General features: G+C 37.7%; 3 pseudogenes across 1 annotated transcript; 1 reads left to right on the top strand and 2 right to left on the bottom strand.

Annotated features, from left to right (window-relative positions):
- Window positions 1–19,215: 19,215 nt before the first annotated feature.
- Window positions 19,216–20,387, bottom strand: LOC114215161 (frataxin, mitochondrial pseudogene; annotated as a pseudogene).
- Window positions 20,388–20,471: 84 nt separating this feature from the next.
- Window positions 20,472–21,379, bottom strand: LOC114215162 (nucleoplasmin-3 pseudogene; annotated as a pseudogene). Its single transcript, XR_015766600.1, has 2 exons — window positions 20,822–21,379; window positions 20,472–20,625 (listed from the first exon to the last, which is right to left on the bottom strand). The product of XR_015766600.1 is annotated as a nucleoplasmin-3 pseudogene (transcript).
- Window positions 21,380–37,591: 16,212 nt separating this feature from the next.
- LOC114215368 (metallothionein-2 pseudogene) lies at window positions 37,592–37,777 on the top strand (annotated as a pseudogene).
- The last annotated feature ends 34,312 nt before the right edge of the window (window positions 37,778–72,089 follow it).

The raw sequence follows: 72,089 nt of genomic DNA, 5'->3' as shown, positions 1-72,089 counted from the left end.
CTATGTGTAGTAGTTATGTGTAGATCTGTGAAGAATATGTGCATAAACAGTTACAAATAGTTACAAACTAATTTGTGATGATGGTCAACTGAACCAGGTTCAAACATTCAGTTTTATGTGACTCAGTACAATTGAAGGGAAATAGGAGGGTTAGCTTTGGAAGACTTGCAGAAACTGAGGATGTGTGAGCAGAAAAATAGAGTCTAAAACTGTCTTAGGAAAGAAGATATTTTAGCTCACAATGTGTAAAGGCAGGAAATATTGACAAGGCATAAGATAGTTGATGACAAAATATGTTACCCCAAAATATGCCACTTTGACATAAAAGTTATTTTGAGCTAAAGGCACTTTAAAAAGCAGCAGAGGCAAGAAGGGGCACTCTGACACCTCCTGTTTTTCTTCTTGAAAGCAGGAGATAAAACTCCCATATGGAGGCACCTGGGTGGCACAGTTGGTTGGATGTCTTACTCTTGGTTTCAGCTGGGTTCTTGATCTTGGATCATGGGATCCAGCCCTGTTTGGGCTCTGTGGTCAGTGGGGAGCCTGCTTGGGACTCTCCTGGTCCCTCTGCCCCTCCTCTTCTCTCCCCTCCCCCCCACACTCGCACTCTCTCTTCTCTCTCTAATAGAAATAAATAAATCCTAAAAACAAAACAAAACCAACCAAACAAACAAAAACAACTCCCATATGGAAGATACCCTCCTAATACTGGGAAGGCAGTAACATTCTTACCATCAAGGATAGGAATGGGAAGCCCAGAGAAGTTTGTACAAACAGACATTGTAGAAATAATTCTTAACTTCCTTTACCCTCCCGCACAGTTTAGCTTTTTTTACAACTGCCTTTGCTTGTTCAGTTCAATGTAAAGGCATTTAGGTTTTGCCATTTCTTTGGGTCTTCAGATCCTTATGAGGGCTCCCGTGTCACATAAAAATTATATTACATAAATCTGTTCTTTTTCTCCTGTTAATTTGTTCTATGTCAATTTAATTCTCAGCCCCAGCCAAAGACTCTGAGGGTAGAGATAAAACTTTGCCTCCTTTCCAGTAAAGAACTAAAGAAAAAAAAAATGTGATTAGGCCATAAGAGAAAAAAGGAGAGATTTAAGTCAGGAGAAATTATGTGAAATGGTTTTGTAAAGGGTCTTTTAGGCAGGGCAACAGTATGGACTTTTATATTGGAGAAATAGCATTTTCAGATTTATATTTTAGAAAGATAGTATCTGATATTTTTCATTATGAAGATGAATGTACCTATTATAAAATTTTGTTTAGGCAGAGGTGTTGTTCAGTTAATGCCCTTATTTGTTAATTTATTTAGAAATGTGATTTTACAGTCTTCAAAGCATAATCAAGTTCAGAATTTCTTGTATGCCCTTTGGTGTAAATTTGATACTGATAGATGTGTTTCTCTCTTGAAGAATCCTTTTGCTCCATGTAGATATAAACCATTATGTAGCATCAACAATGCATTTTTCAAAATTCACTTTTCAAGAGTAAGATGCCAGCTTTAATTAAATTCATTTTTCACAGATGGGTTGTCCAGGATTTAAATTACCAACTGGTGAGCGGTAAGCATTTGGTGCAATGTATGGATGAACTCAGATCTCCTGAAACCATGTGGTTAATCCCCAAAGATTTTATTTATTTTTTTCAGAAAAAAAACAACCAAAACAAAACAAAACAAAATTCATTCCCAAATTCCTCATAACTTGAATTTACTAAATACTTGTTGTTGTTTTTTTGTTTTGTTTTGTTTTTGCTGGATTTCAAAATAGCACCCATTTTGTGTGGGTCTGTAGATCAAACCTTATATTCTTAAGGTATTACTGGATTTCTCAACCTGGGTTAGATCATCTTGAGCCAGGTAATTCTTTGTTGTAGGGTAGGTCCTGTGTGTTGTGGTGTGTTTAACAGCATCCCTGTTCTCTACTCAGTAAATCTCAGTAGAATCTCCCTAGTAGTTGATGTAGAAATGGTTGGACCATTCCCACCAATGGTCTCACCAATGGTGGACCATTCTGAGTGAATGGTCAAGAAAGAATTCTTGAGATTCCATGCAAGAAGATCATTTTATTAAAGCATGGGGACGGGACCCATGGCTAGAAAGAGCTGCACTGGGATTATGAGTGACTGATTATATCCTTTTAAGTGGGTAGGGGGTAGGGATAGCATAAGTCTCTAAGGAATTTTAGAAGCAAGGTTTCCAGGACCTTGAGGGGGCTAGCTATTGTTAAGAAAATGTCATTTATTACTGTCTAATAAAACCTTAGTCATGAGACCCTTTAGATGTATATCAGTGGGCTGTATGCTTAGAGGATGATTGCTAATATGTATTTGGTGGGGGTGCAGTGGGGGGGTAGGGTGTGTAGAGATAAAGGAAGTTTCTAAAGGAATTTTTTTTAAATTCAATTAATTAACATAGTGTATTATTAGTTTCAGAGGTAGAGTTCAGTGATTCGTCAGTCTTATATAACACCCAGTGCTCATTACATCACATGCCCTTCTTAATGTCCATTCACCCAGTTACTGCATTCCCGCTCCCCCCACTGCCTGGCACCCCTTGGTTTGTTTCCTATGATTAAGAGTCTCTTATGGTTTGTCTCCCTCTCTGATTTCATCTTGTTTTATTTTTCCCTCCCTTCCCCTATGCTCCTCTGTTTTCTTTCTTAAATTCCACATATTAATGAAATCATATCTTTGTCTTTCTTTGATTGACTTATTTCACTTAGCATAATACCCTCTAGTTCCATCCACATCATTGCAAATGGCAAGATTTCTTTTTTTTTTTTTGGTGGCTGAGTCATATTCCGTTAATATATATATATATATATATATATACCACCACATCTTCTTTATCCATTCATCTGTTGATGGACATCTGAGCTCTTTCCACAGTTTGGCTATTGTGGACATTGCTGCTATGAACACTGGGGTGCATGTGCCCCTTCTCTTCACTACATCTGTATCTTTGGGATAAATACCCAGTAGTGTAATTGCTGGGTCATAGGGTAGCTTTATTTTCAACTTTTTGAGGAACCTCCATACTGTTTTCCAGAGTGGCTGCACCAGCTTGCATTCCCACGAACAGTGTAAGAGAGGTCCCCTTTCTCCCCATCTTCGCCAACATCTGTTGTTTCCTGACTTGTTAATTTTAGCTTTTCTGACTGGTTTGAGGTGGTATCTCATTGTGGTTTTGATTTGTATTCCCTGATGCCAAGTGATGTTGAGCACTTTTTCATGTGTCTGTTAGCCATTTATTTGTCTTGTTTGGTGAAATATCTGTTCATGTCTTCTGCCCATTTCTTGATTGGATTATTTGTTCTTTGGGTGTTGAGTTTGATAAGTTCTTTATAGATTTTGGATACTAGCCCTTTATCTGATATGTCATTTGCAAATATCTTCTCCCATTCTGTCTATTGTCTTTCGGTTTTGTTGACTGTTTCCTTTGCTGTGCAAAAGCTTTTTAACTTGATGAAGTCCCAATAGTTCATTTTTGCCTGGGAGCTTCCTGGAGTAACATGACACTCTTTGCCTGCCTTTGGAGAAGTGTATAGCAAGAAGTTGCTGTGGCCGAGTTCGATGAGGTTGCTGCCTGTGTTCTCCTCTAGGATTTTGATGGATTCCTGTCTCACATTTAGGTCTTTCATCCATTTTGAGTCTATTTTTGTGTGTGGTGTAAGGAAATGGTCCAGTTTCATTCTCCTGCATGTGGCTGTCCAATTTTCCCAACACCATTTGTTGAAGAGACTGTCTTTTTGCCATTGGACATTCTTTCCTGCTTTGTTAAAGATGAGTTGACCATAGAGTTGAGGGTCCATTTCTGGGCTCTCTATTCTGTTCCATTGATCTATGTGTCTGTTTTTGTGCCAGTACCATACTGTCTTGATGATGACAGCTTTGTAATAGAGCTGGAAGTCAGGCATTGTGATGCCCCCAGCTTTGGTTTTCTTCTTCAACATTCTTCTGGCTATTAAGAGTCTTTTCTGGTTCCATACAAATTTTAGGATTGTTTGTTCTAGCTCTGTGAAAAATACTGATGGTATTTTGATAGGGGTTGCATTGAATGTATAGATTACTCTAGTTAGCATAGACATTTTAACAATATTTGTTCTTCCAATCCATGAGCATGGGATATTTTTCCATTTCTTTGTTTCTTCCTCAATTTCTTTCATGAATGTTCTATAGTTTTCAGAGTACAGATCCTTTGCCTCTTTGGTTAGGTTTATTCCTAGGTATCTTTTGGTTTATGGTGCAATTGTAAATGGGATCGATTCTGTAATTTCTCCTTCTTCTGTCTCATTGTTAGTGAATAGAAATGCAACTGATTTTTGCACATTGATTTTATATCTTGCCACTTTGCTGAATTCCTGTATGTGTTCTAGAAATTTTGGGGTGGAGTCTTTTGGGTTTTCCCCATAGAGTATCATGTCATCTGTGAAGTGAGAATTTGACTTTTTCTTTGCCAATTCGGGTGCCTCTTATTTTTTTGTTGTCTGATTGCTGAGGCTAATGATGGGGTTTTGGAATATAGGTGAGGTTTGGTGGGGTAAGGTCCAGAGCCGACCACCAAGAAAGAATTCTTGAGAAGTCTTCAGTGCAAAATGGTGGTTTACTAAGGCAGGGGATCAGGACCCATGGGCAGAAAGACTGTTGCACTGGGGTGTGAGGGGTGGCTGATTATATACTATGGGGTTGGGGGAGATAAGGAAAAAGGGAGGTTTCAAAAGAATTTTCATTTGTTAAAGAAGACTCACAGGATACCAGAGGCCTTGCCATTGTCAAGTTAAGGTTGGTTTTCCCTCTAGCAAGGCATTAATATGAAGATAGCTGGGAGCTTCCTGGAGTAACATTACACTCTGCCCACTTTAAGTATCTGTCAATGGGCTTCGGGTTATAAGGACATTTAATTGTATCTACATTTCCTTCTGGCAGCTAGGTTATTGATAGAAATGCTTTGTTCTTGTAAATTGCTAAGACATTTGTAAACTGAGGGAGACTCATGTCTTGCAGGATTGTGATCTCTGTAAGTTAACTGTTTTTCCTTTCCTTAGCTGGTCAGCCAGGAGTGTATGAGGAATGTCATGTATATCCCATCTGGGGTGGGGGGGGGTTGTGGGGTGTCAGCTTCTGCTTTGTCCTCACCTTGCCTTCTGTTCCTGAATCACTAGGACTTTCAGTACTATGTTGAAAACAGTGGTGATAGTGGACGTCCCTGCCATGTTTCTGACTTCAGGGGAAAAGCTTTAGTTTTTCCTGGTTGAGTATGATATTCACTGTGGGCTTTTCATATATGGCTTTTATGATATTGATGTATGTTCTCTCTATCCCTGAAGGAATTTTTATATGTTAATGTAGACTCACAGGATCCTGGGGGGTTGCTATAATGTTAAGCTAAGATTGCATTTTGCCCTTAACAAAGTATTAACATAGAGGCAGTTGACTTCTTAGAGGAAGGTCACTCTGCCAGTCTCAATGTTACAGGATTTTTTTTCCTTCTGTGCCCACAGTTCTTGGTCATGCAGCTTCGAAGAAACAATAGGTAGACCAGGGAAGAGTGGTGGGCAGCAAAGCAAAGTTTATTGCACAATGGTAAAGTTACTGAGTGACAGTACAAAGCTCTGGAAGAGGGAGGGGACCCAAGAGGCTTGTTACTGGAGTTTCTAAGACTAAGGGTTTTTATGGGCTTGTTGGTGGGCTGTTTTAATCTGATTAACTCTCCATGTGCCTGTCACCCAATTAGGTTTTTGTCATCCACCCCTATCACATGGGAAAGGGTGGAGGGCTCTTTCCAGGGTGGTGTAAAATCCTTTTAAGGGTTGTTTCCTCTGGAGGAGGGGGTGGGAGAGGTGGAGGGTTGGGGGTTGGGGAGGTTGGGGGATGGGGGGGTTGGGGAGGTTGGGGGTCGGGGGGTGGGGAGGGCTTGTTCCTGCTGCCTTTCTTCCAACTATCCTTCATCATCAAGGACTTCTCAATGACCTGTAAGTTGTAAGGAAATTAATTTTTTTTTTGCCTTTGTTCCCCACATCAGTAGTGATACCACAAAAGGTCAGATATTAATTGTCCTTAGGGACCAGAATTGCCCCTGCTTGAAAACTGATCTCATAAAAAAGTTTCATTGTTTGGAATACTTTATTCCACATTTCTTTGAATCTTCAGGATCAAAACTTAGCAGTAATTTTGAATATGGAAACCAGCTGAGCAGAAGATTAGAAGGGAAGAAAAATAATTTTCCCTCCACCCTTCTAAGTTTTGTGGCTGAAGCCCCCGTGTAATAAAAGATTAATCAGAGAAAAAAACAACAACAAAAACAAAACAGAAATTTAATAATATGTACATGTCATGACACAGGCGAGATACCCAGGAAAACTGAGTGTAAAATTCCGTAAGATTGGCTCCAACCACCACCTTAAATACCATCCTTAGCTAAAGAGAAAAGAAAGATGGTGGGGTGTGGGGTGGGGGTGGGAGGGTAGTTATGGGAGGTTATCAGGGAAAGCACTGTAACAAGGGTAAGGTTTGTTATACAGATTTAAGTCTGTGCCTTCTCCTTTGATGAGAATGTCTTGTGATTTAGAGTCTTCCTCATACAGGGAGGAAGACACTCTTACAAATGGAGATTTCCTTTGTAAATGTAAATTTCCCTTACCAAAGAATAACTTCTGCTCTGTTTTTTAGAGCTTCACCAGTGTCTGCAGTTTCTTAAGAATAAACAGCTCAAAATAATCCTATGTCAAAGAGGCATATTTTAGGTGAATATTCGGCTACGTTCCAGGCTTAAATCAGCCCTCTTACATGATTTTAGGAAAAAATTAAGTACTAGTATCAGTTTCAGATCTGAATTCCTGAAAGTTAAGAATCTCATTATTTTAGCTTGCTTTTTGTACTGTGTCCTGCTTTTTCTATTTTGTTGTTCAGTTTCTCTGATTCCTGAATCATCCCACAAGATTGGAAGTGGCTTCACATATCAATGATTTGATTAAACAGATAGTAGTAACTTTGATCAGTATGAAAACAAATGTGTTATGTATTAAAAGTTGTAAAAACTCCATCTGTTGCCTACAGGAATGAAAGAATGAGAAAAAAAAAAGCTTTGTTGTTCCTTAAGTTTTACAGTGACCTAAGAATAAACCTAATGGGCAAAATCACTACTCTTGCAGACATAAGGATGAAACCTAAAATATTACTGAGAAAAATTAACTTGGTGCAATTTAAATATTATAAAAAGGGTAACATCAATGTATAAATATATTTTAGTTTTTTCCCAGACAAATAATTACATGGACTAAGAACTTTTAATAAAAATCCCTTAAATTCAACCTCTGTTTCTTTTTCTAAAAGTGACTTAAAACAAATTCTTTGAAACCTAATGTGGCCACATGCTGTGTAATTATCTTCAAATCACCTACACAACCTAGTTGGTCTCTCTTTTAAATGCAAATGAAAGTCCAAGCAAAAGGTCTTCTCTTTTGGAAAATCTTTTCTTCCAGCAGTAGACCCTGTTTGTGGTCAGTATTCTTCCAGAAAAGAAAGTAATGACAGGATTGGGTTCTAGAAATCTTCAGGGAAGAGAGCTGTGTGACCCTCAGACCCTCAGAGTTGACATAAAGATTATTTTAAAGGGGAAACATTTGTGCTACAGAAGCTTTAGAAAGAAAACTTACCTGATTGAAGTAGAGCCTTGGGAAAATACAGCTGCCATTAACCCCCTTCCCAGGGAATTTCCTTAAAATTCAGCTGCCTTGGAAACAAACTGTTCATTCCCATTAGTGCTCCAAAAACCCAAGAGATTCTTCATACTCTCCCTTCAAAGTTGTAAAAACCCAAACACCTCTTTTGTTAAGTTGATATATATTTATATAAATCTTTACTTAGAGCTCTTCCAGAAGTTATTCATTGTAGAACAACTCCCCTGTGCATATGTACAGAAACCTTGTCTTTCCTCTTGTTTATGTCTATTGTTAATGAATCTGCAGACCCCCAACTACTGGACCCAAGTAGAAAAAGGAAAAAGTTTTCCCTCCCACAGAGTTATGTGGATGCTTTGGCTTTGTTAGTCCAGTAATGGGAAACTTCAATAGATTGTAATTCTGTCTATCACAAACTACCTTCATACATGTCTGCAAAGGTAGCTGAATTTGATTTACAATGTTAACTGTAGATCACCAGCACTGATACCATTCCTCTCATTGTGTAAAGGAAGTGAGACTCCAACAGTTTTAAGTGATGCATGACTGGATTAGAAGAGTTGGAATGTACACTGAGTCTTTCTGAATGTGAGCATAACTAGGGTTTCAATCCAGCCAATCAAATCACACTTGGATTGGGCGTGGAGGACAGAGGGATGTGCTGGGATCAGGAGACCTTCCCAGTAGAACACTATTTCCACTTTAACAATGAAGGCATAGAATAAGGTTTCTCACCCCTATTGATGATAAAGTTTGGAAACCAAAAAGAATATGAATGAATGAATAAAAGAATGAATGAATGTCTTCCATTAATAGAAATAGCACTGTATTAATGACTTTCAGACCTACCTGCCATAGTCCCAGAATACAGGCTAATAAGGGGAATTGGAGGTATAGTGGGAAAAATTTGTACCAGTTTATACTGAAATTTGTACCAATTTAAGAAATATTTTACATGAATTATTTATGATGACTTCTGGGGAGAATTTTTATTCACTTATTCTTTTCCATTTTATTAGAGCAACACATTTTAAATAAGCCCATGAAGCTAATCTAGCCAGCTTCCTTGTGACTGAATACTTGTAATTCATCATGTTACCTGTGTTTATAATGTTTGTCGATATGATGAGCCGTGTAAGAGTAATTACCATATCAATTTTATTTGTCCAGTCTCAGTTTATTTGACCCTTTCCAAATAAATTCTCATATTTACAGTCATTTCAACAGGGACAACTAAAACGTACTTCTGCACTAAGTAAAACTAATGGCCCCTAATGTGTCTCAGAAAAGAGATCCCCTTTTCTCTAGTAATGTATTAGGATATTAGTGCAAATTCTTTTCTTTTTCCCCTACTAAAACATTTTATTTGAATTTTCTAAAGTCAAACCTGGCATGTTTGAACGGAGGAATAGACTATATGTCAAGTAGAATTCTGATGTGAGTTTCATGGAGTAAGTCTATATAGAAATCTGTGTGTGAACAGATTGGCAGCAAAACATACCAAGCAACCTAATAACACTCCATATCAGTGCTGTCACTTTTTCATGGTTCCTGAATCAGTGGTTTTTGGCATCTTAATGACTGGTTTTGTCCAGGAGGTTAGTTTGACAGTGTTATCAATCCAACTATTAAGAGTACCAAAAACACTGCATCAAATGCCTTTCTAATATTTTATTTCCTCCTTTGGGTTTTATAAATGAAACTCATTATTATTGAAGTAATTTAATTTCCAAAGGAAGCCCATTGTTATTTTATAAGCTTTCTCCATATTAACAAAACAAAAGACATTGAGAAATTTGTGGTAACATTTGAAAAAAAATTAAATATTAAAAAGGATATTTTAAAAATATTAAATATTAAAATATTATGGTGAATGAGTTTGTTTTGTTCTTATTAATATTTCTTCTTGTAAAAAATCTACTGACAAATAGAGGTATTTTTCTCTCTTCTCCTTTTCTCTTGCACATTCAAAGTATTATAATAAGGAACGAGATAATCATCTTTTCGATCTTATATTGATAATGCACTGGAAAAAGAATAACCTTTTTATCATCTGCAAGCATCAACTCCTCAGCATTAGAAAAGTCCTAGAAAGAACACCACATGGGTTGTCAGTGGGGCTGTTTGTAATCCAGCAGTTTTCTGTACACGTTATTGATGGTATCATTTTAACCAATAAGTAGTTCCTCCTGTGTGCTTTACCAAAGTAAGGATGGACGTAGGAAGAGTTTACCGAACTCTTTATTTTATTTCATTTTATTTTTTTAAAGCTTTTATTTATTATTTATTTGACAGAGAGAGACACAGCAAGAGAGGGAACACAAGCAGGGGGAGTGGGAGAGGGAGAAGCAGGCCTCCCACGGAGCAGGGAGCCCAATGCGGGGCTTGATCCCAGGACCCTGGGATCATGACCTGAGCTGAGGGCAGATGCTTAATGACTGAGCCACCCAGGCACCCCGAGTTTACTGAACTCTTTAAAATGTCTTGCCTATCAGGCCAGATCCTCGTTGCCAGGCAGTAGGATCCCTGAACTTAATGTTGAGTTTATTTTTCTCTTAGCCTCCCGTTGGTTGTGTAAGGAAAGAAAAGTAAATTTCTCTCTATTCTTTTGAGTTCCTGACTGAGCATCCTGTAATGAAAGACAGATTAACATGAGAAAAACAAATAGAAGTTTATATATATATTTCTTGTGTACTTGGGAGCTATCCGGGGAAAACGAAGAACTCAAAGCAGTAGCCTAGAACTCCAGATTATAGGACATCTTTAAGAACAATAAAATTTGTGGAGAAATGACAGAATGAAGGAAAGCAGTTTAGGCTTCTAAGGGTGACAAATTTGGGAAGGTAAAGTAATGGTAGATAAAAGCTTATTAAAGTTTGTTATGTAGATTCCTCTAGTGCCTTCTTCAAGCAGATAGGGCCTAAAGTTGTCTCTAGTGATTAATTTTTGTTCCTCCTGGTGGGAGAGGGGAGTGGGGATACTTTTGAAAATTTATATTCTACTTTTAGGCAAATAGGAGGGCAGAGAGCTTTTCTTGTATCTGCGTCTTCTTAATTGCTATCAGCTCAAAATAATTCTTATGCCAAAGTGACATATTTTGGGGTGGCAAATTCTACTATCCTTCAATTGATACCAGGGCATGGGCAAATATCTCCTCAGCTGGGATAGGTATGAAATTGCTTGTCACAGATTCCTAATAAAATTATTTTTTTTAAAGATTTTATTTATTTATTTGACAGAGAGAGAGATAGCGAGAGCTGGAATACAAGCAGGGGTAGAGGGAGAGGGAGAAGCAGGCTTCCCACCAATCAGAGAGCCTGATGCGGGGCTTGATCCCAGGACCCTGAGATCATGACCTGAGCCCAAGGCAGACGCTTAATGACTGAGCCACCCAGGCACCCCTCCTTATAAATTTTTATCAGATTTTTAATCTATGTCTTCCCTTAAAGCATGTTTTTGTTGAGTTTTTAAGATGATTTCAGATTAGGTGATATATACATGGACTTCCAGCAATATCTCTAATTTTTTTTTAAATTCAGCTTCTGATCCCAGGGTCTTGGGATCGAGTCCCGCATCAGGCTCCTTGCTCAGCGGGGAGCCTGCTTCTCCCTCTGCCTGCTGCTCCCCCTGCTTGTGCTCTCTCTCTCTCTCTCTCTGACAAATAAATAAATAAAATCTTAAAAAAAAGTTTTAAAAATTCAGCTTCTCATTTGTCAGTATGTGTGGAGTAAACATTACTATTACAGAATATTTGCTACCTTTTGGGGGCAAAAGATTACACTTTCCTTACTCCACTGATGTCAAGCTTGGTTAACAAAATACGTGTGGCAGCTTTTATTGCCAATGTGTGATCAAGGTCTGCCACAATAACCAGTAATGTTCCACCTAGAGACTGCTCTGTCAGTATCAGTTCCAGAATTAAGATGCCCCAAGAAGGAAATAGGTTTCAATAAAGAATAAACCTTTGTTGTATGCTACTGAAATTCAGTGATATTTCTTATCACATCATAACCTAGCTTATGCTGATATACTGTACTTTATGGAGATTTGAAGAGAAGTAAAGGCAACCATATTTGACAATAACTACTATCTGCCAATTAAATAAGTTATCATTAAGGGGAATACTTAAAGTAATATGCATAATCAAAATTGGGTGAAATGTATTTGCCATCCAGAATAAGTATTTTCCTTTTTTCAGATCTCAGAATTTAGTCAAAATTAGCTTTTCTTTCCCTAAAACTAAATGTCACTGTCTGCCTTATAATTTTCCAGCTATTCCTTTTTATTTTATGCCAAGGCCTGTGGACATCCTAGTTTAGAGCATATACAGTTATTTGAGTATGGCAGAGGAAAGAAAAGCAAAATGTATTTCTTCAGCATATTGTGTCTGGTGTTCTTAGACAAAGTGAGGAGCACAAATGCCTACCAGAGTATCAAAAAATACCTACCAGATACACAAAGGAGACAACCACCAAGCATACATATCAGTGAGCTGTGGATAAAGCTCTCAGTGGCAAGATATAAGAAGAGGTTTTCCTGCTCATAATAACAGGAACATTTTCATTAGACTCTCAACTGATGCTCAAGCCCAAGGAGTCTCAGATGTGATCGAAGCCAGGCCAGACTTAGCAGAAACACGTGGAGGTGCTCACAGATCAACTTGTATTAACTTTATAGGGCAACATGGATAGCCCTGGTCTGGGATTATACATTTTGTCTCAGTGGGACAAACAAAATATACAATATAGTGTTGTTCTTCTTTCCATCACAGAAGGAACTTTGATTACAAATGTCAGAAGCCCATCCTCATTAAGTTGAACTAAAAGAATTTATTGACATTTTAATAGGGATTTTAAATGGTGAAGTCATCTCACACAGACATTCAAGGGCAATGTTTTGGTAATTACTAGGTTCATGAGTTTGCAAGTTGTCAGAGGTCATGTTTATTTTTTCCTTCGGGTCTTATCTTTGTGTTGGTTTCCTTCTCAATAAGGTCTCACCATATGGTAGGAAAGATGGCTCCTGGAAACCCCAAATGTAAATCAGTCATGTGACTTGAGATTCCAGAAAAGACAACATCCCTTTTCCAAAATAGATAGTCACGGGAGAGCCTTTGATTGAGTCCCTTTGGGTCATGTGCTATTTGTTGTGACTTACAGTGCTCTGATTAGCCAGGTTGGCATCATGGGCCACACATGCAGTAGTCAGTAATGAGAGAGGGGAGAGTCTCAGCCAAACTCAATGGGATGGGTTTCCCACAAGAAAAAGTGTTCTGTTATGAGAAGAAGGGAGGAAGAAAGAATACATCAGGGAGAGAAAAACAGCCGCTAGACTGAAACACTACTTATGTCTCCTTTGGATGGCAACCTGCTGGCCAGATGGAACCTGATCCCTTGAGTTGCAGTTTGTCTCTGCTTTGGAGCTCAAGTTGTCATTAATAGCATGGGAATTCTAGTCACTGAAGCAGAGACATTATTGAATGTCATCTTATGAATGATCATGACCTGTTAATAAGGCAAAATTGAGTTTATTGTTTTTCTTGGTAAGAGAAAATAAAACTTCCAAAGCTTTGGTAGTGTCTCAGAGGGGAGAATGAAGGGTTGGAATTCACTGTTAGAAACTAAGGTGTGTCTTTCAATGTTAGTGTTGGGGGGATGAAGAAGGCTTTATTAAAACTGAGTAAGTTCTAACATGATATGACATGATATAACAATTTAGAATTGGTAGGAACTTCAAGGCAAGGATTTAAAAGCAAGAGTTTCAGAAGATTCTTAGGGCATAACTGTCTATTAATGCATTCTCTTGGAGAGTTGATGGATATTTCAGGAAGTTTCTGTAATTAGCAACCAAGTGATTTGCCTGGGCAAAGACTTATAGAATAGTGATTTATGCTAACGAGGACTTGGGAATAATAAACTCATGTTAATGTAGACAGTTAGCTCTGTGGGAGGAGGTGGTTTTGTTCCTCATTGTCCAAGCTGTATGTAGGAATAGATGGTTTTATGTCTCAATATCTTTTAGCCTAAAAAATGACCTAGTATAATTTATATAAAAATGATTTAAAAATCACTTAAACATTCATTTAAGATGAGAAAAATAAGTTAACCTAACATGTATTAAAATATAAATGACAAAAAATTAAAAGAAACTTTTAAAGGAAAATGCCTTAAAAATTGAAATTGAATAAACAAATGTTTTCAATTAGTATTTGCTCAGCTATTTTAAATGAACATGATTTGTGTTTGTTTGTTTGTTTTTGGAGAGGGGCGGTGGAAGGGGTAGAGGCAGAGTGAGAGGGAGAAAGAGAATCTCCACACCCAGGCTCCACACCCAGTACAGAGCCCCGACATGGGGCTCCATCTCATGACCCTGAGTTCATGACCTGAGCCAAAACCAAAAGTCGGATATGTAACCAACTAACTGAGCTACCCAGGTGCCATATCCTTTATTATTGAGAAGACATGTTTTGAACTCGGATGTTTCCCCTTGTTTTTGGAGAGACCTCTCTCTCTTATTGCTCTTATCTTTCTGAAGCAGTTTCTACTGTAGAGCTCTATTCCTTGGTATTATTGAAAACATCCTCCTTCAGTTTTTCTTTCTGGCATTCCTCTGCTCTTTGGGGTGGAGGAGGCATTAGCCTAGCTCTCCTCATTCCTATTATTTCCTTTTGCCCCATACAATAGTGTATGATATACCTGGTAACCTGGATTACCTAACCTAGATTTTATTTTATTTATTTATTTATTTATTTCTTAAATATGGTTTCTTTCTTTTTTTTTTTAAGATTTTATTTATTTATTTATTTGAGAGAGAGAATGAGAGAGAGAGACAGAGCACATGAGAGGAGGGAGGGTCAGAGGGAGAAGCAGACTCCCTGCCGAGCAGGGAGCTCGATGGTGGGACTTGATCCCAGGACTCCAGGATCATGACCTGAGCCGAAGGCAGTCGCTTAACCAACTGAGCCACCCAGGCACCCTAACCTAGATTTTAAAGGGTCTGATAATTTAGAGCCATAACTATTTTTGATACTCTTATTAATCTCCTTATAGGTATGCTATTATTTTGAAACTCTGAGAATAGGATTCAGTTGATGAGTAGATATAAAATGCTCTATAAATCCAAATTGCAGTATAGATTTTCAGAGAACGGAAGTATAACTATGCTGTAAAATATACAAAACCACAGTGTAAATAGAGGTAACTTTATTGGGAATAAATTGCATCTTATAATATTTTAACTGTCTTTTAAGTGAGCCAACTGTTATTCTCATTATCATCACTCTGTATTTTTTCCTTCCCCTGTCATCATTTTCCCAGACTCTGGGTCCTCTTGCTTAGGCTTACCTATCATCATGTCCACACTGCCATGACAACAGCAGGTCAAAATAAACAAGGAATGGGGTGCTTCTCCCAGGGAACTATTGTCCCTGACTGGAATTTCAGCTGTAACAGATGCATTGACATTCAGTGAGCCATCTGGGAAGATTCCAGTCCTTCCCTGTATCTGAGGAGTGCTACCATCCACCCTCCCTGAGGAGTTAGTACACATAGAACACAACACTCTTCTCTTCACACTTAAGTAAATAACACTGCAACTTTTGACCTCTAAGAGGGAAAACTCATTGTCTACAGTGCATGAGAGTCTCATGCAGGAAGTCACCGAGGAAAGCTTGAACAATTTAGATTCAAGTGTCATTTAGAGCGTACCTATTGCCTGAAAATGGAATTTCCCCTTCCCTCAGGAAATGCACAGCACAGATGTATGCTCCCAAACCCACAGAGATGAAGAGAGAGAAAGGAAAAGAAAGCCAACAGCTCATGCATGAAAGCATTTTCTGCACAGTAAAACATGATAAGATTGGATCTACAAAGAAGGTAACTGTTAAAGCAAAATGGCTTGCTGACAAAGATAAACAGATAAAGAAGACTTTATTCACAACTGTTGCAATAGGAGAGAGAGGCTAGAACCCACAGGAGCTCAGCTCCACTGAAACAAAGTGCTAGAGAGTTTGTAGGAGCTGAGATGGAGGGGGTCATAGGCCATCTGTGTTTGTTAACTGTCCTTTCCCACAGGAAAACTAAACTTTCTTGTATCTTCATGACAGAGAGTAGTTTCACCAGTTAGAGCAAGGGTCTCACCCTCTTATGGAAACTGGGAGATAGGAGTGCTTTCTTCATTGATGATTATATTTTAAAGAGATGGTTTACACATTCTTGAGAAAGACATTTCTGGGGTTGTAACACTGACAAGAACTTGGAGACTATTTATATACATTTCAAAGGAGTAGAAAAGGAATTCATGAGTTTTCCAAAGTAAGTGCTGTAAAGAAAGGGAAGTCAGGGGCATAGAGGTAGGAAGAAGCCTGTCTAAAGTTTGGTCAATCTGGGGGAAAGATTAAGGCCAACTTAGTTACATTCTTGGAGCATACCTCCTACCTCCATCTATTAGCTTCTTCACAGAAAGAAATATCTGCCTTGACATCATTCTGGATGTGATATGGTCCACTTAACATATATGAAGGAGGCCGATGTCTACGGAGGTTGAAATGAAGCCATTGCTACCAGCTTGTCCTTTGTGGCCTTTTGGTTGGTTTAAATTCCCTCTTTTAGCCATTCATCATCTTGGGTTAATCTTTACTTTTACCTTGGCATTTTCTTCTTCTTCTTCTTCTTCGTCTTTTTTTAAGATTTTATTTATTTATTTGAGGGACAGAAAGAAAGAGAAAAAGAAAGAGCAGAGGGAGAAGTGGACTCTCCACTGAGCAAAGAGCCTGATGTGGGGCTTGATCCCAGGACCCTGGGATCATGACCTGAGCCAAAGGCAGATGCTTAACCAACTGAGCCACCCAGGTGTTCCTTGGCATTCTCTTCTTATAAACAAACATACTTTTGATTATATGTATATTTGTGTATATACATATATATATTTATTACATATTATATATCTTTATGACTGAATGTATTTATTTATTTCCTGTGGAAAGAAGATCAAGAATGGCCTGCTTAGACCATACTGCCTAGAGCATAAAGAAGATTAAAGGTGCACAGGAAGAAGGGAAAATAATATTTGCTACATTTTTACTATGAGTCAGGCACAGTCTTAAGCCTCTACTGTTACTTATTCAATCCTTACAAGGACTGTATAAGGTAAGTATGATGGTCTTCACTTAAAATAGAAGTGAACCTCGAAAACTGAAGTCACTTAAGACCATGCAGCTAGTAAATGGCAGAGCTGGGATTCTGACATGAGGCTGTAATGAGTCTGCTGCCTCCAGTTTTGACGTTTGACCACTGACAGCTTTGAGGCACCACCCTCCACCTTTCCCTTTGCCCCACATCTGAGCAAGTCAGTATAAAAGCAGAATCAAATCATACAAACATCTGGGCACAATACCTCTTAACCACAATAAATATCAAAACCACTTGACTCTCCCTTTTCTCGAGCTGCTCTCAGCCAGCTTGGGTGCCCACCCTGCTCTACTTAAAAAAAAAAAAAATTCCCATTATGTGAGTAATAAACTTTTTTATACCTCCTGGTGATACATGATGTCATTAGTCTTGATATTTGAATTGATTTTGGGTGTCGGATTGATTTCTCCTTCTGCAGGCAGGGCAACCACAAAACAGAGGCAATGCAAAATGGAAAGGGGAAGTGGGGCCACTGGACATACACATGACCACTTCATACTACACTGGCCAACATTCTACATGTACCTTAGCCACATACCCCTGCCGTACTATGAATAGTACTCAGGAAGAAAAAGTGTGTGTTGGGGGGAGGCTCATTTGCAATAGAACCTGTTAAAACATAATTTGCATTGATTCTGTATGTTAGAATTTTGGTTCATCTTTTCCGTGCACTTTTGGTTCCTAACAATTATAAGCTGTAGCCCCTTAAGATACTGTGAACCAAAGTAAGCTTTATTGTAGGAAAGCACTGTTTAAACGGTTGAAGTCCTATTTCTTCCTTCTCTATTCTGTTGTTATGAATATAATGAATTTTTAACAAATAGAGGGCCTATTGCTGAGCTGGAAGACAAATGCTATGTTGCAGTAGTAAAAGCAGAGCATCTCATGCGTCTTCTGAAATATTTAGTCAAAGAATTGTCCCTGTGGGTAATGAACATCTGTTTTATTTAGTTTCCCCTTCTCCAGTTCTCTGATAACAGAACAGATTTTCCTCTGAGGAAGCTATTCCATATGTTTCAGCAAAGCTAAGGCTTTAACTTCATAAAATCTGCCCCAAACACAGGGGCGGACATAGAATCCAGGCTTGAAGTCTAAAAATACAATATCCTCCTGAACCTAATGGTGTGTTTAGAAATGGGCACGTGGCTAAATTCAGGCTCCTCTTTGAGAATCTTCTGCTAGACCTTTAACATGATGACGGGGTACCTGGGTGGCTCAGTCCATTAAGTGTCTGCCTTTGGCTCAAGTCTTGATTCCAGAGTCCTGGGATTGAGCCCCACGTTGGGCTTCCTGCTCAGCAGTGAGTCTGTTTCTCTTCCTCTGACCCTCTGCCTGCTTGTGCCCTCTCTTTCTTTCTCTCTCTCTCAAGTAAATAAATAAAAATCTTAAAAAAAAAATAGACCTTTAACATGATGGCATTTCTCACTGGTGTTGCAAGGTTGGTAGGGTGCGGCAAAAGGTTATCACACTGAAGCTAGATTAACTGACCAACAGAAAAGGACACAGGTCTCTAAGATATAACTCCTGAAGCCAGTTATTTTTGGAAGTTTTAGTTAACATAAGCCAATTAAATTCCCCTTTTCTTCCTAAGCTAGTCTGAGTTGAGTTTCATTACTTGTGGTCAAAAGTTTACGTTGTTTATGTATAAATATACTGTGTAATGAAAAATGTACTAGGTAAAGAGAGCAAATAATTTATTGTCCAAATCAGGACACTTTTGAAAGTCAAACCGGATACGATTCATACTTACACAGGGCAACAGGTTACCCTGGAACTGTCCCAGGCCAACCAGGACATGTGTTAACCCCAATAATTAGGTTTTACCATACCATATTGTATGTCTTCTAAGCCTTGTAGTAGCTTCCTCCATGTGCATAGATGATGATGATGATGATGATGATGATTAACATTTATAGGCAACTCGTTAATAAGTTTTATTTGGGAACAGAAAGGGGAGGTCAGCCAGGCACTTTTCATTGTGGTTTTATGCAGTTAAGTCCCTCAAAGAACAAATAGTGAAATCAAGTCATTTCTCCTGGAATTTTTCCTTCTTCTTTTTCTTTGTTGTAAGGTTATACAGAAAGGTATGAGTATATGGGCATTATAAAAGAGAAGGGATATCCTGTGAGGGAGGAAATGAGACAATAAATCCAAAAAAACCATGAAAATTAAAAATCCGAACTTGGGGGAGGGTGGGAAGCAAAGCATTTCTCACAGAGTCCTTACACACCATGCAATTGTCCTCAAAAGTGGGAATGGAAAAAACCAGATACTCAGCTGCAGAACGAAGTTGTGGTCTTGGCTTTATAGCTTTTATTGTCTTTGGAATTGGGCGGGGCATCAAGTGCCTTTTCCAGAATAGGCCAGAGAAGTAAGTGCAATTTGGCTTTTAAGGCTTTAGTCAGCCCCGTGGCCAGCGCCCATGGAGGGAGTGGGAGTACACCCATTCTTCCCAGTCCAGTCGCAGCCCTGGGGCCCACTGGAGAGTGAAGATACCCAGATTTGCTTGTTTGGGGTCTGCTTGTTGATCACGTAGGTTCCTAGATCTCCACCTAGTTTAACTGTTAAAACACCACTCCCAAACGAGACATCATAGTCTTTGAATGGGTAAGGTTTGTATGCGATGTCTTCAAAAAACTCTGCTAAGGAGTCCAGTGTCTTCTTTGCCGGTCTTTCATAGGCGGTCTCATCCAGAGAGCCAGGGTCTCCCAAAGTTCCCGCTGTCCTCAGAGTCATCAAAGGGACCCTCTGCTTTCCGACATTCACAATCGGATTGAGGCGGTGGAGGCTCAAGCTAGCGCGGCTGGGTACGTGGGTCGCTCCTGTCCCAATGCCCAGGCCCCGGCGGCGATTGATTGTATTGCTTTAAGCCACCGAGTTTGTGGTAGTTGGTTGTAGGGGCTGAAGGCTTGAGTTGGGATGTGTCAGGAAGAGCAAGTGTGGGAGCTCTGGAGGAAATGAGCTGCTGTGGCCCATGCTGCCTTGGAGTTGGCAGTGCATTCCTTCCCTGGGTGCTTCTCCCTTGCGTCTGGCTGGAGCAGCTGGGGACATGACCCTCAGTGCCCCCGTCCACTGTGAGCTGGATACCGCTATTTGGAGTAGCTGTCGTAGGTGGAGAAATGAAGGAGGCTACTTCTTCAGGCCAGGAGGCAAAACGGACACACAGCCATGCTGTGGTAGGAGAAACACTGCCAGGAACCCAGGCTCCTGAGGAGCAATGCTGAAGGGTGGCCAAAGGGGAGAGAAGCACTGACCTCCACCTGGGGGTGTGGCCTCTAGCTGCTGGCTAGGGGAGCGGGTGCGGGGGGGAGGGGGAGGGAGGGTCTCTCCCAGTCCCTGCAGTGACACATGAATCCTTCCTACCTAGAGCCAGAGGTCCCACCATTCCTTTTGCCTTGAGCCGCTCCTCCTGACTCTGTGTGACCCCAGAACAGAGTGATGCAGACTTCTGTGGGGGGGGGCAGTGCAGGGGTCCCCAGCTGTGGGCTCAGATCTCCAGGAAGCAGCTGCATGATTATCTGAATCCTGGGCGTCTGCTGCAGAGGGGCGAACAGCAGCTGCAGAACCACCGGACCAAAGGTGAGCCCCAGTTTTTTTTGCAAAAAACTCCATATCACTTTATTTCAACCTTTCTCCAAAAATGTAAAAAGTATTAAAAATGTGCAGTCCTGAGCTTCAGATGCTGATCTCCAATCTCATAGGCAAGTGGGGAGAGAGGGTGAGGACAGAAGTTCAGAGTTCCTCCCAATCCTGGAGAAAAGGGAAGTCCCAGGTAGGGCATAAGATTAGAAAAATACCAGGGCTCTATGAGGGATAGGACCACCCTCTCTCCTAACACCAGCCCAAGACCCCACCCACCCACCCATCCTCTTCAACAGAGAAGACACATTTAAAGTTCTTGAAGCTTGTACAGGAACATGGTGCATGGCACATGTAGCCAGGTGACCAAGGAGGCTAGGGCCTATCCCCTGCCTCTTGGCAGGCAGGATGGGGCACCACTCAGCTTCCTCCTGCTCACTACCTTCTTCTTCACTCTCTTCTTGCTCAGAAACATCATTGCTTATAGTAACAATCTGGAGCCTCCCAGTGATCCGCACAGGGCCAGAACCTGACTTCAGGCGGAAGGTTACAGGTGGCTGGAGCTGGAAGTCATCCAAACTGAGCATGGGTTGGCAGGACAACTTGAGGTTCGCTACAGGGACTGCAGTCTCCGGTGGTCATGATTCCTGGCCATGACTTCTACCCCATTACACTCATCTTTGGCCCCCTCAGTGAGGCAGAGCATGGTCAAAGCCAGCACATGCTCTGAATCATCCTCTTTTTCTACCTTGAAGGTGAAAGAGCGGGTGTGGCCGGAGAGCTCACAGCCGAAGAAAAAACTGTCCATAGTGACCAGAGCCGGGACCCGCAGACCCCCGATCCCTCCGGCCTGGGCTCGGCTCTCCTGACTCAGGAACGCTAAGGCGGCAGCGGCGCCAGCGGCGCCAGCGGCGCGGGCGGCCATGCTGCAAGGGCCGTCCTTTTTTTTTTTTTTTTTTGAGCATTCTGAATGATTTTATTACAGGGGAAAAATAACAGATCCAACTGTAAATAAATAATTCAAGAAGGATGATAAAGTCTCATTGACCTCAGCAGAGATATAGACTAGGTTATATTTCAGACGGTCCATTCTGAATGGAAGTGAGTGGCAGGGAGTGCTTTCTTGTCTCCTTACTGCAGTTTCTGGCTTAGAATACTACAAATCTGAATATGTAAAAATAGCTTTGTAATACACTGGTATTTTCTGCTTTCATCTGAATATTGCCCTCTAACACAGATCCTCCGATATGTGCTGACAGGTTGCTCTTCAGCTTTCCTTATAAATTATATTTACAGACAATAGCAGACTGGGGGTGCCCATGTGAATGAATTATTTTCAACATTTGTCTTATTCAATTGGCATTTATTGCAGTGGCTTCTAACCTATGGCATGTATCAGAATAATTTAAGGAGTTTGTAAAAGTGCATGCCTAGATCTCAACCCGATGGACCCAAACAGAATTTCCTTAAGTGTTTTTTATATTCTTTGAAGACATTATAAAATACACAAAAAGCTGAAAACAGTTGATTTACCGAGTCAACTGCTATTGACTAATATAATTTGAAATAGTCCCCAAATATTGCTACTTTTGTAACAGATTTGATACCCTTGTGGTTCTATCTCTGTCATGATACCCATGTTCCTATGGTGGTACATAGAGGTGAGCCATGCCAAAAAAGCTCAAAGATTTTCCTTAAAAGTGCATTAAGTAATGCTAAATATGAGATTTATTACTCATACTAAAATGCTGACTATTTCAGGAAATTGCCAGTCTGTCTTAGGCTGGATGGCATCTCATCAAATTTGATGTCATCTGTTTGCTGACTGGAGAGACAGAAAATATTGCTGTTCTAGCCTACTTTATACAAACATTAAATTGAACCATCTGAAATTAACTGTTTTTCTAGGTCAAAAATATCTGAATGCTGGCAATTCCATATGGTTTAACCTGCTAAATGAATTTATTAGTAAATAAACTAAAATCAAACAAGCTAAATTATTCTAGTGCTTTTTTAAAAGTGAAATTTAATAAGTAGGTAAATACTAGTATAGCTTCTGGGTTATTGAAAATAATCAAACAGTTGAAAGATAAATTGTTGGTTAAAATTCTGTGTCTTATTGTTTTTGTTGATTTTCTTCAACCTTCCCCAGACATGAATTTGTTTCATGTCTTCAGTGATTTTGTACATGTTCGTCGAATGTGTGGAAGTTACTACTGTATATGAATGAATAGCAATCACAAGCCATGAATTTTGTGTGTGTACTTAAAATCCTGGATTATGATATGTACTGTAAATGAGTTTATTACATATATTATTAAGGTTGGTCGAGGTATAGCTGTAGCATAATAGAAATACTATTGGAATCAGAGTGAGAAGTCTTGAGTTGGAGTCCACAGCTGCTACTTGCTTTCATTTCCCCATCTGCAAAGTGGGGAAAATATGAATACTTTCCATGTAGAATTGCTATGAGGCTCAAACGAGATAATGTATATGTAGGTAATTGTAAATCATAAAGCACTGTAAGATATCATGGTATATATGAAATAAGTACATGCTGAAGATTCGCCATCTGTGCATCAGCAGACTAAAGCTGTTTCTAGGATACTAACTGGGTGCACTTTTTAAACTGACAAACAGAACTAGTGTATGCATTGATAAAAAAGGTTTATGCTTTCCTAAGGAATAGATAGCTAACAAGTGTGAGTGATTTATGTGAAAAAAACTAAAGTCTATTAATAAAATAAATAGCAAGGTAAAAATAATGAGCCTAACAATTACATTTCAAAAAGAATAGGTAATTTTTAACTCAAAAGATTTGTATTATTTTTTTTTTAAAAATTTATTTTAAGGAATCTCTATACCCAAGATGGGACTCAAACCCGCAACTCCGAGATCAAGAGTTGCACGCTCCACTGACTGAGCCAGCCAGGCACCCCTCAAAAGATTATATAAATCTTCACTTTTTACTTTAACCCAAACTTCTTTGGTTGGGAAGTATAACATTAATTTCATTCAAGCATTCTTATAAGAATGTTTTGTTGTCGTTGTTTCTAAATGAGTTAATGAGTCAGACAGTGCCAGGAAGTAAAACACATACTGACGTTATGGCTTCCATGTCAAGGATCTTACAAACAGTACCTCTCCACTGCACAAGTATTGTTGCTTTTTTTAAATTACATTACACTTCAAGAGGATTTTAATGTTGTTACACATTATTTCATGAATGTAATTAGTAAAATTGAAAGTGATAAACTTTCCTATTTTTACTTTATTTGCTTCTGTATTATTTTATTTATCAGCATTTCTCCTTTAAGAGAGGAACAGGTAAGTGAATAGATCTTTTCAATACATGTGGTCATTGTCTGGAAATAGAACCACCCAGAGAACTCTGAGAATGCTTTGAGAATACCAGGACAGTGGGAAGAGTCTCAGAGAAGAGGGCATTTAGGCTGAGCCTTAAATAATCAGTAGATTTACCCATGGAGGAGCAAATGGGGTAGGTCTGTGACTGGTGGAAGACGGAAAGATGTGCAAGGGTGAGGAAGCAGCGTGGCCAAAGGCACAAGGGTAGGAAACACTACAGGATGTGGAATTAGAATGATAACCAGTTTAGTATTCCTAGAATATCAAACTCTAGGAGGAGGAAGGCAAGGATGCTTTCTAATAAGGGATGATCCTGTGGCTGGATAACCAGGTCATCAGGGTCTTGCCTGTACCTTGTTCATTATACATGCCTGTTTTCTGGTTTGTTAAACTTTAATGGCAGTTGTCATCAGACAAGGCAACTGTTGTCTGGAGAGGCTCTACCACACAACCTCAAAGGATTTCCCCTTCCTTCCAAAACACCTGCTATTGCCACACACTGGCTGATAAATACATGGATAACATTATGTTTCTGTTCAAAACTACCAGGAAAGCTGATGTCCCACTCAAGAAGGCGTAAGCTTTGCCTAAGCATCACTTGGGAAAAAGTGTTGCTTAGTTGAGCAATTCAAACTGGGCACAGTATCAAATCCATAAAAAGTATTCCATAAATAGTAGGAGTTTCCATGGTTGTGTTTATTTTGATAATTGAATTCTCCTTCCTCTGACCCTAGACTTTGTCACTTACACTAAATTCCTGTCACTCTGATCTAATTCATATGTGCTGGACTGTAGGTTGGGCACACTGATAAAGATACAGTAGTATTATTAAATGTGCTATAGTGTGCTAAGACCTGTTTCTAAGGGCTAGGATATATTATAAACATTAAAACAAAAGAGATGTATCTAACTTCAGGCCAGTATAAGAGCTTACACATTTATCAATATCTAATTTTTTGTGGGTTTATAGACCTTTTGAAAGAGCTAAAATTTTAGAAGCAGAAGTTTGAAAAAAATCTAAACATATACTTGATATTTCATTTTTTTTTATTCTAGAATATCTTTTTTAAAAGATGGCTCATTAAATATTGCTCAGGTAAATAGGATAATGGTAAAATACACATATAAAATAACAATAACAATTCATTAAACACTTTTGCACTTAGCATCCAGTTTATGAAATAAAACTTTGCCATTACCTTTAAAACTTCAGTGAGTTCCTGAATTTTGTGTATAACATTTTCCTTTTGTTAAAATTTTATCATATGTTTGTCTTTAAACGTAAAATATCTAACCGTATCCACTGATTAGCAAAGCCAGCTCTGTCAAGTTCAAGTGTTTATTCATGTATGGGAAAGTAGGCTGGGTGGTCTTGACCCTCTGTTGTATGCTATTGGTCTCTTTGTCTTTTCCTATTCTATTTTCAGAGTTTTAGTTATCATAGCTTTGGAAATTTTATACAAATTCTCCATACTTCAATATTTTTTGTTTTCTTTCTGGTTCTTGTCCTCTGCATTCTGGTAAAATGTCTCAATTTTGCCTTTCGTTTTATCGAATCCATTTTCTAAACGTCAGTTCCGTTTTATTTAGCGTCCAATACATACTTTACTATTGAAATTTCAATTTTCTTGCCTTTTTTTTTTTTTTTTTTAGCCTCATCTTGCCATCTTATCCCATACTTTCTTTGTAAGGAGAAACGGCTTCCATGACATCTGAACACAAATACCTACTAAGAGAAATAGAGTGGTTTTAATGCAAAGAATATAAAGACATCATTCCTCCCAACTTACAAGTGGATGTATCATATTTAAAATACCCTGCCAAACATATGCTAATGTTAGGTTCTGAGTCTAATAATAAATCCTTATTAGAGTTCTATACTTCTAATAAGGAATCTTTAGGGTCATATATCAAATAGTCTGTAAAACAGACCACCCCAAAATTTAGTGGCTTGAAGCCATATTTATTAAGCTTTCTATTTTGCAGGTCAGAAATTTGAGCTGGGCTCAAGATGAGTAATCATCTTGCCTGGCTGAGCTCAATCATTAGATTTCAGCCAGCACCAGGTCAAGGGGGGGCTGGCTGGTCTCGCACGGTCTCATGGGGGACGACTCATCTCTGCACACTTGGTCCCTTGCCGCCCTCTGTCTTCCTTGGGCTTGTTCACATGGCAGCAATGCGTCTCCAGGAGACAAAAGAAGTGTGTAAGGACTCTTGAGTCTTTGTCTTGGAACTGGCACATCTGGCTTTGCTTCCACTGCATAACAAAAATCAGAGCAAGTCACAAGGCCAGCTGAGATTCAAGGGGAGGGACAGGAGACTCCACCTTTTCATGGCAGGAAGGCAAATTGTGAAGGGCATGGATGCAGAGAGGAGTCATGGATTGTGGCCAGTTTTTTGCATTCTGTCACAGGCAACATTCTTTTTCTTGGGTATTGATATGTGTTTTGAACAGGCTCCATGTTGTGGTTTATTTTTCTATGTTTAGGACCAGGGAGAGCTGTGGGGCATATAAGAAAATGGTGTTTAAATTGCCCTTCTCCCTGCTCACTGCCTAGCTGGACCTAAATTTCTTCACAATATTCTTCCCTTGAGAAGCTCAGTTTTCTTGTCCTGTGAATTTTTTTATGTTTTTACTGATATTTTGCTCAGAAGTCGAGAAGGCCTACATCAGGGATTGGTAGCCATTTTAAACTGGAAGACTTAGCTTGATACTAGATTGTTATTCCTTATTTCAGGTTAGAGGTTATATTCATTTGCTCTCACAATGACCACCATAATACCATGGATTTTTTTTTTTTTAAGATTTTATTTATTTATTAGAGAGAGAGAGGGAGAGAGAACACAAGCAGGGGGAGGCACAGAGGGAGAAGCAGACTCCCTGCAGAGCAGGGAGCCTAATGCAGGGTTCAATCTCAGGACCCTGAGATCAGGACCTGAGCTAAGTCAGACACTTAACCGACTGAGCCACCCAGGTGCCCCACATAATACCATGTTTTGACTATTGCTTGCTGGAACTTAATTTCCTGATGAAGTTGCCTGACATGCAAAACCAGGATTTCTTGAGTTCAATTTCTTACCAGATAATTCATCTTTGTCCCAGACTCCTTGTTACCTGCACCATGACCTGGTATTGTTTCTGAGCTGGCAACATTTGAATTGATTCTTGTTTACCCTTTTGAACCTACATCAATCAGGCTGTCAGTATAGACATCCACATTTACATAACTAATGGCAATCCTGCTTGGTGTCATTTCAGTTTGCACTATGACTACAGATCTCATTTACACACTGGTGACCTTCCAAATTTCACTTCTGTTAATTTCATCTGTAGGTCCTTCAAGTTCAAACTGCAAGATTCCTGCCTATTCAGAGAAATGCTCTCAAGACTCTTGTCCATGCCAGTTTCTGCTGTCTGATTTTTTTTTCTTTTATTTATTACCCCAGCTTTTAATGTACTATCTTACTGATGTAACGGATTTTGCTCTGATATTTTAGCCTCCTTTTGGCCTGTCTCCTTTTTACCATGGAAGTGATGAAAGCTCACGCTGTTTGTATCCAACTATGCTGCTGCTTTCCCAAGAGGGTGCTAATGCCCACACTGAGCCACCAAATTGTCTGTTTTGATGGAACCGATTAATCATTCAAGGTAAACTTGCATTCCTTTTTTAGTGAAATGAATAGATTTTGTTTACTTTTTATAAAAGTGAATAAATCAAATTAACTGGTTGATTGGATTGATTGAATTTTCTATTTTTGGCTTTAGGATTTTAAAAGTCTGTGTTTCCTGTTTTATCAATTAAAATTAGGAAAGCCTCGGTTACAGTGCTTATGAGGAATAAGGTGGGTTTTACTTACCATTTGGGAGTTCATTGCTTTCTGTGATGAGCATTCTTTTTTTTTTTTAAAAGATTTTATTTATTTATTTGACAGAGAGAGACACAGCAAGAGAGGGAACACAAGCAGGGGGAGTGGGAGAGGGAGAAGCAGGCTTCTTGCCTAGCAGGGAGCCCGATGTGGAACTAGATCCCAGAACCCTGGGACCATGACCTGAGCCGAAGGCAGACGCTTAACAACGGAGCCACCCAGGCGCCCTCTGTGATGAGCATTCTTATACCCCCATGAAATGTTCCTGCTCTTTAATATAGGCTGTTGAGCAGGGACTCTGGAGTCAGGCTCCTCATTCTGTCAGTTGCTGCCTGGGTGCCCAGCCTCAGTTTCCTCATCAGTATAGGACAAGTAATAGACACTCATACACAGCGCCACAAGGCATGCAATATGTAGAGTGCTGAGAACTATATCTAGTCAGGAGGAAACCGTGCCTTCTGGCTACCTTTTCCATTTTCATCTCATAAACGGTATAAAGTAGACTGAAACTCAGGAAAAGATGCCCATTTGACCTCACCAAGAACTATGTCTCTCTGGGATTCCTCTGCATCCCCTTGGCCCGTCCGGCTTTGCTCTAGGCTTCTGAGTTTCACTCTTCTGGCCTGTTTTGGTGTTTTTGCTTTGATGGCAGAAACATTGCAGAACCCCTGATGTTTGGAAAATACAGGCAGCAGGGTTTGTAGCAAGGGCGTGGGAAGGTGAAAACAAGTGCCGGCGGAGGTACCAGGCTCCAGGCTCTGCTGTGGGGGCTGCCGCCTTTCTACCTCCCACATCAGAGGAAAGAATGTTTCCACTCCTGTTAATAAAACTGATAAACTCGGGATCACTCCGAGAAGGCTGCTTGCAGCATCCTGAAATGCCAAAACAAAACTCATGATTTTCTGGGGAAAGTTACCAGGAAAGGTAATGAAGGACTAGACAAAAGACAAAAATCTCTAGTTTTGATTGAATTATTATAGCCTGAATTTTTCTGGCAAGCACAACTTATTTGGGGGAGCGTGGGGCAATGCAAATAACACAAAATCAAACGCGGAAGGGGAAATAGACTGTGCTAGCAGCCACTTGGGACACTTGAACAGGTCACTTCCCTTCTTTGAGACTGAGTCTTTCTGTCCGGAAAGTTAGGGTGCTGATTTGTGATCTCTAAATTGTCATACCACTCTGACATTTCTTGATTCTATTCTAAAGCATAAGAATGTGTTTGTTACCACAGGCAGGATCTCTGGAAAGGCTTTAGAATAATTGTGGAACCCATTCAGCCTCCACTGTTGGCAGAAATCTTGATGAGTATGATTTAGCATGCTTCCCAGAGCTACTGCATATGATGTTGAGCCAAATTCCTGGGGCATCTGAACTGCTGCCTGGCAGTAAGTTAGGCCTTCTTCCAGAACTGCTAAGTGGTACCTTTGTGACCTGACTGTGTTAATCATGAGTTGGGCACTTTGGGAGGTATATTAGCTCATTGATACCTCTGGATCAAGCCCAGGTTTACTTTGTGGGAATAAATGGACATGGCAAGGAAATATATTCTCCCTTTTCCTAACAAGTACATGAATCACAGTCTGCCACATAAACATGGGGAGATATCAAGATCAAACATAAACATATCATATATATGAAGAATTTTAAGTACATAATTAGACAATGTGGTAGATAGGAGAACACCTCCGTGCCAGCAGTATGCGAAAGGAATTAGAAATTAAGTCCTACTCTATGGGATATAAACCTAAATAACTGCATATCCTCTAAAAATAATTTTCTTTTCATTAGCATGAGAGTGACCTAGAATTTCTCTCCAGATCCAAAAAGACAGGACTTTCTCATATGGAGATGGAGCTTCTAATAATGCTTATTTAATTTAAAAAACATAGGGCAACCACTTAAGAAATACCTGATCATTTTAAATGGAGGAGTTTACACTGTAAATATGCAGAGGAAAATTACCTTCATCTAAATTGCTCTATGGCTACCACCCTCCCAACATACACATGCATGCTCTCTCTCTCTCACACACACACACACACGCCCTCAAAAACATGTGAACACACATGCATATGCATGCCCATGCACACATATGTCCACATATTTGCTTACTTCGCATTAATTTGCATTCTAGTATAGCAACTTTATTTGCTTTCTTGATTTGCATTATAGTATAGCAGCCAAAACTTAGGCTTTGGAGGTGGACAGATTTAAACTGAAGCTTTATGATCTTGATTTGGTTAGTCTCTTGGTAACTCTAGAACATCAATAGTATTTCCCTTATAGATAATGTTGGAGTACTATCTAAGATAACACATTGTATTAGTCCGGGTTCTCCAGAGAAACAGAAGCAACAGGATGTGTGTGTGTCGTGGAGAGAGAGAGAGACATTTTAAGGAATTGGCTCATGTGAGGCTTGGCAAGAGCAAGAGCAACTCTGTGAGGCTTGGCAAGAGCAAGAGCAAACTCTGCAGGGTAGTCTGACTAACTCTCCAGGGGAGAGTTGCAGTTTGCTGGCAGAATTCATTCTTGCTCAAGGCAGGTCCCGTCATGGTTCTCTTAAGGTCTTCAACTAAGTAGATGAATCCCACTCACACTGTGGAGAGTAATCCATTTTACCTGAAGTCTACTGATTTCAATGTTAAATTTCATCTGAAAAATACCTTCACATCCAGAATAATGTGTGACCAAATATTCTGGGCACTGTGGCCCAGTCAAATTGGCACATACATTAACCATTACCCACATATAAAAAACTATGTAGCAGAGTGCCTGACACAAAATAAGTACTTACAAGTAAATAGTATTAGCCATTATTATTTTAGGTAGTCACAAAAGAGCTTCATTTGACAGTAATTTTGTCTCAGACTCTCTCTATAGGATTACTAAAAGAATCAGAACCAAACCACATAACTTTAATTAAAATTGTTAAACTTCTTGAATTCATAGGAGTTTAACAATACCTCCATGTTCAGGCTTGTATGTAATAGTCCTACAGAGTATAGCAGACTGACCAGGATAAATTGATTTGGGGTTCCATTCCTGCCTTTCTGCTACTAATTACTTTCTCTAAACATTTTTAGATGTAATTTGTTGTTAGTTCTCTCTTTCACTTGACACATCACTCACACAGCCTTGGACTCAGACAGTTCTCCAAACAGGTTAAAAGGCTCTACAAAAAAAAAAAAAAAAAAAAAAAGAGAGAGAGATGGTACTCATTCAAAAACATCAGAGTAAGGTAATCGGTTAAAGTAATGATTAAGTCTTAACACTTTCGGAAATTACCTTGATTGTATGTAGATAATTATATCTCACTTAAATTGAATCAGACCAACAGCAAAAACTACTATTGAAGATTGCTCATCTGGTAATTTGGGCTTTTGGAAACCAATATTAGGTAACTTGTCCATCTAATCAAATCACTTAAGCAGGCATCTATTTCTAAAGCAGCTGCTGAAAATAATTGTTGATTGAAAGGCTTAATCTTGGGCTCTTCTCATCAATATGCTGTGTTCTATATTATTAGCTATTCCATATAAAATGATGAAAGTGACTATTTTTTTCAAAAAATATGATGTCAGCACACAGCTCATACCATCCTAAGGTCTTCTCATCAGTGTTTACACATTCATTTTAGCAAATCAAATTTAACATTTTTACTGTACTTTCGGCACGGCAAGATCTAAATCACATTATTTAAAAGAAAATGACCAGAACACTTTTGTGCAAATAAAGTCTTTGTTGATATATATACTTGATGTGAAAGGAAAATAATATTGCTGAATGGTACATATTCTGTAGTTGATGGATTTCATATGTAGATCATGGTCTTCGGTATGAGTGAGCAATTCTGAGATTAAATTTATCCCTCGAAAGGAATGAAAAGAAAAATTAGGACATGGCTAATGAATAGCCAAAGCAAATGGCAGGGTAACCACAAAATAATCTATTTTGCATGTGGACAAGTTCTTCATTGTAGCACTCCTAGATCTTTTGGAAACATGTGGCAGTGTGGGCCATTGCTGAGTGCTATTCAGTCTGCCCAGTTGGCTGACCTGCATGGGCAGATCTTCCTAATGGAAGATCCTACTCAAGGAAGGTTCAGCCCAGAGAACTAATGATGATGAAGGTCCCATGTGTTCAAGGAAGAGGGCAAGCAGTGGTGTTATGTAGAGTTGCCAGATATGGAGTGAGCCAGATGACAAACATAACTTTATGTGTGAGGCAAAAAGTTGGTGTGACCAGCTCAAAGTAGTTTTATCCAGTAGGAAGGATTGGGCCAAATGAGAGAATAATTCCCATGGAAGTTAAGAGTGAGGGAAATAATGGTCAGGGTCGCTAGGTAACATTGCATAGGATGATTTGAAACGGTTGAAGAGTTTTGCACGTTAAGTGTCTTGGGTGCTCATATGAAAATTGGTAGGTTTCAGGGGTTATGTGTGCAGTGTCAGATCAGACACAGTGGGAACCTAATCTTACTTTAATTTATACTTATAACTTTAAAGGCCACCAGAACTTAGTTACATGTTTTTTTTATCAGCATATAGTCCAGAGACATACTGAATTTTTTATAGGTTCTCTAATTCAGATACACATGAATTAATGAGTCCATTTGACTTTTATTTATTTTTAAAAAAGTAAAAAATAGCATTTTTTGTTTATATTTTAAAAAGACATGAGAACAATTACACATTTAAGAGTAACAGTTTTCTGAAAATAATAAGTGAATTAAAAGGAAGGTTTGTTTTGAAATTTGAGATTAGCTTTTTAGCTGTACGGTTCTTGAACCGTTGTAGATTTATCAAATAAAGAATCAGAAATTTACATTTTGGGGGTGCCTGGGTGGCTCAGTCAGTAAGTGTCTGACTCTTGATTTTGGCTCAGGTCATGATCTCAGGGTCGTGAGATGGAGCCCCACGTGGGGCTCTGCACTCAGTGGGGAGTCTGCTTGAGATTCTTTCCCTCTGCCCCTCCCCCTGCTCCCATGTGCACACACACTTTCTCTCTCAAGTAAATAAATAAATCTTTAAAGAAATTTGTTTTGAATATAAGTATTTGAAACTATGACGGATACCATAATTCATCATTTTCAATATGTAGTTTCATATATATGCAAAAATATGTATTTTCATATCTATGAGTATGTTTTATTCACATAAAATAAAAATCTAATTATATTTATATAAATATATATATTCCCATATGGATATAAATATATATGATACATATGTTTTAATATGTAGTTTCATAGATATATATTTTGTAATATGCCATTTCATTGTATATTTCAGGTAAGTTTTCTGGACTTAGAGTTTTTTAACACTTGCTTTGATGCATTGCCTGGGTTTTCTTCCTTGGAAAACCAATTGTACATATGTTGAGTCTTCTCTTTCCTCCTATTATATTTTATGTTTTCCTCAAATTATTTAATATTTTAAATTTATTGCATATTTTTGCTTTTCTTAAGATTTTTTAGCCACTATTTCCCTTCAAGTGTGTGTGTGCACGCACATGTGTGCATGCATTCATTTGCTCTTATATTCCCTTTGGTTTAACCTTTATTTGTGCCCTGGATTTTTTTTAATATGTTTTTTATTGAGTTTTAAAACCCATTTATGAGTTTCCTATATATCACTTATATTGTACTTTTATATTTTACTTTGTTTTTCTTTACATATTCCTCTATATTGGAATATTGGTTGCACTTTTCATCAGTTTCTAGGCAGATCTTGCTGGCATGACTTAATTATAGTGATGTTATTTTAATCCTTATTTTCTTTAATATGATTTCTTTTTATTTTATTTTATTCTTATTATTTTACAGCGATTTTTTTCTGTTGATGATCTTTTTAAATAAAATTTGTTTTCCTGGCTTTTTTTTTTTTTTTAAGAAGAGAAAAATTGGTCATAATAGCTGTCTTTGACATCCTGATCTATAAATACATTTTCTGTTATTTTGTGAACTCTTAAACCATGTTCTTATACTTGCTTTTCCCCATTCCAGTTTTTATCTGGATAGTCTATTTTTTTATTCTCTAATACCTGCATTTTGTCCAATTTCAAATCAATTTCCAGAAGTTTCTCCTTGGCTGCTGTTTGTCCTGGAGGGCTTTGGCAGATGAGTTAGAAAGTATTTGTAACTATGACAGATAGTACCAGGTAGCTTTAGTCCTTCAGACTTTACCACTGATTCCTTCCAATCACTTATGCATGTGTGAAATCCCTCTGTAGCTTAGAATCCTGGTCCACTGCTGAGAATCTTTTGACAATTTTAAGGTTTTTCTGTTCTCTGGTTCATCAGTTGCTTCTCTCTCCTCCCATAATGGATTCTGATGCCATGTAGGCATTAGAGTTGGTGGTGATTTTCACACACTCATATTGTGTTATGGGGCTATTTTGTCCCTTGGTTTTGATAGAGATTTTTCTGTGGGTTTTGGTTTTGTTTTCCTAGTTGCTTTGATTTTATGATGAGATTCAAGATTAAGAAACTATACCTCTGCTGCTATCTTCTCAACATTAACTGATTTTATCCATATCTTGTATAAATAGTGCTCCACAGAACACGCAGTGGGAAATACTAATTTAACTTAGTTACTTCAAATTTATTTCTCAAAGTGGTATCTTTCAAAGCTCTTTATTTTCTTGGTGAAGACTTCCCAAACAACCCTAATTGCTCTTTGTGATTTAGGAGGTCTTTATAGTATAGAGCTTAAGAAATTAATTTATATTTGGATCTGGGTTCTACTCTAGGAAATGTATGACTGCCATTGTTTGAGCTTTACCTCATAGGATAATAAAATGAGATAATTTCTCTAAGGTTTCTGGCACAAGGTGTGGGATATACTAGATATTCAGTATTGTCTCCTCCATGTCATATACTTCCTTTGAATATTACTGATTTTCTCATTCCCGAGTTAGATTGGATGCCATATGGGGGCAGATAATGTATCTAGCTCCTTCATTGCTATATTCTCAGGGCCTTGCATAGGCCAGAACACAGTGAGCACTCAGAATATATTGAACAAATTAACAGAACTAATTATTTTTGTGATTTTTTTCTCTTATGTAATACTAACAATAATAGCTAACATTTAGTGAGTACATATTAGGTTGCTAGAGCTAGAAGCTGCTAAAGCTTCATGTATATTTTCTTATTTCAGTGTCACAACAGGCCCACAAGGTAGGTACTATAATTATCTTCATTAGACAGAGAAGGAAATTGAGGCACAGAGAAGTTGGGAAACTCACCTATGTTAATAAATTGCTTGAGCACACGGACAACTTAGTGAACTCTTTAGAGGTAAAATGTGTATCTTATTACATTTTGTATATATAGTACCTGACTTAGAATGTGCCTGAGTGCTTTTATGCATAAATGAATGGAAGGATAAATAAATGAAATACAGTTCCATTGCAATATACTATGTTGACTGCATCTTAATGAATTTGAATAAATGCATCAGATGATGATTTTATCATGATATTGGTGAATAGCTAGAAGTTTTACCTGAAGGTTTAATGTGATGCATATTTGAAATAACTGGTAAATTGAGCAGATACTAAACCACTTTTAAAATTGCAATATTGAAAATTGCATAATCTTTATTATGAATTACTAAGCCCTACCTCATTAAAATTATTAAAGTATGGTAATGATAATGAGAGTCATCTCCTGCATTTCTCTGCTGTTTTGTACTCTGCATTGTTCAAAAGAGCAGAAAGCTTACAATAAGATGAATGACATAATACAGTAGTCGTCTTATATAGGAAACAATGTACAATTAGCTAAAAATTGTATAATGTGGTGCTAAATGGGGCATAGCTGAATACACTCTGCAAGTATTTAATGTGAAAAGAAAATTTATTATGTGGAAATTGTGGGCATTAAAAACTAATATTTCTATTTTAAATTCCTTCTCCTTTTCTGCCCCCAGTGAACTAGATGTCAGCCAAGTAGAGGTATTGAGACGAACAAAAAGGGATAGGGCAGATTTGTGCGTAAGATTTAATGATAGACAAAAGTACATTTAAACTTCCTTTTAAATTTCCTTTGTGGCTTATGTTCTCAGTACTTTCAAAATAAAACAAGTGACAGATTTGTGGGGGTTGTAGAGATGGTTGGAATTTAATGTTTGAGAGAAAATAAAAAAATATTCAATGAATAATCAACCTGCTAAATATAAGCCTTGGGACTCGAGTTGTACAGTGGTGTATGTAATTTTTCTGTAGTGTTGTCTGTTTCTCATAGATCAAATCTGCCCTACATCCCTAAACTCATTAGATAGAAGTCAGATCTTTAAAAAAAAATTAGGACTTAAGAATAATAAATTAAAATAAAAGTTCACTCATTTGCCTGCATGGTCTCTTTAAATAACCCATGCCAATTTCTCCATGGTATAATGAATATTTATTTTTGCCTCCCAAGCATCCATTCTTCCCTATTTATCTCAGCAAGAGGACAACATTTTTTCTTTTTGGATAGTCCCCCATTGTTCATCAGCCAAGTTATTTAGGTAGAATTAACCCCACCCCAGTTCCAGGTGTTGGCACTGATTAGCCTATACCCTTTGATATACTCCTTCCTTTTGATTAGACAATTGGTATATACAAATCAGAGCCAATGAGTTGTGAGATGTTCCTTAACTCTTCTGAGAAAGAGGAGATTTCTTTTTTCCCCTAGATACTGTGGGGTTAGGATTTGAGATTAAGAACTGCTATAGTCATTTTTCTGCCATGAAACAAGAGTGTGGACAGCTATGTTGATGCTGGTTTGGTTGAAGGGGAAGTTTAGTAGAGCCCGAGGATGAAGCCAAAGCCCTCAGAAGGCAGAATAGAGCATCAGAGAGTAACCAGACTCCTAACTGATATAATTAGAGCAACTGGATTTTGTGAGCCAATAAATTCTCTTTATTTTTCTAGCCAATTTCAGTTGAGACTTTTACTTGCAACAGAGCCCTTTGTGATAGTTATGGGCAATCTGAAGGAATATCATATACAGTGTGCAGGAAACCACTTAATAGAGCCAACCTAAATGTAGATCAGATATTAGGTGAAAACCATCTTGGTATTTTATTTTTTTTAAAGCTTTTATTTATTTATTTGACAGAGAGAGACACAGCTAGAGAGGGAACACAAGCAGGGGGAGTGGGAGAGGGAGCCCAATGCGGGGCTCGATCCCAGGACCCTGGGATCATGACCTGAGTGGAAGGTAGACGCTTAACAACTGAGCCACCCAGGCACCCCCATCTTGGTATTTTAAATTCTGATTGGTTAACTCACAAGTATATAAATTGAAGTAGCGTGGTATGCAGATGCCTTCACGTTATAGAAGGAAACACTAGTGGTCCGCTCTGACTTTGAATGTAATAACATATTGCCTCAGAACATTCTTCCCTTTGCTTGAGTAAAGACACATTTGTGAGTAGTCTTGCTTCTATGACTCTGTGAGTTTCTACCTGATGTGTCTCTTCGGAATAGATAGAATATGAATAATAGATTTTCTGGCTAATGAGTTTTTAGTTGGTTAAGAATGTTTGGATGCAAGTAAAAGGAACCAAAGTCAAAATAGATTTATTATCTTATATAACAAGTTAGGTGATTCCGGATTTGACTTATTCATTGCTTGACTATATGATAAGGAACCCAGATTCTTTTTATTTTTTCTTTCTGCCAACTTTAACAATGTTGATTTGTTTTCTTAGGTTAGCTTTTTTCATGGCCCTAAGAGGGCTAATGGCAATTCCAAGTATCTTGTGCAGATAATTTCATCCAGAGATAGAAATAGATGTCTCTCTTTCTCTATCTCTATTTAAAAGTAAAGAAACCGGCACCACGCCTCCCCGAAGTGCCAGCTCGTTCTCCGGCCGCTGTCCCCGGATTCCAGCCACCGCTTCTTCTCGCTATGGATCCCAACTGCTCCTGCGCGGCCGGTGGCTCCTGCACGTGCGCCGGCTCCTGCAAATGCCAAGAGTGCAGATGCACCTCCTGCAAGAAGAGCTGCTGCTCCTGCTGTCCCGCGGGCTGTGCCAAATGTGCCCAGGGCTGCATCTGCAAAGGCGCATCGGCCAAGTGTAGTTGCTGTGCCTGATGTGGGGGATCCTGCGCACGATGTAAATACAGCCACGTGTACACACCTGCAGTGTTTTTTTGGTGCCTTTTGCTTTGGGTACAACCCTGATCCGTTCGCTACATTCCTTGTTTCTTTTTTCTTTTTCCTATAAAATATGTGAATTATAATAAAAGTTGTCGACTTTAAAAAAATAAATAAATAAAAGTAAAGAAACCTATAGCCTCCTGGCAGAATCATATTTATTATTCAGAATGCTATCACATACCTATTTCTAAACCAATTAGGGGCCAGGGAAAATAAATGATTTGATTGGCATAGACATGTCGACATTCACTCCTGGACCTGGGGAGAAGCTTCTTCCCTGATCAGCAGCCATATAGAAGGGAACTGCTCTTAAAGAACTAGTTCTACTTGCAAAGAACAGGGGAAGGTAGAGATAATAATAATTTGTTTTTATCAGAGGGTTTCAGCCTACTTGGTAGAGATCATCTGAATCTAATTTCTCTCTGATCCTGCCCACAACAGCCTCAGTTCAATTTCCTTTGATAAATGCCTATCACTTGCTGCTGAAATTGAAATGAAGAAGCATGCTTCTTGTGACAGTTTTGTTAATACACTAGTATTACCCCACAGTGCACAGGAGTACAATCCTTCCAGAGCATATCTTGCTTTCATCCAATCAAATTCTAACTTGCCCATTTTGCCTGGATTGACGGTAATGAGGGAAGAGGTTTGGCCAGATTAATGATCATAAATCAATTAATTAGCAGATTCTATTTTGCAACTGACCCAGTTTCCCCATATTCTCCACCCTCCTCTAATAAATGGGACAGATACTGACTTAACTAACTTGTTTTATTTTTTTCCTTAATCCCTGTACCTCCTTTGCTAGGCAGAGAGTTTATAATGACATATATCTTAGAAAGTTGTCCAAGTTGCTTAGGAAAGACTGTGCTAACACTTTCAAAATACTGGACAAGAATATATCTAAATAAAATATGATTCTGTTCTATTATACATATTGATATTTCTTGTCCTTGGTGGGGAAAATGGCAATGTTCCCCAAGGTAGTTTTACGTAGATGAGATTACAAACCCTATTAAATATATCCCTGCCCTTGGCATTCTTATGGCTATCATATATTATAGTAGATATATTTTTCAAATAAATGTAGTTAAGATCAGATTTTCATCAATATATATGCACCTGAAACAAGACTGACTTGGCATTCTAGTTGCAGACTTTGCTGATGTATCTGGAATAATTACATCGGCTTGTTTATACAAGGTTTAAATTAGATTAGAAAGTACCTGATGCTCCTCTTTTATTTGTGCTGGGTTATATCCCAGATTCTTTCAGAGGAGTAGTGTATAAATGGCAGTGAGCTGGCTTTAGTTAATCCACCTAGTTAGGCTTGCTGATTCCGGAGGGTCCAGGGATATCACTATAGACTAAATGTTTTTGTCCCCCCAAAGTTCATATGATGAAACCAAATCCCCAGTGTAATGGTATTTGCAGGTGGGGCTTGTAGGAGGTGAGTAGGTCATGAGGGTGAAAAATTCATGATAGGGTTCAGTGCCCTCATAGAAGATGTGCCAGCACATTCCTTCTCTCCTTCCACCTGTGAGGAAGCAGTAAGAAGACAGCATCTTTTGAACCCACAAGAGGGAACTCAGTAGACATCTAGTCTGCTGTCACCTTGGAATGCCCAGTCTCCGGAACTGTGAGAACTAAATGTTGCTTAAGACAACCCCTCCATAGCATTTTTGTTATAGAGGCTTGAGCAGACTAAGTCCTTTATCTTGAGCAACTCTTCTGTTCACAGGAACTCGGAGCTACGTGTTGCTTATAGAAACTGGCCAAGCCAGGGAATGTCGGCGCTGACAGGCTTTACTACTATGTTTTGTGTTTTCTTCCCCCTTTTTGGTGACCCTGGGTGCCCATATTTACCCTTTTTAGAACCCCATTATCTAGAGTAGTTCTTCTCAAACTTTAATGTGTATATGAATCTCTTGGAGATCTTATTAAAACAACAATTCTAGTTCAATGGGAATGGGTCTGAGGGTATCCCGAGAGTCTGCATTTCTAACAAGGTACCAGGTGATGCTGGTTATGCTGTTCCATGCACCACAGTTTGGGTGGCAAGATCCAGCATTCCTTTTCCTCTCCATTTTCATTTAGTTCTCCAAGCTCTGTCTCTCACTCCATCAGAGTCTTGCTAAAAGCCTCCTTGTTATTTACGCATTAGGGGTGGGACTGTGCTTCAGCTCAATTAATGCTTTGAATCCTAGAAATTTCCTTTATATTTGTTAATGATTTATGATCTAGTTAGATACAGAGACTTCTATTTTTACCCCAATAAAGGGCTGTTACTTAAGATTTGTTCATGCTCTGCTATTTACTCTTGTCCCCAAAGAGAAATAATCTGAGCAACACAACAAGGGGAAAATATTATAAATGGGTGTAGATATTTACTGTGTTGTAGTAACTTTTAATCCTATCTCCACATTGTAATCCTCCAGAGAACTCAAAAAAATAGAGCTGATAGATAAAATACAGGATAAATTTGAATTTTGGATAAATAACTTTTTTTTCAGTATCAGTAGATCCTAGGCAATAATTGGGACAAATTCTATAATTTGTTTTATTGGTAACAGTTAGTTGAAATGAGCTGATTGTGTGAATTGGCTAAAAACCATTTTGTCTGACTCAGTTATGTTTAGCCTAGACTAGAATTGGGCTGTTTTAAATAAGTCATCAATTGGCAGTCACGCGTGAATCATGCACTTTTAAGGAGCGTGTTTCCACTCAAGGCAGCAAATAGGTTTGGCAACAATTTCTTCTCCCTCTCCTCTAGTTCTTTGCAACTTGATTTGTGGCTAAAACTGTCAGTTGAGGCAGTGAAAAAATATCCTACTAGGATTTGCTATATCTAAATATCATAATCTGGGCTATGGCCTATATTTCCACAATACAGAGAATTCATGTATTTGGGGGAACTTATAAGCTCCTTATAATGTTTAGAAAAATCTTGAAAAAAATACAAGTTCCCGACTTCTTTCTCTTGTTCCAGAAACATCTATGGTATCAAAAATACATATGGAATTATGTTGGCACGAAAACCTTTTCCTTTACCAATTTAGGTGCAGGGTGTGGGACTGTGAATTAACTGGCAATATATTAACAGGAGAAAAGTTGATTATCCATGTGGGAATACTCAGCAGTAACTCAGAATTCTAGAAAGCAAGGGTTAACATCAGCTTAACAAAAGGGGGTGGTGGTGACTGGAACTTCAGTGGGAAAGTATGGAAGGTTCTATTGGGCCTTTTCATTCTGACGATGAACAGTCTCCTTCCTGGCTGTAAGCTCCCGTAGAGTGGAGGGGGGTTTATGGTAGCTAAATCCACCCCTTTCCTGCTAGGGATAAATCTCCCAAATAGGTCTCCCTCAGAGAGAGGTTAATGGCAGCTGTATTTTTGGCTTTATTTTTAGGATGCTCTGATTTAGTCAGATAAGGGAAGATCAGAAAAGATTTCATTTCTGCTGATCCCTTCAGTGACCTTCAATTATGAGCAGTTCGTAAAGGCATACCCTCCTAGGAGGACTATAAGATATTTCAGGTAATTGGACTTACTAAATAAAAAAAGAATTCCAAAAGTTAGGAATTATGTAGTGTCAAAGACACTGTGTGGAAAGTAACTTTAGGGAAGAAGGGACAAAGAAAAGGATGGCAAAAAATGACATTTTCTATATTAACTTCAGGGTAGATTCATGAGGTTTTAAGGAAGCATAGCATGTGTCAGGGACTAGATAATTGATGAATTTGGAATGAAAACCAGATGATACTAAAAAGACACTTGCAGCTGTACCCTTTTTCTTTTCTATCTCTAGCCATCCATGGCTTTCAGCAGTCGGAATTTATGAAATTAAGTAGCTCTAACAGAGGATTATTAATAATCCATCTATAATTTAAGTTTGTATGAAGATTCCTCCTTACTACAAGGATCCTTGGGTATTAAGGAAGGTCTGACGCAAGAAGGAGTAGGAAGAGACATTTGGATATAAAATTTTACTTGAAAAATATTTTTCCTTTCAAATGTAGTTTGTTCATCATTGCTTCTCACTTAACTTAGGAGGAACTTTGGCAATAATTACCAAACAATACATATTCTTATTCTCCCATTCTTATCATAAAAAAGCTTCTTTGTTTACAATGAAAACTACTATTTTCACATAATGCTCCCTCCTCCCTAGCAGCATACCCAATGATGTTTCAGCGTATTTGTAGAAGTACACAGATGGGAAAGGCAAGGACAAGTTGGTAGGATTGTAGAAATTGATTTTAACCTTACCTACCTTGGTAGGAGTGAAGGGAAAAGGGAAAGGAATCTCCATTTTTCCTGTTACCTGATTGAATTATCACAGGCTGTTTTGATCTTCATTTTATAAAAGTCAAATTTAAAGGAGATAAATGGACTTGTTGAGAAATATTTTGTTAAAAAATTATGAAAAGGTTAAAATCTGCATTGTAAATCATTGGAAAACTATCAAATTACTGACAGTATTGTGGGTCATGTATTAAGGAAGATGTTTTCCCTTGAGAAGGTGGAGTACGGTTCTAGCCCTGAGAACTATTTATATACATCATTTATTATCTGCTTTGGGTTTGATCTTTTATGAATAATATAATCCTGCAAGGGTGATTTGGGTGTTTTTTATTTTTAACCTGAGGAACTAATTTGTTCTCACTAACCGTGCTCTGAATTTCATCAGATATTCTTAGTATCTTAATGAGGCAAAATTTTTTTCCTTCCAGATTTCTACCACTTTTAGGGTATGATAGGTACTTGCTTAGATTTTGTTTAAGTGTGTTTTCAAGCCAGAAAGAACTTTTGGAAAATTTTGTTGGAAGATAAGTTGAGGCATATTAGAAATTAAGAGTTTATTTGAACAGAAACTATTTTAAGTGGGCCGCCCCAAACCACAAGTAATTAGGAGTACTCTGAAGACAGGTAGGAAAGACACTTATTTAGAGAAAATTTGGAAGCAAAGAAAGGAAATTATTTGATTAGCTATAGCTAAAGCCCTGTTGGCTGTTGGTCACTGGTTGTCCTTAGGTTTTGATTTCTTCCCAGTGAGGCATTTTATAGCTTTAGGTTTGGGTTTGCCTCCATCTACTTGGTATCATGTTTAATTAACAGTTTATCACTTGATATTAGAATCTCTGATAAACAGTTGCTATATGGAATGGAGATTTAAAAAATTAAGAATGTAGTTCCTAGGCATTAGCTTTATAAAATTCTACTTTCTTGGTTAATGGTAGATTGTATGATCTAGGGAAATTGAACTTGTTTAACTTCATCAGTGTGAGTTGCTAGCTGAGCATCTAGAACAACATAGATGCTCAGTAAGTGCTGAATAAATGAATGAATAGGAATATAAGTGGAGAGAAAATTAGTAATTGTATTAATCAGGGATCGTAGTGTTTTCCTTTTTCAGTGCTAGTCATTTAAATGTCTTCTGCCTTGATTAAGTTACATGTAGCTGTGAATAAATATAACTTCATTTCAAATGATCTTGCCTTGCATAACAAGAAATCAAGATTACAGCTGACAAGAATATTTTATTATTTCCTTAGCTACCTTATGGTTATCTCTAGAGCAAGAGTGAAGAGAACACTGACCCATGGAATTGCTAATTGTTCTTTTCTACTGAGGCTATTAGTCATAACAAAGGTAAGTGTATTGTCTTCCATTGCTTTAGCAAGCAATTGCTGCTGGGCCTTATTTTCTGCATGTTACACTGGGACACCTTGGACTTTTGGGGTTACCTTTATAACAAGAACCTGGCATGTCTATGAGCTGAGCCTGCTGGACTTCCCCTCTTAATGTAGGTCTGCACTGCATGTGTTATGCAGGGCAGGCTAATGCTGTGATTTGGGGAGTTTTACAAACCACTGAGGCCCATTTCTAGAGATTCTGACTTAATTGGGTTAGTGTATTAAGAGCTCCTCAGGTGATTCTAATCACAGCTGAAGTTGAAAATCATTAGATGACTTAGAACACAGGCTCTCGGCAATCCACTTAACCCTTCTGTTTCCCAACTTCCTCTTCTGGAAAAATGAACATAGAGTCCATCTCACAGGCTATGAGGAGATTGGGTGAGTTAATACAGATCTGCCTCAATTTACAATGGGGTTATGTCCCAAGAAACCCATCTAAGTTGAAAATATTAAGTCAAAAATGCATTTAACATACTAAACCTACCCAACATTCTAGTTTAGTCTGGTCCACTTTAAACGTGCTCAGAACACTTACATTAGCCTACAGTTGGGCAAAATCCTGCAAGCTGATTTTATAATCAAGTGTTGACTATCTCATGTAATTTACTGAATAATGTACTGAGAGTGAAAAACAGAATGGGTTCATGATCATGTGGCTGATTGGGAGTTGCGGCTCCCTGCTGCTGCCAAGCATCATGAGACAGGATCATACTGCATGTTTCCAGCCCAGGAAAAGATCAAAATTCAAGGTCAGTTTCTACTGAATGCATATCAATTTCGCACCATTATAAGGCCAAAAAATTGTAAGTCAAACCATCAGAAGTCAGGGACCACTTGTATATGTAAAGCACTTAGATCTTTGTCTAGGGGCACCTGGGTGGCTCAGTCAGTTAAGTGTCTGCCTTTGGTTCAGGTCATGATCCTGGGTCCTGGGAGCTCCACTTTGGGCTCCCTGCTCAGCAGGAGCGGGGAGCCTGCTTCTCTCTCTCCCTCTGCCCTGCCCCCCCATGCACCCTCAAGCGTGCTCTCTCTCAAATAAATAAAATCTTTAAAATAAAACTTGGTCCTTACTATTTGGTAAATAAGGGATCAGTAATAATAATAGCTAATCTTTGCTCAGCACATATGCCTAATATTATTCTAAATGTTTAATTTAAACTTCACCACCTTATTAGGGAGATATTATTATTCCCATTTACAAATGAGGAAACTGAAGCACTGAGCTTTAGGTAATTTCACAAAGGCGTAAATTTCTCAAGGATTTCACAAAGATTAAATGTCAGGTAGTCTGAATTGAAGCGCATTTAAAAAAAGTCGTAAGTCAAATTGCAAAATAAAATGTGTTCTGATAAATATTAGTTTAAAATTTCAAATTCAATAAAAGATTTAATATGAAAACAGCTCCTGATTGTGCCAAATAGTTACCAAATCTGTCTATAAGCACTTGACTTACAAACCAACATTTTTGGGCCCCATAGCTTATTTAGCTGATCTTACTGTAGAATATAGTGTAATATGGTAGCATGGAGATTTCTGAATTCTTAGGAGTAGGTTCAATTTCTATAATCCTAGAAATAAGAGGATTTAAACCTCTATTACTCTATCAAAGTAATTCTTTTATCATACGTTTATGTTTGTGGTGGAATGCTTAATGGGTAGTGAGTGATACATGTCATATGCAAAGGGCTAGTGTTAGTGGTAGAAAATTTCTTCATAATGAGTTGATGACAATCAGAATCATGGGTAAGATGCTTGGATTCATAAAAAACAGATGGAAGAGTTTTGATAATAAAGTTGATTATATACAATTCTCATATGTAGGGATTGTGAAATGCTCCTAAAAATAGAATTCTTATAAAAATAGCATAAGTGGCTAGAAAGAATATGGCAAATGGACCTGCTGTATATTCATTGTTGAAACCAGAAATGAGTTCAGATTCTCCTTCTGTTGGGTCAAATGGAGCTTAGTTGGTTTCTGCTAGAATTGGGATGAATTATTTTATGGGTAGTGGTCAATATGGAAAAATTAGTCCTAGGTTTTCTTGGGTAATGTTGAAAATGTAAATGGTCCAGTTAGTAACAGGACTGATAGTAGAACAATTGCTAATCTATCAACATAGAGGATTGTGCTACTGCCTACAGGGCTCTGGTTAATGAATATTTTGAGTTTGAAGCTCAGCGTGATCAGAGAATGGAGCAGACAACTAAGATTGATATGGCTAGTATGAATGGGACGCCATTATGAATATGGTACGGAATTCATATTGTTAGGGCCAGGGAGAGGACTAGGATTGGTGCAATAATAAATGTGGACACTGATGATAGTGGTTGTAGTGGTTCTTTAATGAGTAGTTTGACAGTGTCAGCAATAGGTTGTAAGAGGCCAGTGATGTTTGATCCGTTATGAAGTCTCATATAACCTAATACTTCTCACTCCACTAATGGGAAGAATGCTGTAATAAGGGTTATATAGGATTAACTAATAAAAGTATATTAATTATGAATCTACTGTTAAGAAGAGGAATTCAACCTCTGGCAATTAAAGTTTAAGTTTTACACAATTACTGGGCTTTGCCACCCTAACGAACTCTGTCTTTGGGCAGGGCTAGGTATAAATTAATTAGATTAAGATTATATCATCTATTAGTTTGAAGGCACTTTTGTAAAGTATGTGTTGGGTTGTATGTATTGGGAGAAGTGTAGGATAGAAACAGACTTGGGGGGCGCCTGGATGGCTCAGTCATCAGGCATCTGCCTTCAGCTCAGGTCATGATCCTAGGGTTCTGGGATCAAGCCCTGCATCTGGCTCCCAGCTCAGCTGGGAGCCTGCTTCTCTCTCCCTCTTCCACTCCTCCTGCTTGTGTTCCCTCTCTAGCTGTCTCTCTCTCTGTCAAATAAATAAATAAAATCTTAAAAAAAAGAAAAAGAAACAGACTTGGATTTCTCTGGTCTGAACTAAGATCAGTAGGACTTAATTGTTGAACAAACAAATTATTAATAGCACTTATACTATTAGGGTATCCTGACCCAACATCAAGGTCTTAAACCCTATTATCGAAATGGGTTACACTGTTATCCCTAGGGTAACTTATTCTATTGATCTATATTTTGGATCAATAAGTGATAAAATACTTTTTATTTGTCTAGATTTTAATCACTCAGAGGTTTTTGTTCACAACCAAAATTATAAATCCATCTAAATTATAAATTATATCCCAACCAAAATTGTACATCCATATAAAGTTTTATTTTCCCTTAAATTTGGTTAATTTTTGTTTTTGTTTTTGTTTTGTTTGTTTTTTTTAGACTAGTTAATTAATTCCATAGGGTCTTCTCATCTTATGTCATTCCCACCTGTGCATGGGAAGGTCAATTTCACTGATGAAAAGACAGTAAAACCCTCATGCAGCCATTCATACAAGTCATTTTGAGGGGAAAAATGATTATGCTGCTTTTGCACAGTTAGGATATCAAAGATCTTATATAGGATGTTACTGGACAGGCAGTATTTCTGACACTAGAAATCACTAAAGGTGATGTTCTTGCTAAACAGCTGGGTTTGTGTTTGTCAAGTTCCTTTCACTTTTTTCCTAATCTTAAATGTATACCTGTGTTGGGTTAACAATGGATTTAATAATTATTGGCTTGGATTTATTTTGTTAACTTGGTTCCATTCTGATGGAAGGAGAAATAATTCCTATTTCTCTTATTAACAGTATTGCTTCTATTAACTAATAGATTAATCCAGTATTAGGTTAGGAGTTGGTTTTGTTCTGTTTTTGAACTAAGATAAATACCGTGTATTGAGCTTAAAGCCTTAATTGGTAGCTGCTTTTAATTTACTTATAATTGAAGTTGGTAAGTTTGAACTAGCTTTGGTTCAAAGTGGTCATATAATATGAAATCTCTTGGGTGTAAAGTAGATGCTTTATTAAAGTTACACTTTGATTTATTTATCCAAGCCCACTTTCCAGTATGCTTATCTTGTTATGACTTGTCTCCTCTTACATATAACTTATTAATAATTACTAAATATGTTTTGATATTTGAGGAGGATGATGGGCAGTGTGTGTGCTTTGTGACCTAATTAAGCTCTCTATTAATTTACTACTAAATCTTCCTTTAGTTTTTAGTTTTATAAAGACTTTGCTATAAAATTTAATGTTCTTAGAGTAGAAAATATAGCCCATTTCTTTCTATCCCATAAGCTACACCTTGACCTAATGTTTTTATGTCTTATTTTTTTGCTTACTAGAATTTCTTTTTAGGGTTTGCAGAAGATGGCCCTACATAGGCCATTATTAGCAAGAGTTGGTAAAATTTATTGATTATAGAACAGGCTTCTCTAATGGGATATACAGCACCACCAAGTCTTTTGAGTTTTAAGCTGTTGCAAGTAGTAGTACTTTGGTGAGTACTTTTGTTTATAATTATTTGGGTCTGGGGTTAAGCATAATGGAGTATCTAGTCCCAGTTTGAGTCTTAGCTATCCTGTAGTCAAGAATATTAGTCACGTTCATGGTTTTTTGTTTTTTAGCTGTAGCTTCTTACAACCTAATTAAAATTTAACTTTAGGGAAGCCTGGGTGGCTCAGTCGTTAGGCGTCTGCCGGCTCGGGTCATGATCCCAGGGTCCTGGGATCGAGCCCCACATGGGGCTCCCTGCTCAGTGGGGAGCCTGCTTCTCCCTCTGCCACTCCCCCTGCTTGTGTTCCTTCCCTCGCTGTCTCTTTCTCTGTCGAATAAATAAATAAAAAATCTTTAAAAAATATAAAATAAAATTTAACTTTATTGTAGGAGTATCTTTAACATGCTTCACACCAAAGCTGTAATAATTTGGGTTAATCCTATGACTTCAGTGGCTAGCACAAAATCTACCAACCCTAATTACTGTAACTTAGTCAAACTTGTTTATGGCTTAATTTTTATCACTGCTGTTTCCTGTGGAGGTATGGTAAAGAAAGGTGTTATGAACTACATTTTAGTCTACTTGATGCCTACTCCTTTTGATTATTGATTTAGAGGGCATTCTCACTGGATACTTGCATGTGTAATTTTATTAAAAATTAATAGAATGACTAGGACCAAACCTATGTGTTTATGGAGTTAGTAAGCTCGTATAGGCATTTTCAGTGCCTTGCTCTAATTAAGCTGCATTAACAAATCAGATATGCCCATGAAAAATTTATGGATTTAAGTGATCTGTTGGTATTAGTTGAATGATTTTTAAAATGGAGTAAATGTTTTTTTATTTATTTGAGAGAGAGAATGAGATAGAGAGCACGAGAGGGGGGAAGGTCAGAGGGAGAAGTAGACTCCCCGCTGAGCGGGGAGCCCGATGTGGGACTCGATCCTGGGACTCCAGGATCATGACCTGAACTGAAATGAAGGCAGTCGCTTAACCAAATGAGCCACCCAGGCGCCCTAATTTTTTTTTTCTAGTTTCTCAAGGTTAAGAGTCATGGGTAATTTTATTTTAAGGCTTAGTTTAATATACTTTAATTTTAATTAAAGAAAATGCCAGATCTAGGGAAATTCTTATCTATGGAAATTTTGTGAATTTAAGTAGCATACTGGTATCCATGAAAAAAAAATTTAAAAACTGGGTAGGTTTTTTTCTAATCTATGAGAGCAGAGAATAGGAATGTTTATCTGTAGTTTTGGTCAGGTTTGTGTTTAGTCATAATCAAAGTACTTTGAAGATAGGAAATTAGGGTTGATATATTTAATCTTGTCTGGGGAGTTTGGCAAGGTTACATACGGTGTAAGGTTTAAGTGGGAGTAGGGAGTTTGCTAAGCTAATCAGTGAGTACATATATATGCACATGTGTAATTTTTCATATCCTGTAACCATTGACTGAATAATACCATATGGTTGATGATGTAGATACTATTCAGTATAACCTTAGGTACAAGTGTTTACCTGTATTAAGGCCATAGCTGAGTCACATCATCCCCACCCCCAACCCCCACCGAAATTAAATATCAAATGTATCACATCACAGTTATCTGTGAGCATGTGTTGATTAATAATTATTCCATTGAGATGTCATTTTTAAGAGGGAGGAGTGGGCAGGTTTAGGTGAGATGGTCCTGAAGTAAGAACCAGATACCACATAATTTGTAGAAACCACATGTTATAGCCACAGAGAGAAGATGGGCACATTTGTGGATGGGTTGCTGGTTTCTCAAAGCTTGGTGGTCAAGTACTGGTTTTGGTTTTGATAAACATGTTGATAGAAATGATTTGACTTAGTGGTGCCTGGGTGGCTTAGTAGATTAAACATCTGCCTTTGGCTCAGGTCATGATCCAGGGATCCCAGGATCGAGCCCCATGTTGGGCACCCTGTTTGGCAGGGAGTCTGCTTCTCCCTCTCCCTCTGACCCTCCCCCCGCTCATGCTCACTCTCTTTCTCTAAAATAAATGAGTTTAGAAAAAATTTTTAAAAAAGTGATTTGACTTAATGGGGTATGTCTGATTAATATGTCCTATGTAATATTAATCATGTGTATTCTATCAAGGATATTTGTGGGGTATAGGATTTATATGTACAATAAATTGCTTCATATATTTAATGTACATGGTAATATTTGGGGCAAATCATTAATGTGTGATTATACATGCATGTGTTATGATTTATATATATATATACACACTAAATATGCAGTAGACTGAATGCACAAAGTACATAGCAATGGGATTAATTTAGGATTTTTTCATACTAACAGTATGTGACAATGTTTTACTGTTCATGTATGAATTTTCAAGGAGTAGTTTATGTAGAATTTCAGCTTTGGGTGCTTATGGTGGAGCTGGAGCTTCTTCCTTGAGTCCTAGGGAGAAATATTCTTTTTCTGGCTTACAAGAAGGGAGAAATATATTACAAACATTCTGTATTTTAGAAGACTATTTTTAGTAATTTTTGTGAGTGCTTCAGTACACGAATGAGGGAAAAATGTAAAACTGTTGCTAGCTAAGTAGCAAAGATGAATGGATGTTCAACTGGTTGTCCTCCAATGCATGTTAGTGTTCTGTCTGCTACTAGTAATCAGAAGAAGCATTGATAAGGGGATTAGAATATTATCTTTCATTATTATTGATGCGTGAAGCATTAAAATAATTGCTAGAATTAGAATTGAGAAAATTAGGGATAATACACTGCCTAATTTATTAGGAATGGGCCTTTAATTGTGTAGGTGAATAAGAAATGACATTCTGGCTTAATGTGAGGATTGGGGAGCCTTGAGGCGGTTGGCTGAAGTATATTGTCTGGATCTCCTAAAAGGTCAGGTGAAAATAGGACTGAAATGGATAGCACTAGAATTAGGAATAAGGGTCCTAGGATATCTTTCACTATGTGAAATTTTGGATTGGAGTTTTATCCATGTCAGATGAGATTCCTGATGGGTTATTGGATCCTGTTTCATGAAGAAATAATGGACAATCACCAGGGCTGAGACTACGAATGGGAGGATAAAGTGAAAGGTGAAGAATCAGCTGAGTAGCTTTGCTGTCCAGAAGTCCCCCTCAGGTTCATTCTACCAGGCTAATGCTGGTGAAAGGCGTAGCTGAAAGATTTGTAAGGACTGTTGCACCAGAGAAGGATATTTGGCTTCACAAATCCTATGAATGCTGTGGCTATTATGATGAATAATAGAATGATTTTCATATTTCATGTTTCTAGGAAGGTATAAGCTCCATAGCATAGGCCACATCCTACATGAATGAATAAGCAGATAAAAATATATGGATGCTCCATTGTGTGTAGATATCAGATAATTCATCCATAATTTACATCTCTGTAGATAGGGTTTTTGGCTGAAGGGCAGTTATTATGTCTGATATATAGTGTATAGCTAGGAATACTCCTGTTGGAATTTATAAAGTTAGGCAGGTTCTTTTTTTTTTTTAAAGATTTTTTATTTATTTATTCGAGAGAGAGAGAATGAGAGACAGAGAGCACGAGAGGGAAGAGGGTCAGAGGGAGAAGCAGACTCCCTGCTGAGCAGGGAGCCTGATGTGGGACTCGATCCCGGAACTCCAGGATCATGACCTGAGCTGAAGGCAGTTGCTTAACCAACTGAGCCACCCAGGCGCCCAGTTAAGCAGGTTCTTAAAAGAGTGCCAAAATATCATCATGATGAAATGCTTGGGACTGATAAATAAGTTGATAATCTGGATTAGTGGTTAAGATTGTTGGATGTCGGTCATTAATGTACATAGAGTTGAAATACGATCTCGATTTTTAGTTCACTGGTCATGGTTAAAAATCCATGTGAGGGGACGCCTGGGTGGCTCGGTTAGTTAAACATTGGACTCTTGATTTTTGGCTCTGCTCATGATCTCAGGGTTGTGGGATCGCGCCCCATGTGCGGCTGGGAGCTCAACCTTGAGTCTGCTTGAGATTCTCTCCCTCTCTCTGACCCTCCCTCTGCTCGTGTGCACTCTCCCTCTATCTCTCAAATAAATCCTTTAAAAAAATCCATGTGAGAATAATAATGACCTATATAGTGTTTTAAGTACTATTTTTGTGATTAGTTTTACAGATTTTTGTTTTGTTTTGTTTTTAAACCTATTTATGGTTGGTTAGGGTTGATTAAGTGGTGGAATCAGTTGTGGTATTATAACAAATTTTGGTGGATCTTTTTTAGGTTTAATTTTTTTTCTTTTAGACTTAATGGGGGGTAGATATTGGTGGTTTTTGATTATACAAGGCTTTGGCCCCTGAGCAATATCCTGAGGTTTGGGTTTCTAATATAATTGTCTTGGGGATGTTTCTTTCAGGGCTGTTGGTGAAAGTTATGGTAGTTTCAGGTCTTAAACATAATATCCACCTCATTTTTTAAGTTTAATTGGTTAGGGGACTGAGTATGATACTGGGGATTCTGGGGTTGTTTTGTTTTGGTTTGGTTTGGTTTGTTTGATTTTGTGAAGGGCCTATAGAGATTGCCTCATTATATAGTTGTGGTATTTGACTAGTAGTTGTGATTGGTTGATTGTTGCTGATTGGTGTTATGGTTATTCTACGTGTTACTCGTAGAAATTAGGTATAGGTTTAGGATTAATATGATGAGAAAAGAGGAAAACACATAATTTAATTCCTGACCTAAAAAGTCTAAATGGTATGGAGATTCTTATTTGGAAGTGGGAAATGGATTTTGGTAATACCTTTCTAGACAAGTTAAGTCTAGTAGTAATGATGTTGGATTTCCTGACTTGCCAATAAATTTTTTAAATTTTTTATTTAAATTCAATTAACCAACAATCATTAGTTTCAGATGTAGGATTCAATAATTTATCAGTTGCATATAAGACCAGACTTGACAATAAATTTCATGAATGGTGAGAAGCAGTGTATACTAGTTGGAAAATATCTGAGAAGATTTGAGAATTGGGATATGTATGAAGGATGATCAAATATTGGAGTTTGTGTTGTAAAGTTCAGTTAAAGTGCCAGAATAAAACCCAAGATGGTCATGGCAATGGCTGTTAATTTTAGATAGTAAGGCATGATTATCTGTGAGGTAGTTGGAGTATTCTTGGAAATTAAGAATCTGGCCAAGATACTCCCAATTAAAAGCCATTTAATAGAATTGATTAAGAAGGGGTTGTTTTCACTAATTACAACTAAAGTAGAAAAATGGGTCTGTCCTGGGAGTGAAGAACATAATTTGGGTGCTGTAGACAGCTGTTCAGGAAGTGTCAATGAGTAATTAGTAGGGCTCATGTGCGTTGGTATACGATATGTCGGTGGTTTTAATAATTAAATCTTGCGAGTAAAAACCTGTGAGGAAGGGTATTCCTGTTAATGTTAAGCTGCCAATGATGAGAGAGGTTGTGGTGAAAGGTAATGCTTTAAATAGTCCTATTTTTCAGATGTCTTGTTCATCATTTAGATTACAAATAATGGATCTGGAACATATAAACAGTATAGTTTTGAAGAATGCAGATGTGGAGAGATGTTAAATGCGGTTGATTAATACTAATAGTTACTATTAGGTTTAATTGGCTTGAGGTGGAGAAAGGAACAATTTTTAAAATATCATTCTGGGTAAGAGCAAAGACTGCTGTACATAATGTAGTGATAACTCCTAGTAAGAGTTGTTACTGTTTCAATAGTTTTATTTTCTATTAGTGAATGGAAATGGATTAGTAGAAAGACATCTGCTGGGGCACCTGGGTGCTCAGTTGGTTAAGTGTCTGCCTTTGGCTCAGATCATGATCCCAGGGTCCTGGGATCAAGCCCCACATCAGGCTCCCTGTTCAGTGGGGAGTCTGCTTTTCCCTCTGCCTGCTGCTCCCCCTGCTTGTGCTCTCTCTCTGTCAAATAAATAAATACAATCTTTAAGAAAAAGAAAAAAGAAAAAGACACCTGCTTCAACTATGGTACTTGAATGGGTATAGGGCCTTCTATGCCTAGCAAAGTCATGGGTGAATGTCAAAATGGGCAGATTTGCCAGTTGTAGCTAAAAGTAGTCTGATTAATGGAGAATTAATATGATTGAAGTTGAATATAAAAATTTGGAGAATATCAAGAGTTAGGGTAATTAGGAACCATGCTCTTAATACAGTTTGAATCCACTACCTCCTATGGGGTTTATAGAATTGCTTGGAGGTAAAGGATGCATTCTCTAGAAACTACAGAACACTTGAGAAAGAAATTGAGGAAGACACAAAGAGATGGAAAGACATTCCATGCTCATGGACTGGAAGAATAAACATTGTTAAAATGTCTGTGCTGCCAGAGCAATCTACACATTCAGGGCAAAACCTATCAAAATACCATTGACATTTTTTCACAGAGCTGGAACAAACAATCCTAAAATTTGTATGGAACCAGAAAAGACCCCAAATTGCCAGGGGAACGTTGAAAAAGAAAACCAAAGCTGGGGGCATCACAATGCCTGACTTCAAGCTATATTACAGAGCTGTGATCATTAAGACAGTATGGTACTGGCACAAAAACTGACACATAAATCAAGGGAACAGAATTAGAGAGCCCAGAATGGTAATTCAGTATTCAAAGCAGGAAAGAATATCCAATGCAAAAAAGACAGTCTTTTCAATAAATGGTGCTGGGAAAATCGGACAGCCACATGCAAAAGAATGAAACTGGACTATTCTCTCATACCATACACAAAGATAAACTCAAAATGGCTGAAAGACCTCAATGTGAGACAGGAATCCATCAAAATCCTAGGGGAGAACACAGGCAGCAACCACTTCGACCTTGGACACAGCAACTTCTTGCAAGACACATCTCTAAAGGCAAGGGAAACAAAAGCAAAAATGAACTATTGGGACTTCATCAAGATAAAAAGCTTCTGCACAGCAAAGGAAATAACAAAACTAAAAGGCAACCTACCGAATGGGAGAAGATATTTGCAAATGGCATTATAGATAAAGGGATGATATCCAAGATCTATAAAAAACTTATCAAACTCAATACCCAAAAAACAAATAATCCAGTCAAGAAATGGGCAGAAGACATGAGCAGACACTGCTCCAAAGAAGACATACAAATGGCTGACAGACACATGAAAAAATGCTCCACATCACTTGCCATCAGGGAAATACAAATCAAAACCACAATAAGATATCACCTTCTACCAGTTAGAATGGCTAAAATTAACAAGACAGGGAACAACAAATGTTGGGGAGGTTGTGGAGAAAGGGGAATCCTCTTACACTGTTGGTGGGAATGCAGGCTGGTGCAGCCACTCTGGAAAACAGTATTGAGGTTCCTCAAGACGTTAAAAACAGAGCTACACTATGACCCAGCAATTGCAGTACTGGGTATTTACCCCAAAGATACAGATGTAGTGAAAAAAGGGGCACAAACACCCCAATGTTCATAGCTGCAGTGTTCACAATAACCAAACTGGAAGGAGCTGAGATGTCCTTCAACAGATGAATGGATAAAGATGTGGTTCATATATACAATGGAATATTACTCAGCCAATAGAAAGGATGAATATCTACCATTTACATCGACATGGATCGAACTGGAGGGTATTCTGCTAAATGAAATAAGTCAATTAGAGAGAGACAATTATATGGTTTTACTCATATGTGGAACATAAAGAATAGTGCAGAGGACAATAGGGGAAGGGAGGGAAAACTGAATGGGAAGAAATCAGGGAGGGAGACAAACCATATGAGGCTCTTGACTCCAGGAAACAAGCTGAGGGCTGCAGAAAGGGAGGTGGGTGGGGGGATGGAGTAACTGGGTGATGGGCATTAAGGAGGGCACATGATGTGATGAGCACTGGGTGTTATATGCAACTAATGAATCATTGAACATTATATCAAAAATTAATGATGTACTATATGTTGGCTAATTGAATTTAAATTAAAAAAATGTAACAACAACAACAACAAAAAGAATTGCTTGGAGGGTCCCAGTGTTGAATCTGCTTGTCTGTGTCATTGCCCAGTGAATAGGAATGATATAATTCCTATTCCCTCTCATCGAATGAAAAGTTGAAGAATGTTGTTGTTGGTAACTAAGATTAGTACAGTAATAAGGAATATAAGTATTTGAAAAATTGGTTAATGTTGGGATCTGAGTTATATCATGCTGATACAATTCTGTAATTGACCATGAAATGAAAAGTGCTACAGGTATAAATCTTATTGAGAAATAGTCTAATCTAAAGCTAAGGGATAGATTTAGGATTTGAATGGTAATTCAGTATCAGTTTAAAACAATTCTCTTGGCCTGAATAAATAAATATTGTTGTGGGGATTAGACTGGATATGAAGGCATAGGAGGGGATATTTTTTACACAGTGTGGCTATAGATCACTTTTGTAGATGTTAGAGGTGGTTATTTTAATTGGTAAGGTTACCATAAATAGTGAAATTAGTATGGAAGTGGTGAATAGATTTATTACTTTTATTTGGAGTTGTACCAATTTTTTGGTTCCTAAGACAAATGGTTGGTTCTATCGTTCTAAAAGTTTGAAAAAGCCATATGATATATGGAGGAATGAATTAGCAATTTTGGCATACTTTCTTGGTGAATAAGAAGTCGAGTTTCTATTATACTCACATTCTCTTTTATTAAACTATTTACTTACAGTATAGGTGGGGCCCCCAAACAATTTTGGGATTAAGTATTATATTAGGGATATTTACATGTAAATAAGATTTCATTTGAGCTGTATGTTTCTTACTTTCCCTTCTGAGGACATGATTTCCATAGCTCTGAGTTTCCAAACAGAAAACTATTTCCTCAAGTAGATAACAATGCAATAAACAATTATTAGATTATTTATTGCAAGATAAGGTTTCTCTGTAAATGTTTATCTTAACATTTAAAGAACAGTTAGTTTTGTGGACAGGAGGAGGAGAGGTTTATCAAATTTATCAAATTTTCTAGCTACAGTGCTATTGCAATTGCTATAGACATATTTTCCAGTATCTAAAGAATTTGAATTTTTCTGTGTTTCAGACATAGGAAGAGCCCTGTCGTTCCCTTTGTTACAGATTGAGTTTAGAGTGAGTGTTTTCTGAAATGATTCACTGCTTTGTAGTTTGTTGATTGTGTTTGTGTGTCTGGTCAACAGTCTCCCTTTCTACAGCTGTAATGATTCATAGCCAATTTTACTTTTCCCTCTGTGATAGATTTTCCCAAATCCCCATTTCAACAAACTTAAAGGGTATTTAAAGCATTTAGGTCTTCTTCATGTTAGAGTTGTTCCTTGAATATTATACATTTGACTTTTGCACACCTTCTACTCTTTATTGAAACTTTTTTTGGTTCCAATTTGACTTTATATTGGCTCATGCAAGATGGCACTAACTATGGAATCAATTTTTTAATTTTGGTGGTGTTGATGAAATTTTATTGATTATTGCAGCTTGCCTTTATTAAAATGAGAGGAAAATGCAAAAGATAGCTAACAGCTAATATTGATGAAGTAGGACTGAAATACAGAAGGAAGACTTATAATGATAAATGTGGTTGTTTTTAGCCTCAACCTTATTCCGTTATGAAGAAACATAAAATAAGAAACTATTTGAAATGCTGGCTATATATCATGAAAGATTGTGCCAGAAGATGGTAGGGATTGCATACTGCACTTTATTCCGTATGGCACAGAGTTCTTCCTCCCTACCTCTAACTGTGCTGTTTCTTTGGACATTTGCACTTTTGGTTTGTGCATTTTCATTAAAAAACACCTAGAATGGAGTTCAGCTCTTAATGTTTATTGAATTTAGTGGACTATTGCCCAATAATCTGTGTGTAAAGCAAAGCCTTAGAATTGTGTAGAACAGCTCAATGGGTATTAAGCAACAATTATGTGTACCAAACCATGATCTCCAGGCTCCCAAGTATGAGTAGGAAGGTTAGGTGTGGCCAGGCAGTTTACTGGTCAATTTAGATTAAGGAGCTCTCTCTTTCAAAGCCATCACTTCAGTACTCTTTGTAACCAGCCATTCCACACTGCCTTTCCTTTGCTCTGGTGAGGATGCTATAATAAGAACAAAATATTTCCTGTAGTGAAACAGATGCTATCACTTTCTACCAGAATCTTTCCCTAGTACTTGGGGTTGGAGAGCGGCGGGGAGCCACTAGAAAAATTTTCACCAACCTAACAAACTGACTTCATAGGTCATTTTAAATTTTACCTATCAAAATTACATAGGGTCATCATAAAGAAATTTCAGGCCATATACAAAATTATAAAGTAGAAAATTATCCAAAATCTCACAGATGTTAATATCCTTCCAGACATACATTGTATGTACATGTGTAGAAACATAGATATGTATAGAGGTAGAGACAAAAACTTTTAAAGATTTATTTATCCTGGAGAGATAGAGATCAGAGGAGATTGGGCATGTTCCATAGATGAAGGAGAGGGAGTGGGGGGAGGGAGGGAGGGAGGGGACATGTGAGCATGAGGGGGGAGAGGAGAGGGAGGGAGAGGGAGAGAGAATCTTCAGCAGACTCCCCACTGAGTGTGAGTGCGGAGCCGGACATGGGGCTCATTCTCAAGACCCTGCGATTATGACCTGAGCTGAAATCAAGAGTCTGATGCTTAACCAATTGAGTCACCCAGGCACCCCAGAGATAGAGATAAAATTTTAATTAAATTTGTTTACCTGAATTTTGCAAAGAAAAATAGCATTTGAAATGGAAAAACTAATAAAACTTATATGTTTTCCTTCAAAAAATTTTTTTTCTTTGTAAACTTTGTAAACTCCATAAGTTTCCTAAATGAGTGAGGAAAGAATATTAAGTGTTTAGTATCACTGTAGATTTTTTTTAACTACATCTTTCAATTTTATTTTATTTTATTTATTTTTTTAATTTTTTTATTGTTATGTTAATCACCATACATTACATCATTAGTTCTTGATGTAGTGTTCCATGATTCATTGTTTACATCTTTCAATTTTAGGTAGCATCAATGTATTCCCTAGTCTGAAGGAAAGGTGATTAGCATTCTTAACCTTTCCCCTACTTCCCCACCCCATATCTTTCAGTATTTGTTAGTTATAATATTTTAAACTGTTAGAATTTATACAATTTACCATCTGTTCTGCAAACACAATTCCCCAGATGTTCACTCATAGCAAAACAGTTAGTAGATTTAATGTGCATCGCCAGTCCTTTTATGATGCATTTTCCTTCTTCTTTATTGATCTCCTGTTTTGCTGCATTTTATCAAGCTTTATCCCCTAGAATTCATGGATACTATATTTCTAGAGTTCTAGCATGTTTGATATGTCTATCTGCTATTTTTATATTTGTCAAGTCGAATGGGTAGAATATTCCTGAGTGAGACTGTTTTCTCCTTCCAGAAGTTTATGTCCATAACTTTCTTATCTTATATTCTTGAATGTGGTTGTAGTGAAATCTGAGACCAATGTGATATTCTTCTTGCTAGTGATGTGCTTTCCTTGCCTGTGCACTTAAAGAATCTTGTCCTTTATCCATGAAGTTTGATAACTTACCTGGTATATATCTGTGTTGCTTATTACCGGGATGTATATATATAATATATATATTTTTCTATTGTATCCCATACTCTTTTGATGTGCTTACTACTTCATTTTAGGGGAAATTTTACTGCAAAATATACAAATATAGATGTTTTCTCCCCATTTACATTCTCTTTATTTGCTTTAAACTGTCTTTTTTCTCTGCATGTACTATATGTTCATCATAGCCTTTTATCTGTAACATTGATTACATTTTCATACATGCTGGCCAGTCTTTAAAACTTTTTTCTGATTTATTCTGTAACAGAGTTACTTTGAACATCCTTAGCTTTCTAATCTTTTTAGTGTAATTCTGTCACAAGTCATCTTTGTCTTTTTAAATTTCATAAATCTTTTTTGAAATCTTATTTTTAATTCTAGAATTTTAAGCCCTTGCTATACGTTTTTCTTGGGCTATGTCTTTCCTTCAAATTTAGCCTTCCATCTGTGTTTTTGTACTTAATATTTCCTTTGCTCCTCTCTTTCCTTATCTCTTCTTTCTCTACTTCCCCTCATTCTTATTTTCTTATTTTCCTCTTTTCTTCCCTCCCCCCCCAACCCCATCCAAACCTCATTTTTCATCTCTACATCCAGATCTTGTGTGGTTGTCATGTTCTATCTTATCAAACTTTACCAAGAGCATCTCCAGATCCTCAGTTTTTCCTGACATTCTGACTAAATTCCCCTTAAATGCTTTCTTTTTCTTTTTTCCTTTTTTTTAAGGATCGATTTGTCTTTGGCTCTTTGAGTACTGTCTCTGTCCCCTTTTTACACAAAAGAGAAAAAAAACCCTTATTGGATTCCACATAGCTAATACTATTTTTGCTAATTAGCAGTTGACCTACTTTCCTCCAGTATTGTGTATGGTTCTCTCCAAGCTGAAGATAAGTTCAAGGCAAAAACAGGGAAGTTTTTAAGGGCAATCAAGCTACAAAAGTATGAACAATTTTTGCCAAGGAGTTAAGTTAGTGTGGCTGCTAAAGAATAAGAAGATAATAAGAAAGCCATGCTTTCTTACACACATCTAGAGGAAATGTTTGTTGCTATCACATTAATTATGCATTTGTATTCTTTAAGGAACAAGCATGTCAAGAGTATATTTGGATTAGTAATAACTGGTCACAATCCACTTGAACCCCTCTTCATAAAGTTAACTACATATTTAGATGTCAAATATAATTCCTTCCATTTTCTACAATCAAAAGTCAGTTTGCTTCCCTAGGCTGTATTAGTTGTGGCACAATCAGAGCTGTTGATTCAGTGTGATTGGCTTGCCTTTCCTCTCCCGAAGAGCTAATTGATTAGTTGTCAGTATGATCTATTTTCTGTTCCTTTTCTAAATCATTATAGAAATAGCTTTTGCCAAATATTTAGGCGTTACAGAATTTACTATATTTACAGAGGTAGTCTCTTAACAGTAAAGTGCCTGAATCAGCAAATCAAATACTAAGCCCTTTTTACTACACTTGATCTTAGCCAAAAGGCCGAGCAGATGTGCTAGAAAAACCTAATGTCTAGCTATAGTCAGATTTATGCAGTTAACTCAGGTAAAAAAGAAACACCTGAGTGTAAAGGTTGGAAACTAAAACTAAATCTAAAAATTAAATAACGTGTGATATTTGTCGAATCACTTCTCCCATTCCTAGAGGAGTGGTCTTGTACTTGGAACTTTTAAAATGGCATTTCAACTTACACAGAACTATAATTGAACAAATTCTAAAAATTTTTGGTAGAAAAAATTGGCACAATTATGTGAATGTTCATTGCCTTATTAGTGATATTAATAAATGACAAAATTATGCATGCTAAAGCAGCCTGTCAAATGGAGCAGCAACTTTTTTTGGCAAAGAAGCAATTTTAGTGTTAAACATTTTTTTAAATAAAAACATATATTTAAGATTGCTTGCTGCATTTGGAAATCAGGGAACCTTTTCCACATTCACTCTGAGAGCCTTTTGAAATCTAATTCATATTGAGTACTTGTCATCCCTCATCTTGCCCTAAACTAGTAGAGATATATTCCCAGTCACAGTGCAGCTTGCATTTAACACACTCCAAAATTGAGTCTTTATTCATTGCTTAGTAGGATTACTTATAATTGCAGAGGGCTCTCAGTCATTTTATGGGGACCCAAAGAAGAAACCGTGCATCCAATTGAATTAAGCAGAATGTGCATCGGCAAGAAAATTAGAAGAACTAAACAGAGCATGGGTAGAACATTTTATTAATGCTGTGCATGCATTCTGGGTTTAGGTCATTTTATAAATGACACACTTAATGAGCGACACTACATAGGTACGGGGAAATAGAGCAATTGGCTCCTTGAACACAGTTTTCTTTGGTACACATCCATACCTTTGGGCTAAAAAGTACAATTTTCTAGGGAAGGCTGGGTTTCAAAGTGAAAACAACATCTTGATCGTTAAGTGCATGGATGTCCCGTTCTATGCATGAAATTCCAGGAGTCTGTTGAAGGTAAGACCAGACTCTATGGCCTAAGTTTGAGCAGTCAGTCTTGAACAGTCCCCCTTGTGATTGCTATGGTCTTCCTTCAGTGGTGTAAGGTGTTGTGCAACTTTCTTTGTTTCTTACAAACCTGAAAAGAAAGTAAGGCTTTTTAACCAGTCAACATTCTTAAAGGCACAAATGGAATGATATTTTTACTTGTTTATTTAGCATATGTTTATTGATGTCTACTAAGTACTGTGCTGGAGACTAGGGACATACACATGAAGATTTGCCCTAAAGTTGCTCACAGTCTACAGGGATACCTAAATTATAGATTGCAAATGGTGTGATAAAAGCAAACTTAAGACCTGTGAGAGCACAAAGGAAGATCACAGAACCACCTTCAACTTGGACTGCTGCTCTGGTCTGCTTAGTTGATGCCAAATGATTATGCAGTAATTTGACTTTATTTTTCTACTCTTGTTTCTTGAATACAACTTTGTTTAGCTCCATTTTTGTGTAATATCCCTTTCAAGGCTATGTTGAAGTCACTAGGAAGTTAAGACTTCATACCCTACAGAGATAAAATGCGCTATATGAGGAGTCCAACAATACGAGTCATAAGAATGCATGTGAAGATATCTGACCTGGCCCAGTTCTGATGGAGATGTTCCATTCTTTTTTTCCACTTATTTTGCTAGGTAATCAGAATGGTATATTTAACTGAATTCATATTTTTCAGTTAAACAGAAGGTAGTTTAGTCCCAAGCCTACCTGAATAACCATCTTAGATTTGCCTTTTTTCAGTACAAAAGAATCTACAAACTAGATAAAACTATAAGGTAATTTTTCTTAGGCATTGGCCAGTAGGACACAAGGAAATGTGATCTTTGAGAGAAGGCAGATACTGAAGGAGAACATAGCATTTGCTTGTGTTCTGCCTGGGGACATTCCTAGACCTGCACTGTCCAATATGCTACCCACAAGCCACATCTGGTAATTAAAGAAAATTAAAGCTATAAATCCAGTTCTTCAGTCAAAGAAGTCACATTTCTAGTGCTCAGTAGCCACATATGGCTAGCGGTTTCCATATTGGACAGTGTAGATATAGAACCTTATCATCACAAAGGTCTTTCAGGCAGTGCTTTTCTAGCCATTGGTACAGGGAATTAGAGTCTAAGCAGAGCACAGGGTGCACTTGGAGCCAAAGTTCAAGGGTGGGGAGTTCTAATAGAACAGCAGCTGGTGTTTGTGGGGCCTAGTATAGAGAAGAGAACTGTGTAGACAGACCCTCAGACTCTGCATGGGGGAGAACTGCTTGAGCAATGAGCTGTGCTGAACATAGATGGGGCAAGATGCCATGAAGAGTGATGTGTATCCGAGATCTGAACAGACATCAGATTCTTTCAGTGCTGGGAGACCTTGGAGCTAATCTCAGCCAGAGTAATCTTGCTGAGAACTTCAGGCATTCAATTCAGGCTGAAAGAAAGTCCTACTTTGAGAATAAGGACCACAGCCTAGCGTAGGGTCTATACTTTTCATGATGAAAGGACAAAATTCAATATAGATCCTTTTTGTTTTTAAAGATTTTATTTATTTATTATAGAGAGGGAACACAAGCAGGTGGAGTGGGAGAGGGAAGCAGGCTTCCCGCTGAGCAGGGAGCCCAATGCGGAGCTCGATCTCAGGACCCTGGGATCATGACCTGAGCCGAAGGCAGACGCTTAGTGACTGAGCCACCCAGGCACCTCAATATAGATCTATTTAATAAAGAATAAAAAAGCCTGACATGCTGAACTCTTTAGGTGTGAAGGGTAGTGGTATTTGCCACTCAATTTGAACAGCATCAAAATGTAATGGATGGATAAATGAATAGAATACATATACATAATATATAATCAAGTGGACATAGCAAAGAACTGACAATTGTAGAAACTAGAAGACAGCTTATATATTTTCACTGGACAGTTTTTTCAAGCTTTATGTATGTTTGCAAATTTCCATAATAAAATGCTGTGGAAAACCAAAGACAACCCTGAAATAATAAGAAGGATTTGCTAATACTAGAACTGTATCAGACTAAAGCACAATATACTTAATTTTAATTTTTAATTTTATTTATTTTTTATTTTTGAGAGGGAGGGTAGAGGGACAGAGGGGAGGGAGAGCAAGAATCTTAAGCAGGCTCCACACCCAGCATGGAGCCCTATGCGGGGCTCGATCTCACAATGTTGAGATCATAACCTGAGCTGAAATCAAGAGTCAGACACTTAACTGACTGAGTCACCCAGGTGCCCCCAAAGTATGATATCCTTTAAATGAAGACAATATAATCCAAATGCCCTCACTGTATTATTCATATTATTTAAATATACAATAAGAATTAAGAATATGAAACAGGAAAATAGGACACGAAATATGACAACAAAAATGGTCATCATTATAAACAGACCAGCTGGAGAAATTAGAAGACTAGGGATTTGAAACATCCTTTGTAAGTGTGTTTTAAGGAATTCAGAGAAAACAAGTTGTGATATGTTAATGAAATACTACACATGCAACAAAAAATATAAACTACTGATAGGCATAACACCACAGATAAATTTCAAAACCATATTGAGGGGAATAAGTCCTTCAAAAAGGAGTATATAATATATGAATCCATCTGTACTAAATTCATGGACAGGCAAACTAAGCCATTGTGAAAAGTATCAAACAATGCTTCTCTTTGGAGGGTGGACCTTAACAGGAAAGGGCTATGAGGAAACTTTCTGGGATGTTGAAAATATTCTAGATCTTCAGTGCAATATTATTGGTTATATAGTTTTACACATTAGTTAACATTCAAATTGTGTATTTAGTATTGGATTGTTACTGTATATATATATATATATATATATATATATACACACACATATACATATACACATCTTATCATTGTAAGGCATGCATGCACACACTGTCAAATAGAAAATTGATTGATTTATTAAGATGTTTTCAACATTCACATTCAAACTCAGTGGTATTTCCCTTGTTTAATTGCTCCAGTCAAATGTTGCATTATAATTGACAAAGTGATCTATGTGAGGAGATTCATATTAGTCGGCATAATAGTAATAACTTTGCTCTTACTATGGAAAGTACTAATTAACTAATAATAATGTTAAATGCATTATCTCATTTAATCCCTCATGACAACTTTATAAAATTCTCATTTTACAGATTCAGAGACTGAGGTAGAGGTAAACTATGTTGCTCAACATCTCACAGCTGAGAAGCTGTGGAGCCAAAATAAAATCCCAAATTTTCTGGTCTTTACGCTTATACCCTTAACCTAATAATTTCACACTTTATAGAGGGTTATATTTAGCTCTCTACTAAGGCTAGTTTTATTTTGATGTTTGGCATTAGATGAAGGGGACCTTATATTCATGTAAGGGAACTAGATTATTCATGGAAAGGTAACATCTCATTACTTTCCTACCTGCTGAAGGCTCCAAGTGACTTCCTTCTTTGACATCTACATAGCAGGACTACCACTAGTATTAAACTGAGAGACGACAGCATAATAATTCAATTAAAGATTGATTATAGTGATACTAGTGAAGTAAAACAGTATCAGTAATAACAGTAGGCTTTTAGATGAAGGTAAGTATGCACATTTACTTGGAGGCTATTTTTCTGTTGCTAAGAGTTATCTCAAGGTAATAGGATCTGTACATCTTATTCAACTAGATGAAATTATCAGTCAAATGTTATCTTATTTTTAAAGTTAATTACGGGTCAATTTTCTTTCAATATTGCAAAATTTGAAAAGATAAGTTCTGCACTATGGTTCTGGTCATAAATCTCCATTTTTCTCTGAAAAGTTATTGTACTTATGATTGGAGTATCTTTGGATAAAAAATGAGTCTGTTTCTTCAAAGATGATGGAAAGTAAACATTTGTAATGCCATGCTTCAAGTTCTTTGAGATTTAGTTCATCTAGAAAATGTTTTAAGACCATGATATATCTGATGTTAAGCATTCTGGTATTTCATTTTCTTCCACTAGTCCACAATGTTGGTGTATACCAAGTAGCTAAATATTCACTTAAAAAACAAATGTTTAAGCTAGAGAAGCATCTTTAAATAGTACGAGATTTTTTTAAAAAAGATTTTATTTATTTATTTGGCAGAGAGATAGCAAGAGCAGGAACACAAGCAGGAGGAGTGGGAGAAGGAGAAGCAGGCTTCCCGCCGAGCAGGGAGCCCGATGTGGGACTCGATCCCAGGACCCTGGGATCATTACCTGAGCCAAAGGCAACCGCTTAACTACTGAGCAACCCAGGCACCCAACAGTAGGAAGATTTTGAGAATTTATCTCAAGGAAACCTGTTTCCAAATCCCATTACTTCCTTTACTGGTGTTACCTTGGGAAAATTATTTCCTCTTTTGGAGCCTATTTCCTAATTTGAAAAATGGGGAACCAACATTATAGGGTATTGTGAGGATTCAATCAAATAAAGTATGATGTAGTTGATGGTGAGGAATTTGTTACCATATGTTAAAATATGCTATCACATTGTATTCCCACTAAGGAAGCAGAGTGATTTCAGTGTCTAGGGATGTAAAATTCACCGTGGAAACACAGGCAATAAACATGTTATAATTTGTGCCCCCAAAGCTAATGGCAACTCCTGTATTTTCTCATTTGACAAGTGTCAAATTATTGGCTTGACTTGCTGAACTCACTGTACTTTACTCCCATTCCTCTATGTATTCACCTTAATTTTTCCTGCACCCCCAAAAAACTCTAGGCTATCTACCATTCTGTTCAAACCCAATGTTTTTGCCAGGTTTCTTTTATTCACTTACTTATTCAAAATTTATGGACTTACTCATCCATCTACTCATCAAAGCATCTGTTTTAATCCAGCAACACTGCTAAGCACTATGGCTAAAATGGTGAAAAAGATAAAACTTCTTGATTTTTGTGGAGCTTACACTATTAAGACTGAAAAGAGATAGCAAATAATTAAATACAGTCATGCTATGAAGAAAAAATACAGGATGTTAAGAGTGTAAACACCAGAGGAAGTTAGTATCAGGACCTGCTGTATTATTTGCAGGGTTCCGTACAAAATGAAAATGCAGGGCACCTTCAAATTCAGAATTTGAAGGTTGGGACAGCAGAGCAAGCACAGGACTCTGCAGAGGTCACATGCCCTTGAAACTAGTTTTACATATTATGGAGGACCAGGGAAGGATTTGTTAGGCAGTGTTAATTTCACAAACTCTGAAGGATGGCTGTATGTTGGGTAGACAACTTCAGACTTGCGTTTTCATTTGCTGTTTGCCTTTGGGCCTAACACTTTTAATTCCTCAAGACTCAGCAGCCTCACATGTTAATACCAAGGAATGATCCAGCTTTTTCAGTCTTGGTTAGGATGTTGGTGGTAGAGGGATGAATCAAAAAGCAAAAATTAAGGCCAGAATTTTATGACTCAGAATTTGTAAACATCAACATCTGTAAATCTCAGTCATTCTTAACCAACTGAGCCACCCAGGCGCCCAAATCTCAGTCATTCTTAAATACTCGTAGGAGTACGTTGGCTTGGGATTTTGTGGACCTGGGTTCTTTCTTGTCTTGGATCTGCCTCTGCCAAGGTACTCTTTGTATCAAAGCTTCCTAATCTGGACAAAATATACTTGAGATTTCTTTTAGTTTGATGTTTTTAAACTACCAGTAATACTTTCTAATTTTCTTTAGTAAAAAATACAGTACATTTTATCTCAGTCTGTTTTTTTGGAACATAAAGTCACAGTGTTGGCTGAATTGCGGACAGCATAAATACAGTAATAGCTGCCAAAGGCCACCTTCAGCCGGCAATCTCTTTTCTTAAACAACCACATTAAATCCCTAAGGTGACCAGTGCTATTCCATTCTTTTGTTAGTTAAAGGTCACCTCTACTAGCAACCAATTTTTGTACCTCCCTGGGGTAGATGCTTAAGACTACATTCATTGTCTATATTAACTTCTCTACTGCATCTGTGAAATATCAAAGTAATTAAAGACTTATATAGATGTTCAGTCACTTTATTCTCAGGAGACATTTTTTAGACCAAGAAACTTCCAACAGTGTTGTCTCAGAAGGTGAAACTAAAATTCTTTCAGATTTCTGAAGACCTTCTACCTTATTAAATTGTCCAAATGCATTAATAAACTGAAATACCTTCAGTAATTGAAAATTTGTGCTGTATTAACCTGGAGAGTTAAGGCTGTGCTATGATAAAAAAAAGAATACCTAAATCTCAGACTTAAAACAACAAAAGGTTTATTTATTTATTTATTTTCAACATTCTCCATGACCTTGCTCAGCAGGACAGACTCACATAATCTCCACCATCATGTTGCTGTACCATCTAGAGCATGGGAAATCCTTGGTATACTGGGGGCGGGTGGGGGGGGAGCACTTGATCACTAAAAATATTTGACGTGAAAGTGACATACATTGTTTGCTTACAAGCTATTGGCTAGAAATAGGTAAACAGCCCCATCTAAATGCATGGGTTCCAGGAATTCTAATCTTCCATGGGCGCAGAAGAGGTGAACCCTACGGAGTCTCTATCACATTTCCATACAAAAAAAAAAAAAAAGCTGCTTATCAAAGAGTCTGTTTGAAACTTTTGGTTTTCTTAGAAGTTTAAAGTATATTAACATAAGTGGACTCCAGTGATTTACATGGTCAAGAATACACACACACAGCAGTACTACCTACTCTTAATATGGTATCTTTGGCTTAAAAGATCATGGTGTCTGATTTAGTTGTCCTATATGTGTTTGTTTCTGTATTGAGGTTATTTCTCATTTTGTTAGCTAAATGTTGATTGATTTCCTACTGTTTGCCAAGAGACCATAATTAAAGCATTATCCCTTTCTTCAAAGAGCTTACAATAATCTTTGAACATCAATTAGGCCCATAAATAAACATAGTTCTCAAATTCACACATCCTAGAGGAATCATATTCTCTTTCGACCATACACAAATTGGTTTTTTGATAGCATGTCTTAAAATTTTTAGTTAGGCACAAATTATATTTTCCACACTTTATGGCATATGAATACATCATCTCAGATGAATGTTTGCCAAGATATTAGAGGAAATTCATAGCTTTTCAATGAGAAAATAAGATATTAGCATTATTAATAGGCACCTTTGCAACCTGCAGCCATGAACAAGTAGGATTCTTTTATATGAGGGCAAAGTTTCACAACTAGATGTAATTCTGCCATACTAAATGTGGTATCTAAAGCATGATGTGCTTATTTTAAAAATTTTTTTATTGTTATGTTAATCACCATACATTACATCATTAGTTTTTGATGTAGTGTTCCATGATTCATTGTTTGTGCATAACACCCAGTGCTCTACGCAGAATGTGCCCTCCTTAATACCCATCACCAGGCTAACCCATCCCCCCACCCTCCTCCCCTCTAGAACCCTCAGTTTGTTTTTCAGAGTCCATCATCTCTCATGGTTTGTCTCCCCCTCCGACTTACTCCCCTTCATTCTTCCCTTCCTGCTATCTTCTTCTTTTTCTCTTTTCTTAACATATATTGCATTATTTGTTTCAGAAGTACAGATCTGTGATTCATCAGTCTTGCACAATTCACAGTGCTCACCATAGCACATACCCTCCCCAATGTCTGTCACCCAGCCACCCCATCCCACCCACCCCCCACCACTCCAGCAACCCTCAGTTTGTTTCCTGAGATTAAGAATTCCTCATATCAGTGAGGTCATATGATACATGTCTTTCTCTGATTGACTTATTTCACTTAGCATAACACCCTCCAGTTCCGTCCACGTCGTTGCAAATGGCGAGATCTCATTCCTTTTTATGGCTGCATAATATTCCATTATGTATATATACAACATCTTCTTTATCCATTCATCTGTCGATGGACATCTTGGCTCTTTCCACAGTTTGGCTATTGTGGACATTGCTGCTATAAACTTTGGGGTGCACATAGCCCTTCGGATCCCTACATTTGTATCTTTGTGGTAAATACCCAGTAGTGCAATTGCTGGATTGTATGGTAGCTCTATTTTCAACTGTTTGAGGAAACTCCATACTGTTTTCCAGAGGGGTTGCACCAGCTTGCATTCCCACCAACAGTGTAGGAGGGTTCCCCTTTTTCCGTATCCCCACCAACATCTGTCGTTTCCTGACTTGTTAATTTAAGCCATTCTGACTGGTGTGAGGTGGTATCTCATTGAGGTTTTGATTTGGATTTCCCTGATGCCAAGCGATGTTGAGCACTTTTTCATGTGTCTATTGGCCATTTGGATGTCTTCTTTGGAAAAATGTCTGTTCACGTCTTCTGCCCATTTCTTGATTGGATTATTTGTTCTTTGGGTGTTGAGTTTGATAAGTTCTTTATAGATTTTGGATACTAGCCCTTTTTCTGATATGTCATTTGCAAATAGTTTCTCCCATTCTGTCGGTTGTCTTTTCGTTTTGTGGACTGTTTCTTTTGCTGTGCAAAAGCTTTTTATCTTGATGAAATCCCAATAGTTCATTTTTGCCCTTGCTTCCCTTGCCTTTGGTGATGTTTCTAAGAAGAAGTTGCTGGGCTGAGGTCGAAGAGGTTGCTACCTGTGTTCTCCTTTAGCATTTGGATGGACTCCTGTCTCACGTTTAGGTCTTTCAACCATCTGGAGTCTATTTTTGTGTGTGGTGTAAGGAAATGGTCCAGTTTCATTCTTCTGCATGTGGCTGTCCAATTCTCCCAACACCATTTGTTGAAGAGACTATCTTTTTTCCATTGGACAGTCTTTCCTGCTTTGTCGAAGATTAGTTGACCATAGAGTTGAGGGTCCATTTCTGGGCTCTATTCTGTTCCATTGATCGATGTGTCTGTTTTTGTGCCAATACCATACTGTCTTGATGATGACCGCTTTGTAATAGAGCTGGAAGTCCGGAATTGTGATGCCGCCAGCTTTGCTTTTCTTTTTCAACATTCCTCTGGCTATTCGGGGTCTCTTCTGGTTCCATACAAATTTTAGGATTCTTTGTTCCATTTCTTTGAAAAAAGTGGAAGGTATTTTGATGGGGATTGCATTAAATGTGTAGATTGCTCTAGATAGCATTGACATCTTCACAATGTTTGTTCTTCCAATCCATGAGCATGGAACGTTTTTCCATTTCTTTGTGTCTTCTTCAATTTCTTTCATGAGTATTTTATAGTTTTCTGAGTACAAATCCTTTGCCTCTTTGGTTAAATTTATTCCTAGATATCTTATGGTTTTGGGTGCAATTGTAAATGGGATCAACTCCTTGATTTGTCTCTCTTCTGTCTTGTTGTTTGTGTATAGCAATGCCACTGATTTCTGTGCATTGATTTTATATCCTGCTACTTTACTGAATTCCTGTATGAGTTCCAGCAGTTTTGGGGTGGAGTCTTTTGGGTTTTCCACATACAGTATCATATCATTTGCAAAGAGTGAGAGTTTGACTTCCTCTTTGCCGATTTGGATGCCTTTGATTTCATTTTGTTGTCTGATTGCTGTGGCTAGGACTTCTAATACTATGTTGAATAGCAGTGGTGATAGTGAACATCCGTGCCACATTCCTGACCTTAGGGGAAAAGCTCTCAGCTTTTCCCCATTGAGAATGATATTCGCTGTAGGTTTTTCATAGATGGCTTTTATGATATTGAGGTAGGTACCCTCTATCCCTATACTCTGAAGAGTTTTGATCAAGAAAGTATGCTGTACTTTGTCAAATGCTTTTTCTACATCTATTGAGAGGATCATATGATTCTTGTTCTTTCTTTTGTTAATGTATTGTATCATGTTGATGGATTTGTGGATGTTGAACCAGCCTTGCAGCCCAGGGATAAATCCCACTTGGTCATGATGAATAATCCTTTTAATGTACTGTTGGATCCTACTGGCTAGTATTTTGGTGAGAATTTTTGCATCCATGTTCATCAAGGATATTGGTCTGTAATTCTCCTTTTTGATGGGTTCTTTGTCTGGTTTTGGGATCAAGGTAATGGTGGCCTCACAAAATGAGTTTGGAAGTTTTCCTTCCATTTCTATTTTTTGGAACAGT

This window comes from Eumetopias jubatus, unplaced genomic scaffold, assembly GCF_037043125.1.
Source record: "Eumetopias jubatus isolate StellerSeaLion01/CBP00866 unplaced genomic scaffold, mEumJub1_p1.0 scaffold_13, whole genome shotgun sequence".
NCBI classification, from domain to species: domain Eukaryota; kingdom Metazoa; phylum Chordata; class Mammalia; order Carnivora; family Otariidae; genus Eumetopias; species Eumetopias jubatus.
Note: the sequence above shows the minus strand (reverse complement) of the source record. Positions and strands in the feature narration are given on the sequence as shown.